Raw genomic sequence first — 64062 nt, 5'->3', positions numbered from 1 at the left:
AGCGATTAACCGTTTCCACTCCGCCAGCAAAATAGCCAAGAATAGTAAAAAAATAAATAAAAAATCCCCTCTGGGGTTTCCAATCCTTCTGATTGCAGGATTTCATATCGCGTTCTTCTTAATTGTATGAATGAAATGTTTTTTTTTTGTTAGTTTTGTGACGAGGGGGGGGTTTTGGGGCATTAAATATATAATATATAATATACGGAATGAGGACGGGGGGGGGGGACGCGAAGCTCCTGTCCGGAACGTGTGTGTTAATTATTGTAATGTTTGGCTTTAAAGCTGCTGTCCCACTGCTGTCATTCTGTTATTTGCATAAAAACAACACTTTAAAGAAGCCTTTTTCCCCCAGTTTTTAGAGTAACAGCCAATCAGGGGCTCATATTGTGTCACGTGACAATTAAGTGTTCCCGGCAAAAAGTATAATGAGGCTGAAATTTTAGAGGATCGCAGGATGACTTCTGTGAAGGGTTTGGGAATTCAGCAGGACTGCGAACGACCTACAGAGAGACAGAGAGACAGAGAGCAAAACGTACAGGGCGAGACAGGCGCCGGGGACAGAGACAGACGGCGGGGACAGAGACAGACGGCGGGGAAAGAGACAGACGGCGGGGAAAGAGACAGACGGCGGGGAAAGAGACAGACGCCGGGGAAAGAGACAGACGCCGGGGACAGAGACAGACGCCGGGGACAGAGACAGACGCAGGGGAAAGAGACAGACGCCGGGGAAAGAGACAGACGCCGGGGAAAGAGACAGACGCCGGGGAAAGAGACAGACGCCAGGGAAAGAGACAGGCACCGGGGACAGAGAGAGACGCCGGAGAAAGAGAGAGACGCCGGGGAAAGAGACAGACGCCGGGGACAGAGACAGACGCCGGGGACAGAGACAGACGCCGGGGACAGAGACAGACGCCGGGGACAGAGACAGACGCCAGGGAAAGAGACAGACGCCGGGGACAGAGACAGACGCCGGGGAAAGAGACAGACGGCGGGGTCAGAGACAGACGCCGGGGACAGAGACAGACGGCGGGGACAGAGAAAGACGCCGGGGACAGAGACAGACGCCAGGGACAGAGACAGACGCCGGGGAAAGAGACAGACGCCGGGGACAGAGACAGACGCCGGGGAAAGAGACAGACGCCGGGGACAGAGACAGACGCCGGGGACAGAGACAGACGCCGGGGACAGAGACAGACGCCGGGGACAGAGACAGACGCCGGGGAAGAGACAGACGGCGGGGAAAGAGACAGGCGCGTTAGAGATCCTCTCCCCCCTCTCGCTGTCTCCGTCTCGCATGAAGGCGACTCGATGCCCAAACCCGGTCCTGGGGGGCTCGTGGGGTATAACTGGGTACTGGCTCATTCACCCCACATACTACGGGGGGGGGGGGGCAGCACTTTACCAGCTGGGAGGGAACTTTTGAAATGCATTCCCGGCCCGGAAAACATGGCTCTAATAACACAGAGCGCTTCAATCTACCCCCCCCCCCCCGGGAACCGGAGCAGGACTCAGTATGGAAAAAACTGTGGATTCAGGTCCTCCTTCCCAGTGATCGGCTCGCATTTACTGCCGGGTTCTCACCACAGCCCTCCAGCTGAGAATGGGGGTTATATAGGGTATGATGGGGTAACAGGGTTATATGGGGTAACGGGGTATGATGGGGTAACGGGGTAATATGGGGTATGTTGGGGTAACGGGGTTATATGGGGTAATGGGGTTATATGGGGTAACGGGGTTATATGGGGTGTGATGGGGTAACGGGGTTATATGGGGTGTGATGGGGTAACGGGGTAATATGGGGTAACGGGGTAATATGGGGTATGATGGGGTAACGGGTTATATGGGGTAATATGGGGTAACGGGGTTATATGGGGTAACATGTGGTGATATGGGGTATGATGGGGTAACGGGGTTATATGGGGTAACGGGGTAATATGGGGTATGATGGGGTAACGGGGTAATATGGGGTATGATGGGGTAATATGGGGTATGATGGGGTAACGGGTTATATGGGGTATGATGGGGTAACGGGGTAATATGGGGTATGATGGGGTAACGGGGTAATATGGGGTATGATGGGGTAACGGGTTATATGGGGTATGATGGGGTAACAGGGTTATATGGGGTAACGGGGTAATATGGGGTATGATGGGGTAACGGGGTTATATGGGGTAACGGGGTAATATGGGGTATGATGGGGTAATATGGGGTATGATGGGGTAACGGGTTATATGGGGTATGATGGGGTAACAGGGTAATATGGGGTATGATGGGGTAATATGGGGTATGATGGGGTAACGGGTTATATGGGGTATGATGGGGTAACGGGGTAATATGGGGTATGATGGGGTAACGGGGTAATATGGGGAATAATGGGGTAACGGGTTATATGGGGTACGATGGTGTAAGATCCGTTTGGTTGGATGGGGTGAGGCTGAGTTTATCCTCAGCATGCGCAACAACCATAAATCTAACACAAAACCACAATGTTCAGAGAGTGAAGCCGACGCCCCGTTGTTATCCCCGCCTCCTCCTAGATCGTAAGCTCTTTTGAGCAGGACCCTCCTCAGCCTTTCTTTCTGCCCGCATTGTTATGTGAAGCAGTGCATGTCACGTCCGTTGTACAGCGCTGCGGTATATGATGGCGCTATAACTCGATAAATAATCCTCCTTTTTACTTTTCTGATTGTTTCTCAAAGACCTGAAAACACTTTATTTATCAAAAAAATAAATCCACCATTATCAGAAATTTACCAAAACACCGGATATTTCTATATAAAATACCAGCAAGTGCTGCACGATCCCGAGGGGAGCAAATTTCTACAGAAGCGCTGACATAGTCCGCGGCGCTGTACAATTTCAATACACATTTATACACAGATGCATACACACATTTACACAGACAGATACAACAGGAGCTGAGGACTCGGCACGTGAGCTTACAGTCTAACATTATGGCAGGAATGGTGGGCTGCTGAGGGGCCCGGCACGTGAGCTTACAATCTAGCATTATGGCAGGAATGGCGGGCTCCTGAGGGGCCCGGCACGTGAGCTTACAATCTAAAAGGAATAAAATGGGGAACTAAATACGGAAGACAAAGTTCCTTCTCAGACACCCACTTATTAACCATTTGTGCGCCAGCGGAAGGCATGCTGCCCTCTGCCTCCCTCTGCTTTATATTTGATCATCAGATCGGCCCCATCCGGCCCCCGTCTAGTCGCCGTTTTTCCTGCTGTAAAGACTCAAACCTTAATCAGTCGTTGGTCTCGTCTTAGATTCAGGAGCTGTATGTCTATCCCATGCATGTTTAATCCCCTCACTGTATTACCCTCTACCACCTCTGCTGGAAGGCTGTTCCACTTATCTATTACCCTCTCAGTAAAGTAAAACGTCTTTCCATTGCATTTAAATATTCTTGTGTGTATCTATCCCCCCCCCCCTTTTTAAGGGTCTTTGCAATATCTGAGTGGTGTTTGCACTAAGCGGGTAAAATGGGGTAAAACGGTTCGATTTTAATAATTCCCCAGAAAAAAAAATGATTAAACCAACCGATCCACCCACATCCCAGAATTATCCTGAAATAACCAAATCATTCAGGATTCCGACTGTTTTATTTATTTCTCCTCTCTGTAATAATAAAATATAAATAAAATATATAGATCTTATTTTTAACATAAATCAATGGAAATGCAGTGAAAAAAAGGCAAATGAGTTATTTATGTGAAGATTACAATCAAATCCCCGCATAAGTAACATTTTTTTTGCTCCCCGCTAGAATTTATCGTTGAAACAATTTTATCTTTGTAACATTGACAAAAAAACATCAGTTTTGCAGAAAATGTCCTGTTTTTAGGCTATTCTCACCAAACCGTATTAAAGCATTTGATGGAACAATTTGCGGTCATTTGTTACAATTTAGGAAAAAGTCCCAAAAGATACAGAATTAATTAGCGTTTTATATCTAGAGCTCCAGTAAAAAGTCAATTCTATTGTTTTCCTTGATAAAAAGCAGATAAATTTATGGAGGGGGCCTGGGGTAATAATTATTACCTAAAACGAGTAAAAATTTATTTCAATTCCCAGAGGCAAAAAAACCCCTAAGATTTTATTGCAAACATCTGTAGAGTCTTAAGGAAAACAAGCAAGACGGTGTATATATATATATATATACCCTGTATATACCCTGTGTGGGGAATATATACTCACACCTATATATATACCGTATATATATATATTATTTTTATTTTGATTATTATTATTAAATAAAAAATAAAATAAAAATTTTTTAGTTTATTTTTTTAATATTTTTTTATTTTTATTTTTCTTAATTTTTTTTTCTCTCTATTGTGGAAGAAAATACAAAAAAAACTTGTTAGGAGTATTTTTTTTAGTTTTGCTAATAAATATAAAATAAATATAAATATATAAAAAAAAAATAAAAAAATGTAAAAAAAAAAAAAAAAAAAAAAGATTGTGCCTCCAATATGAATTTGGGTATTTTTTGAAGGATTTGGTCATTTTTTCTTACAGACAGATAAGCTTCATCCAGAACAGCTACACAAACAGCCAGCCATGTGAGAGGGGGGGCTTTCTAAATAAATATTTTTAATTTTTAAATAATAGATTTCCTTTAAGTTTTTTTTGCTGTGGGGGGAGGGTAAATTGCGGGATACTGTAAAGTAAGATTTTTTTTATTTTTTTTTGTAAAATGAGTAAAAAAATAAGTGATGTTTCAAATCCTGTCTACAATGGAGTTTAAATCCCCCGCAGATTAACACGTGGGGGTTTCTGTTACCCCCGGATTCGTCTAAACAAAGCTAGAAGTGGAGAGAATTTGTAGCGTTTTCTGCTACAAAAAAATGACATTTTATGAGATCAAAATAAAAAATGTTACAAGAGAAGGAAATGAAGTAAACATTAAAAACACGCGTTTGTTTCACACGGGAAATATGTGCATTTTTTTTACCAATTTTTACGGTTATATATTTGAATTTCTACATTAAAATAATAATAATTTGGAAAAGTAGAATTTTTTAAATTTGGAGTCATATCTACAATTCCAGCAACGTGCAGCATTTTAACAATTGTCTGTTTTTTCGGTGGATTTCTTCAGATTTAATACTTTGCACTAGGATTATTTTGGATTTTTCCCCCAAATCTCTGCTGTTTTTTTTCTTCTGATGGTTATTTTATTACAAGGGGGGGGTTACTAAAAACTAGATTTCTCAGCCCTAATAATTCGCTTTATTTGCGTTGATCGATCGCCCGGTATTGGAAGTGTTAATAAAAAGATATTATTGCCCGATATCAGGGCAGATGTGGAAAAAAATACCCCTCTCTGTCTGGGGAGCCACATTTTGTGCTTTACCCCAAGACCCCATAAATACCCCCCTTGGGGTAATTAGTCCACGACTGGGCTCTGAGGGCCTGGGGTGAGTTGATAAATGCCCCCTCCCCGCCCTGAGAGAGACAGGAGCCCCCCAGCCACACCTGCTTTCAGCAGAGACCCCCCGAGTACCCTGTTGACCTGATACGACAGCTGCGGGGGCATTAACCCCAGCGGTACCCCGGACCTGCTTTAACGTGAAACGGTTCGGTTTGGGTGAAAATCTTTTACTTTTCTTGTCTTAATTCTGAGCTGAAGAGCCGGCAGTGAAGGGGTTAAACATAAATGAGAGCTGAATTCCCCGATTTCCCGGCGTGGAAAGTGCCCCCCCCCACCGTGGGGTTTGCGTGGGCTGACCGGGGGGTTTGGGGTACATTAACTCCAGTATATGAGTAGTTTGTATTAATGCCTCTGGTGGGGTATTTCTTGGCTGGTGGGGCCCTGACATTGCCCCAGATGACCCGTGTTAATGCCCAGGGAGGGGGTGATATAGGGGGCGATTATCCAGCTCGCTGCCCCTCACATTAGAGCATAGAGGGCAATGCGGCCGGGCTGGGGCCGGTTAATGCCCCATTAGATAATGCCATACACCGCACTGCGGGGGGGTTTATCACCCCGACCCAAGGGCCGGCTGGGGGTATCTGGGGGTAACTGCGGTTTTTGGTTAAATGAACTCAAATTCTACATTTATTCCCATGTTATATAATTCTATCCAACCATCATCCCACGCACTGTCACGCGTGGATCCATTAACGTAAGAAATATAAAACAAACATAAAATACATTATTTAATCATAATAATAATAAGAATAGTAATATAACATTAATAATAATAATAATAATAATAATAATAATAATGATAATAATATTAATAATAATGATAATAATAATAATAGTTAAACACACCCCACATATGATATATATATATAGAGTATATCCTCCCACTACATGCTAAACAATACATAGAGAATATTTGCAGATTCGGGGGTAATATTTGCAGCCTGGAGGGTATTTAAGGAGTAAAATTAAAATATTTTATATTTATAGCCCCCACTGACCGACCCCTTCCAGCCTCTCGCCCCAGGAGATAGAGTGCAAGCTTCTGGGGCTATTGGCTGACCTGCAGCAGGTAGGTGGGCTCGGGGCATTATTCTGTGCTAATTGCCCCTCACAATTCAGATCAATGACCGATTCCTGTATAATCCGGATTATGGCCTCGATCCGGGGAATTACTGAAAAAACAAACATTTATGGATTTATTTATTTTCAACACAAACCGGTATGAATTCCCCCTTTTTTGGTAAATACATATTTTTTCAGCTCAGAGGTAAAACTCTGAAAAATGTGTAGATTTAGTGATTAACCCTTCGCATCCCAGCATTAAAATTCTGAATGTAATTGTTTCCCCGAAAAGTATTTCTTATCAGTCAAAAAGACACAAAAAGGCGGGATAATTGTATTTGAAAAGAATATCGGATTTATCGGAGTGCGTTCATTTATAGAATGTATAGAATGGATAGAATGTATAGAAGATGGGGGTTTTTCATTTATATGATGTATAGAATGTATAGAATGTATAGAATGGATAGAAGATGAAGACAGAGTTTGGGTGTTTTGGGGTTTTTCATTTCTTTAAACCGGTAGAAATCCCCGAAATTCGGCAGATCGGTAGATTTCAGGATTTAAGAGAAATCATTATGATGAATGGGAGAAATCCGCCTGAAAGGGTTAATGACTGATGTTACAAACATTGCACATAATTCTGGGGTTATAAATGGTAATTTCATCAATTCGGACACTTTGTGTTTAATGTGTAATGTCAAAAAAGGAAATTTGTCAGTTAATGAATCCAGGGGGTAATAATACTGGGGGGGGGGGATCTGGGTGCTGTGCGGGGTATATAATGGGGTAGGTATATGGGCAGTATATGGGTAGTATATGGGCAGTATATGGGTAGTATATGGGCAGTATATGGGCAGTATATGGGCAGTATATGGGTAGTATATGAGCAGTATATGAGCAGTATATGGGCAGTATATGGGCAGTATATGGGTAGTATATGGGCAGTATATGGGCAGTATATGGGTAGTATATGGGCAGTATATGGGCAGTATATGGGTAGTATATGGGCAGTATATGGGCAGTATATGGGTAGTATATGGGTAGTATATGAGCAGTATATGGGCAGTATATGGGCAGTATATGGGCAGTATATGGGTAGTATATGGGCAGTATATGGGCAGTATATGGGTAGTATATGGGCAGTATATGGGCAGTATATGGGTAGTATATGGGCAGTATATGGGCAGTATATGGGTAGTATATGGGTAGTATATGGGCAGTATATGGGTAGTATATGGGCAGTATATGGGTAGTATATGGGCAGTATATGGGCAGTATATGGGTAGTATATGGGTAGTATATGGGCAGTATATGGGCAGTATATGGGCAGTATATGGGTAGTATATGGGCAGTATATGGGTAGTATATGGGCAGTATATGGGCAGTATATGGGTAGTATATGGGTAGTATATGGGCAGTATATGGGCAGTATATGGGTAGTATATGGGTAGTATATGGGCAGTATATGGGTAGTATATGGGTAGTATATGGGTAGTATATGGGCAGTATATGGGTAGTATATGGGTAGTATATGGGCAGTATATGGGCAGTATATGGGTAGTATATGGGCAGTATATGGGTAGTATATGGGTAGTATATGGGTAGTATATGGGCAGTATATGGGCAGTATATGGGCAGTATATGGGGAGTATATGGGCAGTATATGGGTAGTATATGGGTAGTATATGGGCAGTATATGGGTATTATATGGGCAGTATATGGGTAGTATATGGGCAGTATATGGGCAGTATATGGGCAGTATATGGGTAGTATATGGGCAGTATATGGGTAGTATATGGGCAGTATATGGGTAGTATATGGGCAGTATATGGGCAGTATATGGGTAGTATATGGGCAGTATATGGGCAGTATATGGGTAGTATATGGGTAGTATATGGGCAGTATATGGGTAGTATATGGGCAGTATATGGGTAGTATATGGGCAGTATATGGGCAGTATATGGGTAGTATATGGGCAGTATATGGGTAGTATATGGGTAGTATATGGGCAGTATATGGGTAGTATATGGGTAGTATATGGGCAGTATATGGGTAGTATATGGGCAGTATATGGGCAGTATATGGGGAGTATATGGGCAGTATATGGGTAGTATATGGGTAGTATATGGGCAGTATATGGGTATTATATGGGCAGTATATGGGTAGTATATGGGCAGTATATGGGCAGTATATGGGCAGTATATGGGTAGTATATGGGCAGTATATGGGTAGTATATGGGCAGTATATGGGTAGTATATGGGCAGTATATGGGCAGTATATGGGTAGTATATGGGCAGTATATGGGCAGTATATGGGTAGTATATGGGTAGTATATGGGCAGTATATGGGTAGTATATGGGCAGTATATGGGTAGTATATGGGCAGTATATGGGCAGTATATGGGTAGTATATGGGCAGTATATGGGTAGTATATGGGTAGTATATGGGCAGTATATGGGTAGTATATGGGTAGTATATGGGCAGTATATGGGTAGTATATGGGTAGTATATGGGCAGTATATGGGCAGTATATGGGTAGGTAGATATTTACCCCGCTCGGCCATTCCCTTTCTGTGTACATACATGTGTGTGTATCTGTGTGTGTATCTGTGTGTAGATACATGTATGTGTATCTGTGTCTAGATACATGTGTGTGTATCTGTATGTAGGTACATGTGTGTGAGTCTGTGTGTAGATACATGTGTGTGTATCTGTGTGTATGTACATGTGTGTGAGTCTGTGTGTGAATCTACCATATGGGATGAGAGATAAATAATATTTAATCGAGAGTAGTTAGAAAAGGCATTGGATGGGCTATTAGGGGTAGTTACCGCATTGGAGGAGTATTAAGGGGTAGTTAGCGCATTGGAGGGGGTATTATGGGTAGTTAGGGCAATAGATGGGTTATTAGGGGTAGTTAGGGCATTAGATTGGGCTATTAGGGGTAGTTAGGGCATTGGAGGGGGTATTAGGGGTAGTTAGGGCATTAGATTGGGCTATTAGGTTTAGTTAGCGCATTGGAGGAGTATTAAGGGGTAGTTAGGGCAGTAGAGGGGGGCAGCTGGTGCCAGCCTAGATTGGAGTATTATGTGAGTTATTAGAGCAGCAGATGGTGCAGAGGGGTATTTGGAGGGGTATTTGGAGGGGTATTTGGCGGGGTAGTTAGAGGAGTAGGCCTGTGTTGATGCCCTGGGGCAGTAGAGCTGAGGCGTGCTCTGGGGCGGTCACCGGATAGTCGGGGCAGTCGGATGGTGCCCTGGGGCAGTAGGGCTGAGAGTGATAGGGGTAAACAGGGTGTGTGTGGAGCAAATGAAGAATCGGGGGACTTGTAAGTGATTAGAAGCGACCTTTAAAGCCCCAGGGCCAGGGTAATAATGCTGAGAAGCTGCCCCGCCTGGGACCCCCAGCACCCAGAAGCCCCGGCACAGGGCAGCCCCTGCAGGCTCTCAGCGTGGAGGGACTTGGTTCCTTTCTGCTCCTCTGAGCTCCCCGGATCACTAAGGGTTAACGATGTGGCCAAGTGCAGGAGCGTTGGATCTGCCCCCTCTGCCGCCTCCTGCTCTCCCCCTATTGGGCTGGGGGGTAAGAGGCTCGGTCTGCCTGCCCCTGTCCTGCTCAGCCTCCCAGCCGTCCGCATCAATCAAAGCCAGCAGGGCAAGAGCCGGGGGTCCCACAAACTGCCTCCCTGCCCCGCGATCCCCCATGTAGGGAGGACTCGGCTGCTTTCGGGGGTCCTGCGCTTTGAGAGGGGGAAGCAGGGGCAGTTGTGGGGGGCAGATCATGAGTGACAGGAGGAGATCGGCAGCGACCCTCAGCTCCCGGGCTCACGCCTTCTCCGTGGAGGCTTTAATCGGGACAAACAAGAAGAGGAAGCTGCGGGACTGGGGCAGCAAGGGGCTGGATCTGTCCATGGAGAGCCTGAGCCCCCCCGGGGACCTCGGGGAAGGAGAGGACCTCAACCCCGGTGAGTGCAGCGAATCTGCCCCGGGGCAAACGGCGGGGCCCTCGGAACTCCGTGGCAGTCCGTGTGTGTGACACGGGACGGGGCAGGTGGCATTTGGTGGGAGTTATTGCCCCACTCCCACGCTGCGTGGATCTGTTATCATGGAGCTGGGTATGCTGTGCCAGGAACTGCCCCGCACGTCAGGGGCAATTATTCTGTGTTTGGGGTTTCTATATAAATACCCCCTCTATATGTCCCAACCCCAGACCTGTAATCGCTGTGATAGATACCCACCAGAGGGGTACCTAGGAATCCCAGCAAGGCTGCCAATGCCCCTCAGGCAGGGCATGAACACGAGTGGGTGAGTGACATGCCCACGGCACACGCGCGTGACCCGTGTCTGATTTCTTGTTTGCGCCGCTGGATGTATATAGCGCTGTATATATTCCTGTATATGCCCTGTCCGTATACCCTGTCTGTATACCCTGTCCATATACCCTGTCTGTATACCCTGTCCGTATACCCTGTCTGTATACCCTGTCCATATACCCTGTCTGTATACCCTGTCCGTATACCCTGTCTGTATACCCTGTCTGTATACCCTGTCTGTATACCCTGTCTGTATACCCTGTCTGTATACCCTGTCTGTATACCCTGTCCATACACCCTGTCTGTATACCCTGTCCGTATACCCTGTCTGTATACCCTGTCCATACACCCTGTCTGTATACCCTGTCCATATACCCGGTCTGTATACCCTGTCTGTATACCCTGTCCGTATACCCTGTCTGTATACCCTGTCCATACACCCTGTCTGTATACCCTGTCCGTATACCCTGTCTGTATACCCTGTCCATACACCCTGTCTGTATACCCTGTCCATATACCCGGTCTGTATACCCTGTCTGTATACCCTGTCCATATACCCTGTCTGTATACCCTGTCTGTATCCTGCCCAGCTGGGCACCCGGGGCACTCGGGTTCTTTACATTCCTCTGAACGGTAAGCGCTGTTATCATTAATAGCTGTATTAGCAGTATTTGTAGCATTAGCAGTATTTGTAGTATTTGTAGTTTTTGTAGTATTTGTAGTATTGGCAGTATTAGGAGTATTGGTAGTTTTTGTAGTTTTTGTAGTATTAGCAGTATTGGTAGTTTTTGTAGTATTTGTAGTATTAGTAGTTTTTGTAGTATTTGTAGTATTAGTAGTTTTTGTAGTATTTGTAGTTTTTGTAGTATTTGTAGTTTTTGTAGTATTTGTAGTTTTTGTAGTATTTGTAGTATTTGTAGTATTGGCAGTATTAGGAGTATTGGTAGTTTTTGTAGTATTTGTAGTATTAGCAGTATTTGTAGTATTTGTAGTATTAGCAGTATTAGGAGTATTGGCAGTATTGGTAGTTTTTGTAGTATTAGCAGTATTAGGAGTATTTGTAGTATTAGTAGTTTTTGTAGTATTTGTAGTTTTTGTAGTATTTGTAGTTTTTGTAGTATTTGTAGTTTTTGTAGTATTTGTAGTTTTTGTAGTATTAGTAGTTTTTGTAGTATTGGTAGTATTAGCAGTATTAGGAGTATTAGGAGTATTTGTGGTATTAGGAGTATTGGCAGTGTTAGTAGTTTTTGTATTGGTAGTAAAATTGTTGGCGTTATTTTGTTATTAAATAATTCTTATTATTAATATTAGTGTTATTATTGGTCGTGGTGTTGAAATTGTTTTTATTTTGATTATTAGTGCATTTTCTCTCGGCCCGAATCCTTTCGTTTTCGGTCTTGATTCGGGAATCAGCAAAATTATCTGCAAAATACGGCAAATACACCCGTGACAGTGGGCAGGATGGCTTGGTTATGTACTTGGATATATACACGCGTGACAGTGGGCAGGATGGCTCGGTTATTTACTTGGATATCTACACGCGTGACCGTGGGGAGGATGGCTCGGTTATTTATTTAGATATATACACGCGTGACCGTGGGGAGGATGGCTCGGTTATTTATTTAGATATATACACGCGTGACCGTGGGGAGGATGGCTCGGTTATTTATTTAGATATATACACGCGTGACCGTGGGCAGGGTGCAGAGTGTTTATTGGGTTTAGCGATTCTTAGTGTATACGGAGCCCGTTATTTCAGGGACTCGGCGGAGGGGGTTATACGGAAAACTTATATCGGTTTCTATTAAATTCGCGTGAAAAAAAAATCCTGTGGGTGAGAGAAAAAACGACAATTTAAGGATTTACCGTACATTAAATGTATATCTGCAAATACACGATTTCTATATTAATACACGATATATATCTAAATACGGCTACATAGTATTTATTATTAAACGATTATGTATGCAAGTTACTATATATAATATATAAGATGTATAAAAATCTATGTAGTAATTTGTATATATAAATATATATATATCGTATATAGAAAATAAATATATATTTACATACATGTCGTGTATTAATATAGAAATATTATATAGTAACATACATAAATATATGGTGTACAAATATATTAATATTATATAGCAGTGTAGATATAGTGTATTATTATATAAATTGTATATAGTAGTGTATACATTTATAGTGTATTAATATAGCAATACTATATAGCAGTATATATTATATATCGTGTATTATTATATAAATTGCATATAGCAGTATATATATAGTATATTAATATATATAAATACTATATAGCAGTGTATATATATCGTGTATTAATATATTATATAATATATAACTAACTAGTGTATTACAGTATTATATAAATACTATATAGCAGTGTGCATATATATAGTGTATTAATAAATTAAAATTATATAGCAGTGTATATATATATATATAGTGTGTGTGATATTCCATATATATATATCTAGTATTCACATATATAAATAGTAAATATATTAAATCAATCAAACCAAGCAGCTCTCTTACTCAAATATTTATTATTAAAATGTTTTAAGACCCCCATAAAATTCGTGTATCTGCCCCGGGTGGGGTATTCTGCAGTAACTGCCCTGAGGCGGGTAGATGTTTGGGGGGCAGTTAACCCTGTGTGCCGCTGTATTTGGGGGGAGAGGGGTTCTTTCGGGTTGTACAGAATTCTTTGCTTTCACATACAGAAAACACTCGTGGGCCCCATGCCGTGGGCTGCTCGAGGGACAATTCCAGGACAAGTAATATATCCACGGAACTAAATACGTGGCATGTTACACGCGTGGGTGCCGTGTGAGATTATTTGAGTTGATGTGAAATGTATGTTTTATGTGAAAAGTGGGGCTAATTCCGCGTGGGAATCTCTGCAATGATAATCTATAGTGCGTGGGTCGGGAATGGCGGGGATAACCGGATCCGTGTTATGAGCCGCGTGGGCCGAGTGGGTGCTCCGTCCGTGTAATAACTGTGTCGGTTCTGATTGTTGGTTGTGTATGTTAGTAGTGGTAATTGTGTATATTCTTTACACGCGTGTGTATTATGGGGATAATTGTATATATATATAAAGATAATGATGTATTATTATTATTATTATTATTATTTATACGGTTATATTATGATGATGTAATTAGATGGATAGATCGCGGTGTGAGTGGCAGCTGTGTGTTATGTGACATCACTGTGTATTTGTGTGTTATGTGTTATCACCGTGTATTTGTGTATTATGTGTTATCACTGTGTCTGTATTGTGTATTTGTGTGTTATGTGTTATCACTGTGTATTTGTGTGTTATGTGTTATCACTGTGTATTGTGTATTTGTGTGTTATGTGTTATCACTGTGCATTTGTGTATTTGTGTATGATGAGTGACAGCCGGATGTGTATGTTGGTTACTTTATATCTATATTGTAACTATATAGTAATAAATGTATCATATCGGGACTGCATGCTGTCTGTGTATTCAGAGACTTCGTCTTATTAACGAATGTGAAGAGAAATCAATCAATCAATCAATCGTGTGTCCCATACTATAACATCTAACTATATATATATATATATATACTATATATACTATAACACCTAACTATATATATATACTATATATACTATGACACCTAACTATATATATATACTATATATACTATAACACCTAACTATATATATATACTATATATACTATGACACCTAACTATATATATACTATATATACTATAACACCTAACTATATATATATATACTATATATACTATAACATCTAACTATATATATACTATATATACTATAACACCTAACTATATATATATACTATATATACTATAACATCTAACTATATATATATACTATATATACTATAACACCTAACTATATATATATACTATATATACTATAACACCTAACTATATATATATACTATATATACTATGACACCTAACTATATATATATACTATATATACTATAACACCTAACTATATATATATACTATATATACTATAACATCTAACTATATATATATATACTATATATACTATAACACCTAACTATATATATATACTATATATACTATAACATCTAACTATATATATATACTATATATACTATAACACCTAACTATATATATATACTATATATACTATAACACCTAACTATATATATATACTATATATACTATGACACCTAACTATATATATATACTATATATACTATAACACCTAACTATATATATATACTATATATACTATAACATCTAACTATATATATATACTATATATACTATAACACCTAACTATATATATATACTATATATACTATAACACCTAACTATATATATATATACTATATATACTAAAACATCTAACTATATATATATATACTATATATACTATAACATCTAACTATATATATATATACTATATATACTATAACATCTAACTATATATATATATATATACTATATATACTAAAACATCTAACTATATATATATATACTATATATACTATAACATCTAACTATATATATATATACTATATATACTATAACATCTAACTATATATATATATATATACTATATATACTAAAACATCTAACTATATATATATACTATATATACTATATATACTATAACATCTAACTATATATATATACTATATATACTATAACATCTAACTATATATATATATACTATATATACTATAACATCTAACTATATATATATATACTATATATACTATAACATCTAACTATATATATATATACTATATATACTATAACATCTAACTATATATATATATATATATATATATACTATATATACTATAACATCTAACTATATATATACTATATATACTATAACATCTAACTATATATATATATATATATATATATATATATATATATATATATACTATATATACTATAACATCTAACTATATATATACTATATATACTATAACATCTAACTATATATATATATATATACTATAACATCTAACTATATATATATATATATATATATATATATATATACTATATATACTATAACATCTAACTATATATATATATATATATATATATATATATATATATATATATATACTATATATACTATAACATCTAACTATATATATCTACACCTAAATCTAACTATATACACACATATATATAACTATACACACACACCTATATATAACTATATATACACACCCATGTATCTGCACCTATATCTAACTATACCCCTTGTGTATAGGGGTACCATGGGATATACAAATGGCATCTAATTCTTTATCATATGAGCTGTGATTGTATAGAATCAGGGCATTTAACTGCATACAGGGGCAGAATGATATGGAATGATGTATATGGGGGTATTATGGGATGTTTGAGTAGGTCTGGGTATTATGGGATGTATATATTATTTCATAGTGCAGTTACAGATATACTCTATGTATATATATATATATATATACTGTATATGTAGGGACCCTGCTTGTCATATGTTGGTATGTAGCAGTCAGTACACGTCCCCAGTTCTGGCTCCCGTTATTTCTCGGCTCCTTCGCTTCTTCCTGTCACAGAGAATTTAATGAGAAATACTGGTTTTTATACCAATTCTGCGCCTTTCATGTAATGCATTTTGAACGCATGACAGCTGTGCACACGCATGTACAGTAATGCTGGGAGTCTGTGTATGTACAAGTAACTGCAAGAACATACGTGTGCAATGTACTTGTGCTTTGAATACATGTGTTTATGGTATAACTATGCAGGTTGCGTGTGCGTCAAATACAACCTATTCACCCGGCAGTGTATATATGTATGTATGTATGTACAGTGTATGTATGTATGTATGGTATATATATGTATGTGCAATGTATGTATGTACAGTGTATATGTATGTACAGTAAATGTATGTATGTTCGGGGTATGTAGGTATGGTGTATGTATGCATGTACGGTGTATATATGTATGTACAGTGTATGTACGGTGTATATATGTATGTATGGTGTATGTATGTATGTATGTATGGTGTATGTATGTATGTACGGTGTATATGTAGGTACGCTCGGGGTATGTATGTATGGTGTATGTATGTATGTATGTATGGTGTATGTATGTATGTACGGTGTATATGTAGGTACGCTCGGGGTATGTATGTATGGTGTATGTATGTATGTATGTATGGTGTATGTATGTATGTACGGTGTATATGTAGGTACGCTCGGGGTATGTATGTATGGTGTATATATGTATGGACGGTGTATGTATGTATGTTGTATATGTATATTCTACTCACTGCACAGCGCTGCGGAGTATGATGGCGCTATAAAAAACAATAATAATAATATTTATTCAGGGCTAATTTTATTTTAACCCTTTACAGTATGCACTATAAAGAAGGTATATAATATCCCAGCAGACATGGTTGGGGTTTGTAGAGATATACAAAGAAAGTCCCTGCCCCAAGAGCTTACAGTCTACAAACATGCGGCAAAATAAGAGGCAAAAACTCTGAATTTAAAACATGTGACAGCACACGCATGAACCTGCACACACACACGCGTCCAGGAAGCACATGTATGTAGAGCAGAGCCACGCTCTGAGTACACGCATGTCCGAGGCAGACGATTGGTTCCCTGCTGCGTGTTCCGTGTGCTGCAGAATCATACATGTCTCGATCGCACATCTTCGCGTGTTAGCGAGGTTCTCACGGCCTGGTCAGCGGCTGACCCATCACCGGCAGAAAAACGCCACCAAACTAATGGCGCCAGCAGATTCCGTGGCGTTGTTACAATAATTATTTCTGGCTCCAGGCGGAGGAGACGGCCCTGACCCTGGGAGCTTACAATCTATTTTCCCAATATTTGCCTCCGCGCAGATACAGCCGGGGATTGGAATGATAGATTTTTGTTGCTGTTCGGAAGAAACAAGAGATTTTTTTTAAAATTTATTGCAATATCTCTAGAGCGTCAGCTCACAAGCCGAGCCCTCCCTACCCAATGCATCTTCTCATCGCAGTCTCTCAGTTCTAGTTCTGTCAGATCCTTTGAATGTAGGGACTGTAAGAATCACTGCGGGACTTGCTGCCGCTATATAAATAAAAAATTAATAATAATAAAATAATAATAAAGAAAGCAACACCTTCTAGATTGTACTCGTTACCTAATGCATCGGCTCATCTTACTCCGTCAGTTCAAGTTCTGTCAGATCCTTTGAATGGAGGGACTGTAAGAAGCGCTGCGGGAATTGTTGGCATTATAGAAATAAAAAAATAATAATAGTAATAATAACAGTGACAATAATAACAGCAATAAGCATAATAATAGTAATAGTGATAATAATACAAATAATAATAATAATAGTGATAATAATACAAATAATAATAGTAATAATAATAGTGATGATAATATTAACAACAGTAATAATAGTAATAATAATGGTGATAATTACAGTAATAATACAAATAATAATAGTAATAATAATAATGTTGTTAATTATACTACTAATAATAGTAATAATAATAGTAATAATAAAAGTAATAATAATAGTAATAATAATAATGTTGAGAATTATACTAGTAATAATAGTAATAATAATAGTAATAATAATAGTAATAATAATGTTGATAATAATAGTAATAATTATAGTAATAATAATAGTAATAATAATAATAATGTTGATAATAATAGTAATAATTATAGTATTAATAATAGTAATAATAATGGTATATTGTATACATGCAGCAGGGTCGGGGTTTTCCCGGTTGGAAGATTTTTCATTTTTAGCGGGAAGAGAGAAGTAATTGGAACATTAACCCCGTCCGTATTCCACTGGCTGCCGGGTTACCCCCCTCCTCGAAAAGAGTTTTTGGAACGGTCCGATTACCGTGACCCGCCTGACAATAACTCACAATACCCCAATATCGCCATTTTATTCACCAAGCGATAAAGAATGCAGATTCCTCCTTATTTATACAGAAAGGGATTTAACAAAACACAGGAGGGGAGAAACGTTACGAGAGGAGGCCGGAAACCAACACCGGGGGCCGGAGGCTGACGTGGGGCGGAAGGACGTTTTACTTTACTGAGAGGGTGGTGGATAAGTGGAGCAGCCTCCCAGCAGAGGTGGTAGAGGGTAATACAGTGAGGGGATAGACATACGGCTCCTGAATCTTATTTTTGGAAGGCTATCGATTTTCACGCTATTTTTATTGAAAAATGTTATTCCTGCGCAGAAACGCGCGTCGCGGGGTCGTCCCCGGGAAACTTCCAAGGAGTCCTAAGATGTTTGTAATGCCGCCGAGCGACCAAAATAAACGCGGCGTCAAGACCTCAGATGGCCCTTCCTCAGAACCCACGGAAACCTCAGAGGTCTCCCAGTCGTCTCTCTCTCCGAGCGCCGCAGATATTCAAAAATACAAATAAATAAAATGACCGAAAACAGCGCAAAATGTAGATTTTATTTTTTTTTTACTGTTTATTTATTGGAAAACATTTATTTTCTTTTGCAACTTTATTGATAACGCACAATGTGAACAGAATGAGGCCTTAATGAAGCGCTGCCTAAATTGTTGGTGGTATAGAAATAAAAGATAATAATAATAATAATAATAATAATAATTCATCCATCGGCGCTTCCTGCAATTAAATGAAATTAATTAAAGTTTATTACAAAAAATGTCAGGAATATTCCGGGGCCGCGACTCGCAGCTCGTGACGCACGTTATCCGTTGGCATAAAATGTTGTATACATTTTTTATTAAATTATCAGTTATTGATAGCAATATTTTGATATCACGAATATTAAATGAGGTGGTAGAAGGGGATTTAAACATGCATGGAGTAGACGTATGGCTCCTAGATATAGAGAGGTTGGCGGATTAGTGGAACAGCCTCCCAGCAGAGGTGGTAGAGGGTAATACAGTGAGGGTATTAAACATGCATGGGATAGACATACGGCTCCTGAATCTAAGACGAGACCAACGACTGATTAAGGTTTGAGTCTTTATAGCAGGAGAAACGGGGGACTAGACGGGGGCCGGATGGGGGCCGATCTGCTGGCGGGTTCTGGGTTTAAATAACCCAAGAATTCTCTGCTTTCACTAAACCCCCCCCCCAAAAAAAAATTTTTACTCTGAAGAAAAAACTGCTTAAAAATACAACTTTTCTCGCTTAAACAATCAGTAAAACGTTTAGCCTTTTATTGGATCGTTTTGGGTTCTTTTCCTCTTTATTTTATCTATAAATACATTTTTATTACGCATTGTGGACACCGCCGTAGCTGAGCTCTCCATTGGCTGAGAGTGTTCGGTGGAGTCATCCTCAGCCGCCCTGCCCCCGCTCTGTGCGGTCTCCACCCCAGAAAATGAAAAATGAATTAACCTAAAAATAAAAATATAGAAACGCCGAAAAATCGATATTTTATATTCTCACAATGCAAATAATAGAGGCTCCCAGAGACATTATTATTATTATTACTATTATTAATGGTATATAATTATTATTATTATTACTATTATTATTACTATTATTAACGGTATATAATTATTATTACTATTATCATTATTATTATTATTATTATTTATTATTAATGGTCTATAATTATTATTTATCTTTTTATTATTTATAATAATTTTTCTATAAAATATTTTTTTGCATTTTCAAGCTATTTTTATATCAGAAATGTACGTCGCAGGATTGTTGGCAAAGAAGTCTTGAGATGCTTGTGAGGCGGCTTAGAGACCTCAGAGGTCCTCCCTTCAGATGCAGAAGTTAAAGAGACCTCAGAGGTCTCGGACTCGTATTCCAGAGAAGAGATCATTACCGCTATTCCGGGGGTCGATCGGATGAACCTGAGTTGTTTCCGACGCGTTTCCCCGTGATATTCCCGTCTGGAATATTTCTGGGCCCCCGGGGGCCGTGGCCTGCGATGGGTTAATGGGAGAACCCGGAACACGCACCCCGTCCGCGCTCTTCCCTGATAACCGCTCTCCATCCCCGCTCCACATGAACTCCCCGCTCTGATGTCTGCCGGGAGCCGGCAGCGCTTTCTGGAAATATAGAAATGCGTTTCAACCCCCCCCCAATTCAGGGCCGTTCAGCACCTGCCCCCCCCCCTGCCTCCGGGATATGATGTCATATCCTGCGCTCCACTTTCGGGGGGGGGGTGCCCATTGTGCGGTGGGGCTGCTGGGAGCCGGATCGCCCCCGCCATTTTCTCCTATATTTTTAAATGCATTAAGTAGATAAATCCCTATAAATATTAACCATTTCATCTACCTTTATGAACCCGCCATCCCTACCTTCTTGTGAAGCCCCCCGGAGATCAGAACGTGGCACATAATCCCGTAACTATGGATACTGTCAGCCGCAAAAGGCGTCTTTATACTCCGGCTCGTCGCATGCCGCGTCTGGCCGCAGCTCAGCCCGGTGCCGGCCCTTAGGGTCCGAAGTCCGGAACCTCAACTGCAGCGAACGCCGAATTTACTGCAGGGGAGTCACGCGGGAAACGGGGGCTAACGGACCCCCGCAGAGCGTTACGCGAGATTCCCCTTTAAGAGTCCTGCGATTCGCGCCGCTGGCTCGGCAGCAGATAAATAACGCACCTGTTCGCTGCTCCGCCGACCCGCCGCTGGCGTCTTTCCAGTTCACCAAACTGGGCAGAGAGAGGAGACCAATCCAGCTGGACACGGAGCGGACGGCGGCCGCTGGTCTTCCAGCTCATGCTAAGAGATGTCCTTAAAGTCGGATAAACTTTATTGAGAGGGCAGCTTTACTTTATTTTACTTGGAGGGAGGTAGATAAGTGGAGCAGCTTCCCAGCAGAAGTGGTAGAGGGTAATGCAGTGAGGGGGTTAAACATGCATGGGATAGACATACGGCTCCTGAATCTAAGACGAGACCAAAGACTGATTAAGGGTTGAGTCGTTACAGCGGGAGAAACGGGCGACTAGACGGGGGCCGGATGGGGCCGATGTGCGGCTGGGTGATGCTCTTGCTGTCAGGCGCCCGCCTGCCACCTTTTCACCGGTTACATGAAGTGCAAACACACAGGGAACATGCGCTGATTCACACGCTATGATTTATGCCCTCGCAGGGCCACGGGGGTCCGTAGTACATTCCTGTATGTGTCCTATTGCGCCCCCCCCCCCGCACAGGGCAATTAACGGGATATTTTAGCTTCTCCTTTAACACAACTCAGGGAAACGGGGCGGAAAAATATATAATACAGGATCAACGAGAACCTCAGAAAACCCTCCTTCTGACATTCGTTGTTTTGGCTGTGAGTCCTAGAGGTGGGTTTTGGCTGCCGGTCCCGGCGATAGATTTTGGCTATGGGCCCTGGTGATGGGTTTTGGCTGCTGGTCCTAGGGGTGGGTTTTGGCTGCGAATCCGAGAGGTGGGTTTTGGTTGCCGGTCCCGGCGATAGATTTTGGCTACGGGCCCTGGTGATGGGTTTTGGCTGTGAGTCCTAGAGGTGGGTTTTGGTTGCCGGTCCTAGAGGTTTGTTTTGGCTGCTGGTCCCATGGACATAGATTTTCTCTCTCAGCCCTGGTGATGGAGTTTGGCTGCCGGTCCTGGCGATAGATTTTGGCTCTGGGTCCCTGTCGTGAGATTTGGCTGCTGGTTCTAGGGGGGGGGGTTTTGGCTGCCGGTCCCGGCGATAGATTTTGGCTGCTGGTCCTAGGGGTGGGTTTTGGCTGCTGGTCCTAGAGGTTCGTTTGGCTGGAGCCCTAGCGGTGGGTGTCAGTGGTGGGTCGTCCTGGTGTTTTGGACACGGCTTTCTCCCACATTTTGGCGCTGATCCGTGTGACACGCGTGTTCTGACGTATGTGGAGTCCGTTTTTTTTTCCAGTTTTTACTCAAATAAAATAAAAAACATATTTTTGGGGATATCGTTAGAAGGCAGCCCGAGAAAGGGTTAATGTGCCTTTGGCGGATGAGTGTTAGCTCACAGGGTCGGCCTTTTGGCTCGTAATGGGTGGGTGACGTGACGGACTCCCTCATGGAGGTATGAAGCCCCCCGCCCCGGGGTAATTACCTCCGTTATATTCTGCGCAGTCTATACTGCATCCGCCGCTCACGGACGCCCCAATCTACCCCCCTGACAGGTTAATGGGACTGAGATTCCCCCCTGGTGGTGGCAGCGGAGGGTGACGGGGCAGGTAGAGGGGAGAAGGCCGTGGTACTAAAATGAACCCTGTGGCCCCCAGTATAACAGCACTTTACTGCCTTGTGACTGTGTACCTAGGAGCTTACAATCTAATGCCAAAAAGGGCAGTTTAACCTCTATCTGCCCAGTCAGGTAAAATCTTTAACTCTTTAACGCCATACAGGTGACATAAAAAAAAGTCTGGAGTGACATCACTGAACCCCAACTTTCTGATTGGATGTCTGTATCAGCCAATGGAGTGCAGGGGGGGTACTCTGCCGCTCTCTGTTGTGGTGGCTTCAGCTAAGAGGGGGATTCAGAATCTGCCTCCACACATGGGGTTTTACCCGCCACGGGGTATCTAGCGCTGTTCCTTTCCCGTTTGCCCCTCTGATCCTCTCGCCAGCGTCTGAATGTAATTTATATCTCCACAGGATCCCAAAATTCCCCAGCAAGAAACCCCCCGCCGACCCCAGCAGCTGTCAGGCGAGGGCGGGGGGGAAAATGGCTGCCGCTCCTTCCGGACTATTTTGGGAGATGGTGGATTTAACTCTTTATTTCTCAGCAGATTATGTTTTACGGAGTTAATTGTTATGGGAAAGAAAAATTACCACAGGAGGCCGCAATATAAATGATTATTTCTTGCTTCATATAGCACCCTCATATTCCACAGCGCTGTACAATGGGGGTCGCTGGGATTATCAGTTACATTTAGGAGCCGCCTTTATTAAGAAAGATCTTTCCTCAACAGGGGAATAAAAGGGTTAAACTGAATAAATCTGATTATTACGACACTTTACTTCACAATCAAAAAATATTCCTTATTGTGCCATACGCGGGAGCCACCATCTTGCTGCCCCGTCACAGGGTATAAATCTCCCCGTCGCCCTGAGCTATCTGTGATAATAGCGTTACGGAGGGACCTGCGCGGCTGGAAACTCTCTAGCGCTAGAGGCTCACACGCCGTGCGCTAAAACAACGCGGGGAGAGAACAGGAAGCGGCATACAACTTCCTGCTCGGGCTGACAGAGGGAGAGAACAGGAAGTGGCTTCCAACTTCCTGCTCGGGCTGACAGAGGGAGAGAACAGGAAGCGGATTCCAACTTCCTGCTCGGGCTGAGGGGAGGATTCTGATACACTCTGCAATGAGGGATCATGGGAAACAGAGGAAAATTTGCATACCCCCGGGCTGTGCTATTGGTTGATGCCAGCGCTGGGAAATAGATTTTTTCTATTCTTTCCGCACTATAATATGGCATAAGCTGCACATGAGGTTGTTAGACAGACGTCACTATGCAGCCAATTGGAGATCCGGTCTCCGCCCAACTTACCTCCCATTGGCTACGCGGTGTTCTGATTTGGCGCGCCGACCCGCCGTCATCCAGGTTTATTATTTGTATGAATGTAACCAATTTCCTCTAAAAAGCAGAGAGATCCCGGCCCCCCCTAAACCTTAATCAGTCGTTGGTCTCGTCTTAGATTCAGGAGCCGTATGTCTATCCCATGCATGTTTAATCCCCTCACTGTATTACCCTCTACCACTTCTGCTGGGAGGCTGTTCTACTTATCTACCACCCTCTCAGTACAGTAAGGACAATACACAAAGCATGACATTTCAGATGAATTATATGACGATTATATTATATGTCGGCTTTAATACAAGGAGCACAGAGAAATGTGACCGTCGCCCGTTATTCGGTTTTACTATCGCGCTGCGTTTGGTTGGTGGCCGCGGAGGTAGCTTCCTATTCTCTGGCTGAGGACGGGTAAGGTTCGGCAGTCACATGACCCCGTGCCAGATGCGTGCGCGGCCTGGCGGTTTAAAGTCTTTTCTTTTTTTTTTACAAAATGCAAAATGAATCTGCAAACGATTATTTCCTAAATTCTCAGCGCATGTCGCGGCCGCAAAAAACATTTCCCAATAACCCAAAAATTCACTTCAAATAATCCTAAAGAAATGCGATGCTTTGAAAACATGTGGCCTGGACTGACCCTCCACCAATCACACGGAGACGTCGCACTTAATGGAAGATTCCTGAAAGCGTCTGTGTGACCTGTACACGGGGGAACCCCAGCCCTGTATATACTAATAAACCCTCCCCCCACTATACAGTAATACCCCCAGTGCTGTATATATAAATAACCCCCCAGCCCTGTATACAGTAATATACCCCCCCAGCGCTGTATACAGTAATATAACCCCAGCGCTGTATACAGTAATATAACCCCAGCGCTGTATACAGTAATATAACCCCCAGCACTGTATACAGTAATATAACCCCCAGCGCTGTATACAGTAATATAACCCCCAGCGCTGTATACAGTAATATAACCCCCAGCGCTGTATACAGTAATATAACCCCCAGCGCTGTATACAGTAACATAACCCCCAGCGCTGTATACAGTAATATAACCCCTAGCACTGTATACAGTAATATAACCCCCCACAGCGCTGTATACAGTAATATAACCCTCCAGCGCTGTATACAGTAATGTTGGTCGGTGACAAGAACCTGGTTTTATCTCATTATACCCCAATAAACTCCATTTATCTGCAGATCTGGAGCCGCCGTTGCTGTCAGTCATGTGATATTTTGGGTGACTTTCCCGACTCAAACACCGCACTGAGCTGATGCTTTATGGCGATGCTGATGAAGTCCGTTCCTCCATAGACTTTGACAGACAGCACGGAGTGGGATCCGCCATGTTGCATTTTATTGTTAGTGTCACTTTAAGTGCACAGAGTTATGACATCACCGGGGTGGGTGTATTTACTCTATAAAAGGGGGCTAAAAGTCCGGGCCGCGTGTGAAGCATTACCCGGCTCACATCACAGGCTACAAGCTCTAAATTCAATGGAAACTACTTGCAGGTGCTGCGATTTTTACTGACTGACATAAAAATTATTTACAGATGAAACGCATCGATTCCAAAACCCTAGATTCTTTTTTTTTTTTTTTTTTTTGTTAACTTCAGGTGAACGTGAAATGTTTAGGAAACTGAAAAAGAAATAAGATGAGCTCCTGTGGTGGCAGCACTGGGGGGCTGTATTACTGTACACAGCGCTGGGGTTATATTACTGTATACAGCGCTGGGGGTTATATTACTGTATACAGCGCTGGGGGGTTATATTACTGTATACAGCGCTGGGGGTTATATTACTGTATACAGTGCTGGGGGTTATGTTACTGTATACAGCGCTGGGGTTATATTACTGTATACAGCACTGGGGGTTATATTACTGTATACAGCGCTGGGGGGTTATATTACTGTATACAGCGCTGGGGGGTTATATTACTGTATACAGTGCTGGGAGTTATATTACTGTATACAGCGCTGGGGGGTTATATTACTGTATACAGCGCGGGGGGTTATATTACTGTATACAGCGCTGGGGGGTTATATTACTGTATACAGCGCTGGGGGTTATATTACTGTATACAGCGCTGGGGGTTATATTACTGTATACAGCGCTGGGGGTTATATTACTGTATACAGCGCTGGGGGGTTATATTACTGTATACAGCGCTGGGGGGTTATATTACTGTATACAGGGCTGGGGGTTATATTACTGTATACAGAGCTGGGGTTTATATTACTGTATACAGCGCTGGGGGTTATATTACTGTATACAGTGCTTGGGGGTATATTACTGTATACAGCGCTGGGGGGTTATATTACTGTATACAGCGCTGGGGGTTATTACTGTATACAGCGCTGGGGGTTATATTACTGTATACAGCGCTGGGGGTTATATTACTGTATACAGCGCTGGGGGTTATATTACTGTATACAGCGCTGGGGGTTATATTACTGTATACAGCGCTGGGGGGTTATATTACTGTATACAGCGCTGGGGGTTATATTACTGTATACAGCGCTGGGGGTTATATTACTGTATACAGCGCTGGGGGATTATATTACTGTATACAGCGCTGGGGGGTTATATTACTGTATACAGTGCTGGGGGGTTATATTACTGTATACAGCGCTGGGGGGTTATATTACTGTATACAGCGCTGGGGGGTTATATTACTGTATACAGCGCTGGGGGTTATATTACTGTATACAGCGCTGGGGGTTATATTACTGTATACAGCGCTGGGGGGTTATATTACTGTATACAGCGCTGGGGGTTATATTACTGTATACAGCGCTGGGGGGTTATATTACTGTATACAGCGCTGGGGGTTATATTACTGTATACAGCGCTGGGGGTTATATTACTGTATACAGCGCGGGGGGGGTTATATTACTGTATACAGCGCTGGATGTATAGATCAAAATGTCATCCATAAAGGGCTCTAAACGTATGTTTCGGTGAAGGGAATGCTGTGCTGCATTAGAGCGTAACGCAGCTCCATACACTAGGGGGAGCTCTCTTGTTATTTAGAGGGTAATACTGCTCCATACACTAGAAGGAGCTCTGTCATTGGTCGGTGCACGCATGGTTGATTTATAGGTTTCCCTACTGAATAAGTCACTGGAGGATGATTGTTTTGCTTCAATATACCAAATTAAAACTACCAATAGGGGGCGATGCCCCCCCCAGGGGAACCTACATTGTTTCTTTTTACCGGCCTGAGTTTCTTAGCACAAACTGAGTCAATAAAATAACTGAGTGAAGGACGAGGCCAGATCCAGCAGCGCATTTACTTCCAGACACCAAAAAGGATATCTCATGTAAAAAATGCTGCTCGCTGATTACTTTATGCAATGTGATGGGAGCGGTGTGTGTGTTTTGTGTGGTAGGTGTGATGGCGGTGTGTGTGTTTTGTGTGGTAGGTGTGATGGTGGTGTGTGTTTTGTGTGGTAGGTGTGATGGCGGTGTGTGTGTTTTGTGTGGTAGGTGTGATGGTGGTATGTGTGTTTTGTGTGGTAGGTGTGATGGCGGTGTGTGTGTTTTGTGTGGTAGGTGTGATGGCGGTGTGTGTGGTAGGTGTGGTAGGTGTGATGGTGGTGTGTGTTCTTCCCTGGAGAACGAGGGCAGGGACCCAGAGACCCTGAGGAGCTGCACTTCACTCGAAGACTCCGGGTCAAACCAGGCATGGCGGCTTAAGCCATTTTACTCAGCGAAAGAAGCACACCTGGGGAATCTCGGGGTTTGCCCCGGAGCCTCAGGGACCCTGCCCCAATCTCAGGGTAAAGGGGCAGATTGTCAGGGTCACACAGTCTGGAGCCGCATGCTCTATGATCTGATGATATTGAGGACTCCTAATCAGCTCATTAAGTAGCATATCACTCATAGTATATTACGGGGGATATCGCTTCTTGAATGCAGGTGACTCAATTAAGTGTATCGTTAAATAATAAGTCAGGTTTCCATGACAACCCTTATTAGACCCATTTCGGTAACACCTTGACGAGTCGCTACATAAAATCTGCATGATGGGGTATTTAAGGGTTAATAGAAAGCACCTCAGGGGTCACTCATTTAGAAAGTTCCCAGGGATGCTAATAAGTGCATCACATGACACACACTGTTACCATGGATATCTGTAATGGCACATAATGTATTGCACTTTGTCAGGGTAGAAAGTATTAAATACTCCAGGCAGATCTCTGCAACACAGTTAATGCCCCATATTAATGCCCCATATTAATGCCCCATATTATTGCCCCTCTGATGGCTGCACAGTTACCCCACTTCACGTAGAATCTGTCTGGCCCCTGGGCTGGTACTGTAAATGGGGTGACTTATACCCCGGGGAGATCCAGTGACACTTACCCTGGGAAGATCCAGAGACACATACCCCGGGGAGATCCAGTGACACATACCCTGGGGAGATCCAGTGACACTTACCCTGGAGAGATCCAGTGACACATACCCCGGGGAGATCCAGTGACACTTACCCGGGGGAGATCCAGTGACACTTACCCCGGGGAAATCCAGTGACACATTCCCCGGGGAGATCCAGTGACACTTACTCCGGGGAGATCCAGTGACACCATGGGGAGATCCAGTGACACCATGGGGAGATCCAGTGACACTTACCCCGGGGAGATCCAGTGACACTAACCCCAGAGAGATCCAGCGACACATTCCCCGGGGAGATCCAGTGACACTTACCCCAGGGAGATCCAGTGACACATACCCCAGGGAGATCCAGTGACACTTACCCCGGGGAGATCCAGGGGCAGAGAATAGGGACGCAGTTGCCAAAACTGACCAGCAGAGGGTGAGACCCTCACATGGAAGCTCAGCAGGGTTAACCCCTTCCCTCCCAGGGAAATCACCTGCCTGTATAAGGCACCAAACAACTAATGTTTTAATAAGATATTGACCCATTTATGTAGTTACTTGAGAGGAGTCAGAGGCCCCCCAAATACACCCAATAAACACGGATTTACATATAAACAGTTTATATACAGTGTAAGAGTAGAGGGGCAGAGGCTGAGAATTTATTTTACTTTACTCAGAGGGTGGTAGATAAGTGGAACAGCCTCCCAGCAGAAGTGGTAGAGGGTAATACAGTGAGGGTATTAAACATGCATGGGATAGACATACGGCTCCTGAATCTAAGACGAGACCAACGGCTGATTAAGGTTTGCGTCGTTACTGACTAGACGGGGGCCGGATGGGGCCGATCTGCCGGCGGGCTCAGGGTTTCTATGTGATTATATATATATCCGGGACGCAGCGTCTGATTTTTTAATCTGTACACAATGTCTGTCAGTCATCTTTTGGAAACAACCATTAAAATTATTCGCATCCGAATGCACTTGTAAAAATGGCAGCAACATATACCGTAGACTCCTGCATCGTCTGAATACAAGCAGGGAGCAGAGGGAACTCAGGCTTCACATGTTATATCGAATCTGACCACTGGAGACCGCGGGGTTAAATGTGTTGGATGTTCATCCCAGTGTCAGGGGATAGACACTTTCTACACTACTCTTTAAGGACCGTTAGAGACGGCCGGGACCGATCTGCTCCTCGGAGGCGTGGATTTGGGAAGAGGGTCCCGTCTATGGCCAATAAGGAACGTGGATCTATTTTTCTTTTGGGGATCTTTTTACTTCTTCTGATCCGAGGAGAAACCCAGCGCCAAATATACGGAACGGGGAGGAGCTAGCGTGGCTCAGAACAGACGTCCCACCAGGGTCGTGACCCCTCCCCCGAGGAGAAACCGCACGAAGACGTCCTGCCGACCCACGAGACGGCGCAGGAAACCGCGTTGGGAAATGTGCGAGCGCTCCATGCGCGGCTGGGGGTCGTTTTGCTCGAGGGGCGCCTCGGATTTCTGCGTTCCAGATTTTTTCCCGCCGGGTCCTGATCGGGGATTTAAAACGATTTCCACTTTTTGGGATTTTGTAGAAGTCGTTTACTCCGCGCAGGTATATTATATTGTTTGGAAATGTTTTAAAAGCCACTAAAAAGCTTTAAAATCTCATTATGTCGGGTTGGAGCTTTTAGCGTGGCCAGTCCCCTTTTCCTCCCCTGATGAATCCCCCCATCCCTCTTTACCAGTTGGTGCTTTTGCTCCCAGTATGTTATGGTTGGTATCCCTGCTTGAATGCAGGTGACTCTATTGGGTGTATCTTTAAATAATGACCGTATTAGAGCCATTTGGGTAACACGTTTGGCGACTCGCAACATAGAATCTTCATGATGGTTTATGAAAGGGTTAATATTTCAGGAGTCTCAGGGGCCGCTCCCGGGGCTGCTGGTAACGCTGGGTGCTTCCCCTGTCTGACGATGGGAGTTGTCTGTGGATGATGGGAGTTGTAGTCCGCAGCAGCTGATGCGCCAGTAGCAGAAAAGTGAAGCGATACAGACGTTAAACGGCAAATGCACGGGGGGGGGGGGCGCTCAGCGTAGGGGGCAGATTCCGGGCCCTGAGACCCCCAGAGTGTAACGAAGTTACTACCCGCTCTCCAAACTAAACAGATACATTAACTGGGGGAGAAGCTGCAGCCCTGTTGCTGCTGCTATCCTCCTCTTCCATGGTCAGAAATTTCTCGCTACTGATTGGCCCCTGGAATCAGCCAATCAGTGTCAAGAACTTGCTACCATTGAAATCAATGTGCTGATGGGGGTCTCAATAGACCCCAACCTGCTGGAGCTGACCAGGCTTAACTACCAGCCCAGGGCCCGTCATCCATTTACTACCCTAACAAAGTACTGACCCCGTAATGTACGCAGGGGCCCCGAAGAGCTCATACAGGGGTCCCCCTCCCTGCACTGCCTTAAATATCAGCCTCCATCCGGCCCCTGTCCGGCCCCCGTCTCTCCTGCTGTAACGACGCAAACCTTAATCAGTCGTCGGTCTCGTCTTAGATTCAGGAGCCGGATGTCTATCCCATGCATGTTTAATCCCCTCCCTGTATTACCCTCTGCTGGAAGGCTACTCCACTTATCCACCACCCTCTCAGTAAAGTAAAACAAGAGGTAACTAGATTATAATAAGTAAATTAACCCTTTCATGTCCTCCCACGGGGCCTGAAAGGGAAGAACAATAACTGGCTTTTGTGTCCTAACCCGAAAGGAATGAAAGGCGGTCGGGTTGTGCGAGAGTCGGCCGCTGGACTCCGGGGATTAATGGCTGGATGTTTATCGGATGTCGGAGGTTTAATTGTTTGCAGAGTTGCGGGGAAGATGCGGTGGGGAGCGAGATGCCAGCCTCCCGGACAGGCGCTAACCGCGTCCAGATGCTCGCTACGCATGCGCATCTCCGTCCGCGCAGACATTCATGCGCTTCATGCGCGGCGGCGTTTCTGTAACATGCCATTTGTTTCTCTATAGCACCAGCAGATTCCGTAGCGCAGTCACCACACAATTTACATTAAGACGGATGGGGATAGAGCCCAGCCCTTACAAAAAATTACTGCAGTTTTTTCTGAAGTAATACTGCAGTTTTTTGGACATGAAAAAACTGCAAAACGGCACATTTACTGCACTTTTACTGCACTTTTACTGCACATTTACTGCACATTTACTGCACATTTACTGCATTTGTACTTCACTGTCCTGGAGTTTTAATGCAGTTATTTTTGTAAGGAAGAACAAATGCAATAAAGCTGCAGCACGTTGAATCACAACTGTAGGTTTGCAATTTACAAAAAAAAGTGCGGTAAATGTGCAGTAAAACTGCAGTACAGTGAAGTACAAATGCAGTAAAAGTGCATTTTTTTCATGTCCAAAAAATAGCAGTATTACTTCAGAAAAACTGCAGGAATTTTTTGTAAGGGGGGAGCTTACAATCTATCTGCACAGACGGCATTTCAGGCTGATGGGTACAATGGGCATCATTTCCGTTAGTTACTGTATCCATGGCACCCTGTCCATGGTGCTGATGGCATGTATTAAAGGAATCATAACGGTGGCGGAGTATCAGGAGAGGGGAGAGGGGCATCATGGGAGGAAAGAGGGGGATCGACTTGAGGAATACAGGGGTTTGCGGAACAAAGAGGGACTGGCCAAACTAAACCGGGGCACTTGGGAGATATCTTTCTGCTCTAATTTCCAGTGGCAAGAATTCTCTAAAATGAGTTGTGGTTACAGGGAGCCGCCCTCTGGCCCTTCTTTGGTGAAGCAATGGGCAGGCGCTGATGTTGGGGTATTAGATGGTCCTGCAGGGGCAGATATTAGGTTATGGGTATTATAGAGGGGCTAATGTGTATTTATTATATATATTACATTATATCATATTAACCCTCTCTGGACCGTGTGTCTCATTGATCCTCAGCCCTTCTAGATGATGTGGTTTCGAGGTCGAGCCGTGAGACCTACTGATTTACATAAAGGGATAAACGACAGGAGGGAGGTGAAAAGTGTGACTGAGTGGGCTGCTTCCCAGCAGAGGTGGTAGAGGGTAGTACAGTGAGGGTATTAAACATGCATGGGATAGACATACGGCTCCTGAATCTAAGACGAGACCAACGACTGATTAAGGTTTGAGTCTTTACAGCAGGAGAAACGGGCGACTAGACAGGGGCCGGATGGGGCCGATCCGCTGGCCGGTTCTGGCTTTCTAGATTGTTCGGTTCCAGAAGGCGAATGATTTGTTGTTTCCCGGTTCCCCGCTGACCTGTGTTTGTGGCCCCCGTGTAGATTCCGAGCACAGCACCGGCTCTGATACGGAGGTCTTGGCCGAGCGGACGTCCTGCTCCTACGAGTCATGCGCAGACCTGGCCTCTTCCCGAGTCCCAGACGCCCCGTCGCTGTCCGCGTCCTCGATGGAGGAGATCCAAGTGGAGCTCCAGTGCGCAGACCTATGGAAGAGGTTCCACGACATCGGCACGGAGATGATCATCACCAAGGCAGGCAGGTCCGTAGCTAACGACGTTCGCTGGTTAATTGTGTGACATAAAACAGTTTCTGTGGCAACAGCCTATCAGTGCGTGCTCCTGTGTCACATGACAATTAAGTGTTCCCGGCACAAATTAAGTCCCTGATCACCAAAAAACAAGTATGGAGAAGAATGTCCTGTGGGGTAACGTGGCTGCTCGTGAGCCAATCAGCAGAAAACATGTCTGATCCCCGCTAACCTGCACTCGGCACTGGTGGATCATGGGAAATGGTGGGAAAATTAGCATGGAACCCCCCCATTGGTGGAAGTCAGGCCCAGAAAATATAAATCTGAATAACTAAAATCAGATTTTAAATAAAAACCCCTTCCTGATATCTGATAATCAGCCCATAAACAATACATCCAAGCAGATGGCTCAAAGAGCTTACAATCTATTCTCAGAAGCCTTCTGTGGTAAATCCCCCTAAAAGGTTTTGGAAGAGGGTTAGAGAATCGCTAATCTCTGTGCTTGGCGGCTGCGCTAATTATTTAGAGCTTTGGGAACGGGTCTGGAGGATCGAGGAGTTCAAAGGTCAGGAAGCAGAAGACAAAACTATGGCCGCGGAAGTTAAACCTGTTAACTTCGATCCTTAATAATCCTCCTTCCATTAACTCTATAACCGGACGACTGAATACCATCCCCGTAGGTTCATGTGTGTGGATGTATGCACAAGGTGTTAGAGTAGGTACATGTGTGGATGTATGCACAAGGTGTAAGAGTAGGTACATGTGTGGATGTATGCACAAGGTATTAGAGTAGGTACATGTGTGGATGTATGCACAAGGTGTTAGAGTAGGTACATGTGTGGATGTATGCACAGTGTGTTAGAGTAGGTACATGTGTGGATGTATGCACAAGGTGTTAGAGTAGGTACATGTGTGGATGTATGCACAGTGTGTTAGAGTAGGTACATGTGTGGATGTATGCACAAGGTGTTAGAGTAGGTACATGTGTGGATGTATGCACAAGGTGTTAGAGTAGGTACATGTGTGGATGTATGCACAAGGTGTTAGAGTAGGTACATGTGTGGATGTATGCACAGTGTGTTAGAGTAGGTACATGTGTGGATGTATGCACAAGGTGTTAGAGTAGGTACATGTGTGGATGTATGCACAAGGTGTTAGAGTAGGTACATGTGTGGATGTATGCACATTGTGTTAGAGTAGGTACATGTGTGGATGTATGCACAAGGTGTTAGAGTAGGTACATGTGTGGATGTATGCACAAGGTGTTAGAGTATGTACATGTGTAGATGTATGCACAAGGTGTTAGAGTAGGTACATGTGTGGATGTATGCACAAGGTGTTAGAGTAGGTACATGTGTGTACATATCTATGTGTAAATGCAGAGCTGCCCCTGGTCCATTACACGTGTCTCTATTTCCGTGGACACGTGTTTCTGGGAAGCACTGAATCCTGTTTTATATAATTATCGTTATTATTATACTACTTTATCTACTTCGCTTTCCTCTTCCCAGGAGGATGTTCCCCGCCATGAGGGTGAAAATCTCCGGCCTGGACCCTCACCAGCAATATTACATCGCTATGGATATCGTGCCCGTTGACAACAAGCGATACAGGTAACACGGATAACACCATGTATAACACATTAACCCTTCCACTGCCCTGGCGATTCTGCCCAGTTACTTACAAATATAAAAAAGCCTTGAGTGTACTGGGGCGTAAAGCGGTAGAAATTGTGCAATCACCATGGGAACCAGAGAAATGGTTCTGCTGACTGTTCCACTATTACCATTTGGCACCAATGCTCAAGGGCCAAATGAAAAATATACATCTAAGAAGACTCTTTTCTCTTCTAGGTACGTGTATCACAGCTCCAAGTGGATGGTAGCCGGGAATGCCGACTCCCCGGTGCCCCCGCGGGCATACATCCACCCCGACTCTCTGGCCTCAGGTGACACGTGGATGAGGCAGGTGGTCAGTTTCGACAAACTCAAGCTCACCAACAATGAACTGGATGATCAGGGCCATGTAAGTGGGTTCCACGGGAGCTCCACATCACCATAGGCTGCGGAACATTGGGTGGATAGTCTTTATTTGCACCAGTTAGCACTGGGAGCTGCCCCTCCCCCCAGCGCTGTATACAGTAATATACCCCATTGTTGTCAGTCATGTGATATTTTGGGTGACTTTCCTGGCTCAAACACCACACTGAGCTGATGCTTTATGGCGATGCTAATGAAGTCCGTTCCTCCATAGACTTTCATTAGTCAGAGTGTCCGGGTGAGTGATTAAGACTGAGCCAGTCTATTGTTTCCTACAGGCAGTATGATAAGGAGCTGGGGGTTTTAGTAGATTGGGGCTCAGATAACAGAGCGAGCCTCTTGCTGTACATTTGCCCCATCTGCCCCACATCTACTGGGAAAAGAGCCCAGGAGTCCGGTGCCGGGCAGAACTTCACATAAACCGTAGAGACTTTATTGAGCGGGTTAATAGCGGCTTTTCATGTTGGGGGCACAGAATGTTCCGGGGGGTAATTAAATGAATACCTTGTTACAGATAATCCTGCACTCCATGCACAAGTACCAGCCGCGGGTCCATGTCATACGCAAGGATTTCAGCAGCGACCTCTCCCCCACCAAGCCCGTCCCGGCAGGAGACGGAGTGAAAACCTTCAGCTTCCCCGAGACCGTCTTCACCACCGTGACAGCCTATCAGAACCAGCAGGTGAGCCCAGAACCCATGACAGCCTATCAGAACCAGCAGGTGAGCCCAGAACCCATGACAGCCTATCAGAACCAGCATGTAAGCCCCGAACCCATGACAGCCTATCAGAACCAGCTGGTGAGCCCCAAACCCATGACAGCCTATCAGAACCAGCAGGTGAGCCCCGAACCCATGACAGCCTATCAGAACCAGCAGGTGAGCCCAGAACCCATGACAGCCTATCAGAACCAGCTGGTGAGCCCCAAACCCATGACAGCCTATCAGAACCAGCCAGTGAGCCCCAAACCCATGACAGCCTATCAGAACCAGCCGGTGAGCCCAGAACCCATGACAGCCTATCAGAACCAGCCGGTGAGCCCAGAACCCATGACAGCCTATCAGAACCAGCTGGTGAGCCCAGAACCCAGGTTCTCCGCAGGACTCGGCGCCGGCAGAACCTCCGCTCACACTCGGCCCGGCTCGGCCGGCTCATTAAAATCCGTTATCGTTTCCAAATGCGCCGTTGTCCATAAATCATTACCTCGCTCTGTCAGGGATTTGTACGCGAAGAATAATTTTGGATATTGTTTCCAGATTACGCGGCTGAAGATTGACAGGAACCCGTTTGCCAAAGGATTTCGGGACTCTGGAAGGAACCGGTAAGATCGAAATCCCGTCTCTCGCTCCCAGCCTCTCTCATTCTGGCAACAAACATGAAAAGCGAGCCCCTAATTGGCTGTCGGAGAAATGATAGATTCTCTGCCTTTTGATTGATTCATTTGGCAAACAGGAGAAGAAATTGGCTCGTCGTAAATCCACCCGCAGACCAAACCCCCCCGCCCCCCCCGTCCAAATCATCAGCCGTACAAATACCCCTCTAAAAACAAGTCGTGTGCTTCTCATGCATGTTTACATCCCCTCAATAAATTAGCCTCTACCACTTCTGCTGGGAGACTGTTCAATTTATCAACTACCCTCTCATTTTAATATTTTTGCTGCACAATACGGCTTCGAAGCCAGGGAAGCAAATACATCCCTTTATTGCTTATCGCTTAGGAGGAGAAATGTGACAAAAAGGGTCCGGAATCTAACACCAGAGGGCCAGAGGCTGAGATTGAATGGAAGGAAGTTATACGTTACTGAGAGGGTGGTGGATACGTGGAACAGCTCCCTAGCAGAGGTGGTAGAGGGTAATACAGTGAGGGGATTAAACACGCACGGGATAGACATACGGCTCCTGAATCTAAGATTAAGGTTTGAGTCTTTACAGAGTAGACGGGCCGGTGGGGGACGATTTGCCGGCGGGTTCTGAGTTTCTGTGTTTGTTATCAGTGAAAAGGTTAACCCACGGTGCACAGCGCAGGACCGGCATTAGCCGCTTCGAGCCGTCGTTCTATTAGGGGCTGCAGTGCAGTAAGACAAAACCCTGTTCGGTGTATTTAATAAGCAGGACTCTGCCTTTCCATGAGCGACGTCGAGCGGATCAGCGCTTTGTAACGGAAACGACAAATATTCTTTGGTTCTACAACGTGTTCTTCCGCCCCGATTGTCTTTGAAAGAGCCGCGGCGGTCTGTCTGTTCTGAGAAGATGCCCCGCGGTGGCTCCTGAATCGTCTCGTGTAGAGAATACCGCGTTCTCAAAACAGAAACATCGAAGGAATCTTTGAAATTGAGACAAATTGCCCTGAAAATGTTTTCCTTGTCGGCTCCAATCAGTTGAAGCAGAGCAGGCGGATCCGGCATGGGATTATTCCACGGCCAATCAGGGCCAAGCGATTCCAATGACCCTTTCAATGCCAGACGGCTGCCAGCGAAACACTTGAACCAATAACACTAGCAGGGCTGTACTCAGCGCTCGGCGCCCAGAGGGTTAAGTCATTATTCTGGTAATTGGGGTCTCATCCTTCAGACTCCCAACCCCCCCGACGTAGCGGATTCCGGGAGAGAAACCGGCCAAAAACTCCCGGGAAGCGAGTGCCTGCGATTCTGTGAAATGTATCTTTTTAAAATACTTGGATAAACTAAAAATTGGAAACTGTAAACCTTAACGGTGTCACGAGAAATATCCTTATCATACCGCCTGTGGGAACTAAAAAGAACGGCTTGGTCTTAATCACCCAGTAGGACTCTCTGGCTAATGAAAGTGTATGGAGGAAGGGACTTAGCATTATATATCGCCGTCATACTCCGCAGCGCTGTACAATAAGTTAACAGGACAAGTAGTGCTTTTGGACAGAAGCAAATGGTAAGGAGGGCCCCCACTCAAAGAACTGACCCCGCAGCAGGATGGCGCCGCGCATGCTCGGTTCCCGCGGCTCGGCGCGTTGCTGTAGGCTGCTGTCGTAGCGCATGCAGACACGTGCTTCCCGTTATCGTTAAACGACCAACATCTTGTTCTATTTTCCGCGCAGTAGAACTTTTTGATTTACTGACTGATATTAAAAACGTGGAGACCGAGGAGAGGGAACATGAAACGATCCGAACGCCGCGTTCCCATAAAACGGACAAAACTGTCTTTAAAACGATCCAAATGTGCTTTTATTTCACCCGGATCCACGTGTGCAGCCCTCGGCGCCGGCTTTGGGTGCTGGACCAGCTCCGCTTACATCTTTCGGCAAATAAACCTCGAAGGAGATCAGATTATAAATACTTTCCCAAAATATCGCTCAGTTTCTTTTTACCCCAGTTGTAGTTTTTGCCCCACAATTTCAGGCAGCTGCATATCCGCCGTTTGTATGATTCTCGCTCTGTTATCTGATCCCCGATCTACTAAACCCCCCCCCGACTCCTTATCATACTGCCTGTGGGGAACAATAGAATGGCTCAGTCTTAATTGCTCACCTGGACTCTCTGACTGATGAAAGTCTATGGAGGAAGGGACTTCATTATCAATGCCATAAAGCATCAGCTCAGTGTGGTGTTTGTGCCGAGAAAGTCACGGCTACAAAAAGTACAGCATGGACCCCCGCTCCGGCCTGCAGAGTATCTCTGCTCCTGTGACTGCCCCCCGCTCCGGGACACACAGACACCGACTGCCCCCCCCCGCCTGCAGAGTATCTCTGCTCCTGCGACTGCCGGCTGCCGATCCTCGCCTTTTCCTTACAGAGAGACACTCAGCCTCCACTCCGCTGATCCCGTCCCGCGGCCGGAGGAAGGAAGCTCACTCGGCCATCACTGATCACGCTCTCCAAACGGAGTCTGTGTCTCTGCTGCGGGACCCCATGCGCTAAGCGGCCCCCGCATTGCCCAGCACCGTGTCCCTGCCGTGCAAGCCAATATATAAAAGGCGCAGCAGCATATGGGGATCCCTCGCTGACAGGGGCCCTGCGGCGGATGCCCCTTTAACCCCTTCGTAGTCGGGGGGTTATATACTGCTTCTTCTTCTCAGCAGCAAGGTCACCCTGACCCTGAATTGGGCCCGGGCAAACCATAATTACCCCTGGGATATATGGCGGCACCGAGTGTCCTTGGCTCCGGCGGCAGCGGCTTAACCGCGTCTACATCAGACATCCGAGGGAGACGGAAAAAACGCAGGAATTCCACCCGCCCGGCTTCTCCATCCCAACTATTATTCCGCCATGAAACGCGATTCGTCCCGATTTATCTCCAGGCCGGAGGACGTTCGGCCCCCGCAAACCCAAATGAGCGCCCTCCAAAATACCGCGGCTCGCTATCTCTGTGATTATCTCGCCCTCTCGCCCTCTCCAGCGAGGGTCCGTCCTGGAGGATGTTAAGGATGTGGGATGAGGGCGGGTTAATGGGTCTTGTGGTGCGAGCAACAGAAACGTACCGTTGGTTTCCATGGTGACTGCTCCACATTCATCACTCAGCCCCAGAATTGCCCCTGTTTTGCTTGTATAAATAGGGCAATACTTAGCGGCCCCCCCCCGGAGCCCTTTACAGCAGGACAAAACGGGCAACTAGACGGGGGCCAGAAGGGGCCGATCGGCCAGCGGGTTCTGTTTAAATATAACGGTTCTTTTCCCATTTCAGTATTTTTTTTTTATTTTGCTTTTTATTCTGCCAATGAAAATAATTTGCCGGCATCGCGTTAAGGGTTAAAGATATGAGCAATGGGGTCTTTCCTTACTCAAAGGGTTAAAGGGTAAGACAGTCTATGAACCTGGCACGAGAGATCTCCACGCGCGAGACCTCACTGTCAGCCTGTCAGAGAGATAGCTCTCGTGGAGTGCTGCCTGTCTCCTGTCTGTCTCGTTTGTCTCGTTTGTCTCTTATTTGTCTCGTTTGTCTCGTCTGTCTCGTTTGTCTGGTTTGTCTCGTTTGTCTCATTGTCCGTCTCTTTTCCAGGACCGGCCTGGAAGCCATCATGGAGACGTACGCCTTCTGGAGGCCGCCGGTCCGCACTCTCACCTTTGAAGATTTTACGACTATGCAGAAACAGCAAGGTGAGTCCGAGCGGCGCCCCCCCCCAGGAGGCAGTTAGCGCTGTTCACGGTGGGATGTGGGGGGGGGGATTGCTGTCCATGTGTTGGCCAGGTGAGGCCGATAAGATGAGAAACATACACAGGGTGAAAAAACTGCCGCTGAAAAGTGGATTTATGTGTGTTTTTGGCGAGGGTGAGGCTCTACACATCGGGCCAATTCCCGGTTCTTGATCGCTGGGATGTTGCACCTTAAACATCTGATAAATCAGAAGCAGTTGGTTGTCAGAGGTTTACAGGGCAAAAAAAAGAGGACAACAGACCCAAAACACACCGCGGAAGTGAGAAATAATAAATAATAATATATAATATATAATAAATAATAGTATATAATATATATAATAATGAATAATAATATATAATATATAATAAATAATAGTATATAATATATATACTAATGAATAATAATAATTAATAGTATATAATATATAATCATGAAAAATGATATGTAATATATATAATAATGATAATAAATATGTAATATTAATAAATGATTAATGTATAATATACTGTATATATAATAATAATATATAGAGATTATACGGTAACTTAACTGCTGCGGAGCGATGCGTGAGAAATCCCTGCCAGCAGCGAGGATACTTTGTGAATGAAAGAAAGTTACAAAGTATTCTATAAATCAAATGCAACAATCCGGGCATCGCAACAGCGAGGTCCATTCGAGAAGCCCAGACTCTTTTAGTGGGAGGCTAGTGGAGGCTAGTAAAAGCTCATGGAGGCTATATGGCTGGGGATGGCAAGAAGGGGCGCGTGAAGGCTTGTGCCAGCTAGTAAAGGGTTGTGGAGGCTAGTCATGGCTGTAGGAGGCTAATGTAGGATAGGCATGGCTGTAGGAGGCTGTAGGAGGCTAGTATAGGCTAGTGGAAAAATGGGACAAAACGATAGTCTTCCAGTAGAAGGGATGACGTAGGGTAACCGCGAGTGAATTAGCCCGGCTCCGTAACCCGCGTCTCAGGTGCTTTCTGGTGCTTTGATGTTAGGTCTGTTAATGATGGCGTCGGGGTGGCTCGGGGCCGCCTCGCAGATGTGAGATGGAGGCTGACCTTCGTGGTCTCTTGGCTGAGGACTCATTAATCTCATGATCAAGGGATGTTAAATAAGGGAAAAAATCCCGAAAGCAGCCGGCTGAGCATCACATGCCCCTCACCTGCCTCCCGGGCTCCCCTCCATGTCGTGGCAGGGGGCAGGTCGCACACGCTGGGCGAGGGGCTGTGAACGGATTATTAACCCTGACAGAGAGACAGGCGGGGGTGCCGGGCCCTACCGTGCAGCGGTCACCCCAGTAGGCATTAAAGGGTTAACTAAGCATTTCTGTCAAAGGGTGACTACCATTCCCATCACGCACTGCCAGCTATAACGATGCATTAAAGCCGGGACTAGAATTCCGTATACACGCAGACGGCAGTCCTCGGTAGAAATAAAGCCTCTGAACCTAATGCCCCGCACCATGCATGCTTAAAACAAGCCAGTTTTAACGGTTTCATTGCCGGATTCTGGCCATAGACTTGGGGTGGGGGTTAAGGAATATGGCTATTAGAGGCTCGCGGTGCATCCATTGCCGGAGGTTTGGCGCCAGCGCCATCATTGACGGCGTTTCCCGTCTCTCATCGTGTCTTCTCTTGTGTTCCAGGTGGCAGCACGGGGACATCTCCCACCACGTCCAGCACAGGGACGCCATCGCCCTCGGCTTCCTCTCACCTGCTGTCCCCATCGTGCTCCCCGCCAACCTTCCACCTGACGCCCAACTCCTTCAACGTCGGCTGTCGGGAGAACCAGCTGTGCAACCTGAATCTTTCCGAGTACCCGGCCTGTGCCAGGAGCAACATGGCCGCCCTCCAGAGCTACCCGGGCCTGAGTGACAACGGATATAACCGGCTGCAGAGCGGAAACTCCTCCGGTACCCAAGCCTCCGACACCTTTATGCCCCAGAGGACTTCATCCTTGATCTCCGGCATGGCCACCCCATCCTCGCTGCCCAGCAACAGCAAGATGGACGCCTACGGAGGCCAACTGGGTTCATATCCATCCTCTCAGTTCCAGTACGTGATGCAGGCAGGAAACCCTTCCTCCGGCTCCTCTTCGTCACACATGTTCGGGGCCGGCAGCCACATGCAGCAGAGCTCGTACAACGCGTTCTCCATCCACAACCCTTACAACCTCTACGGATACAACTTCCCGGCCTCCCCGCGCCTGGCAGCGAGCCCCGAGAAACTGACTGCGTCCCAAGGCACTTTACTTTGCTCTTCCCCGTCCAACGTCGCTTTTGGCGAGAGGCAGTACCTCTCTACGGGCATGGAGGCAATGCACATGATTGGCAACCCCTCGGCCAATCAACAGGCAGCAAACACCTGTGACAGCAGACAGTATGGATCTGTCCCCGGATCTTCTTCACAGATGTCGGTGCACATGGTGTAAGCGGGAGGAGATCCCCGCTGGATGGACCCAACCGAGAGTGCCTTAAAAAAACGACATTAACAGCATGGATACCCCTCCCCCGCCCGGGGCCGGGGGCACAGACTAGCTCTTACCTCCTTGGATTACAAAGAGATGAGAATCTAGCACTCCGCGTCTGAACTCGGCTTACCGCGGTCTATCCTCGCCTTACCGCGGTCTATCCTCGCCTTACCGCGGTCTATCCTCGCCTTACTGCTTTCTAGACTTTACGACGGCCTCGATTTCACCCAAAGACTCTCTGGAAGGAACCTTCACGGACCGTGTACCCCTCTTCATGGCGCGTGTGCTGTCCGTCTCAGTGGGGCAGGATAGTCTCCGGCTAAGAATCTCTTTTATCCCGAATACCTTATCTAGAATTCCACTTATCTAGAACATCCATTCATCTAGAATTTCCCTTATCTAGAATTTCCCTTATCTAGAATATCCCTTATCAAGAATATCCTTTATCTAGAATTTTCTTTATCTAGAACATCCCTTCATCTAGAATATCCTTTATCTAAAATGTTCTTTATCTAGAATTTCCCTTATCAAGAATATCCTTTATCTAGAATTTTCTTTATCTAGATCATCCCTTCATCTAGAATATTCTTTGTCTAAAATTTCCCTTATCTAGAACTTCCATCATCTAGAAGCTGGGAGACCTGGATAAACTCCCCCATCGAGACGGACATCACGCCCCCGGGAAGGGTCTTGTAATTGCAATAAGCTTGTGTGGTTTGGGGGGAAAGTGTTTATTTTTATGATTTTTATCAGGTCTTTAAGCTTTTAACCCCACGGAACGGACGGAACGGACGGAATCTCTCCCCGACTTCTCTCCGGGGGCCATTTTTGCTCTGGATGATGGCGATGAACTTGTGACTCGAGACGTAGGACCGGCTGCTGTGAGACGAGCCGACAGATTAGACGTGATGGTGAAATGAGTTGGCGGGAGGGGCGGGGGAGGGGTATGGGGGGTAAAACGCCCGGATTTATTAAGATCTCGAGTGCATTGATCTGGAAAGCGGGGAGGAATCGTCGGGATTTACGCCTTCACCGACGCAGAGGAGGCTCGTTTAACAGCCAAAGCTGCCAAAAACATACCCAAAAATAACTGCGTCCGACCGGCTATTAACCATGTCACTGCCGAGCGACTGGTCAACCGTCCTGGCTCTCCTGGCGCTCAAAGGTCTCACCTGAATTAGTGGCACTGCGGCCCCAGCACGCAGTCGCAGAGAACCGTCGGGGGATAAATGAAATAAATAATAATAAATAAATCCATTTCCTTATAGATCCCGCGCTTCTCGCCCGCCACGGTGTGGAGTGGAAGGGGGTTGCTGGGTAAAATTTGTGGGGCAAAAACATCTTCTTTCCCCTTACCGGAGCAGGGAGCTTTCTAAACGAGCGGCCCCTGAGACTCAAATATTAACCCTTTAATAGCCCACCATGAAGATCCTATGTAGTGAGTCGACAAATGCGTTACCCAAATTACTTTAATACTGGTCGTCATGGAAACATTGACTTGTCTTTATTTAAAGAGTCACTTCATTGAGTCACCTGCATTCAAGCAGGGATATCAGCCATAACATACTGGGAGCCAAAGCACCAACTGGGGGTCTTATGTATGATCCCAGCGGCGGGGGGGGGGGGAGGAAGGAGTCGGCTCCAGACTGTGTGGCCCCCGAGAATCTGCCCCTTTACCTTGAGACTCAGGGGCAAATGCTGAACGTTCCGAGGTACGCCTATTACTTGTGACTCCATCCACAACCATGCAAAAAAAAGCACCTTAAAAAAAAAAAAGAGGAGAAAGCACCAAAATGCACCAAAATTCCCCAAACGCACCAGAATTCCCATCCAGCTCATCGTTGTTGTTTTATGCGCTCGGAACAAAAATATCCCAACCTGACTTTATCTGAATCCTGAAGATTAACTTTTTTTTTTGCTGAAGTTTGAAGTAAATGCAATCAAAGAGAAACTTTTCCTCTCTTTTAACCAAAGTAATCAAATCCGTAACAATTCGCACCGGACCGGGGAAAACGATGAATTCAGGCAGAATTTACAAAGCGTTTCTGTTCGTGATGATTGATAGCGATGAGAGGCAGGTGTGATGGCTCCCGTGTCACCGGGAAGGGTCGCCTGTCCCCTCCCCCGAGAGGCATCGTACGAACGCACAGCTTGCTACATCTGGGTAACCTGCTGGATCAGAAAGTTCTAGAATGAGCACCAACGGACCCAACGCAACAACCCGACAGGCTGAGCGCGGGAACGCGTCTCCCTCGTGACCTCTGTGACGGTCTGCTAATAACTCCCGCGTCATCTGGCCGTGGCCGTGATATATTTCTGGCGTCTGCAAACCATTGGGAGTGATATGGAGAGGAACCAATATATCTGAGTACCATCAAAGGCCATCATCCAGTAGATCAAAACCCCGATATCGAGCTCTTCAGACGTGGCTGAGCTCTTTCATCTTCCAGATGCTGCGGAGTAATTGGTGGCCTTCAACCGTCATCATACATGGACCTGATACATTATTCAACCAAATACCCAACACGTGAGGTCGATGTTCTTACCTCACAATGTTTACCCCCCACACTGCTAACCGTTTACCATCACCCATCCACCTGGAGAGATTCAATACCCTTGGTCCGTAGTGCCCTCCATACAATGCCCTCCATACAGTGCCCTCCATTAACTACAGTTGGAAATTCCCGTGTTGGTGGAGACCATATTGGTGGCCTCTCTAACCGATTTCCTCCACCATCACCTGGAGTCTTCAGTCCACGGAGCTCGGTGGCCTATGACCAACCTCCCACAAGACAGACGGTTTCATCCATTCTATCAGATCAAGGCTACAACAAAGATGTCGGGTGCTTCTGGCTGACGTGGAATAATGGGACTTCTAGCCCTACAATGGGGCGGCCACCAGTTTTAAAATAATTCAAGGGCCCATGGGGGTCGTCAGGACCGGTGTGGAGACTGCTTTCTGGTGTGAAGCTAATGTTTTCACTAGAGGAACCTGGGTCCATCTCTTGGGCAGGGTGGTCCTCACAAGCAGGTCCCTCTGCACCTCCGAGTCCACCGAAAGCTGGGAGTACCGCAAAACCAAGTCAGACTTACTGGCTTCCCCGACATTGGCTGCAGTCCCTACTGACCTGAGAGAAGCCGTGACCCAGCCAAGCACTCAGCTGAGTTCAGCTTAGGGTCCCTCTGAGTTTCCGCTATCTCTCTGCTCAGTAAGAAACACTCGTTAAGCTGCCGTTCCTGACATAACCATAAAACTGCGAAGGGCCCCCGCCGGCAGCAGTCCCCAGACACCTGTACAGGTTCATACCGGCTGCCAGCCCCATATGCCACCTTTGGCTTGAGAATGCCACCAAACATACCCCTCGCGAACCACTGTTTCTATAAAAAGCTAAATATATATATCTAAAAAATGGATTTGTGTGAGAAAATATGGCCTAATAGTCTGCGTTGTTTTTGGAAGTGCTGTAGATTCGTGTATTTAACTGCACGGAGAGCAGGGATTAGCGTGGATCATAGACTGCGCATGGATTTTACTCTGTGTATAAGTGCCAAGCACAGGCAGAAACTCAATAAATCTTCTCGCTCTCTTCTTTTTATTGTAATTTTTGTTCTTTCCTTTTTTTCCCCTAAATTAATAAAATTTGACTTATTCCCTTATCTGAGACCCAAATCCGAGACGTTTGTCCCCAGAAAGCTCCGACCTTAGAGGCAAAGTGCACGTCCGATCCAACCTATATATGGGAGTAATTATTAGTCATTATTAATTAAAGGGTAGTATTAGTCCTAATTATAATGGGGCGTGTGTATTAACGGGGGACTAGGTATTAATTCCAATTATTATTAGGACTAGGTATTAATTTAAAGGGTAATTTTGGTTGTAATTATTATTGGAGCTAAGTACTAATTAAAAGGCCGGTATCGATCATTATTATCGGGGCTAAGTATTAATTAAGGGCACTATCAGTCCTCGTTATTGAGGGGATTAAGTATTAAAAGGATTATTATTCATGCCCCATACATTTGCCCCGCTGTCCTGATTTAGGTACCGTCACCACGACGCCACGACGCCTAAAATCTCATCCGCGTAACGATGGATGACCCGGAATTCCCGCTGAGAAATAATTCTACACGAGAGACGGCTTTCACTCTCGGGTCGGCTTTTTGGGGATTCCGCGCCCCTGAAGTTATTTTTCTGCTTTGTTGGATTTTTATGTTGATTTTATTTAATGTTTGAGGAGCCAGCGGGATGCGTTCAGCTTCCATCACATCGTCTGATAATATACAGCCAGCGCCGGGCACACGATATAAAAAACATACAACCCATCACTAACGCCACCAGGAGCCAACCCCCCCCGACGTCTATTAATGTCAACTGACGCCCCGGGGCAGAACGTGGCCTTCTGGGGGCTTAAACTCTCTCTCACAATCAGGGCCCCAACCGAATGCAATGCAACAGCACAATAATGCCCCCCTTTCCTCCCCTGATGCCCCACTTTCTGCATCTGATGCCCCCTCTTTCCTCCCCTGATGCCCCACTTTCTGCGTCTGATGCCCCCCCTTTCCTCCCCTGATGCCCCTCTCTCCCTTCCCTGATGCCCTCATTCCTCCCCGATACCCCTCTCTCCTCCTCCTGTGCCTCTCTTTCCACCGCTGACGCCCCTCTCTCCTCCCCTAATGCCTCTTTTTCCTCCCCTTTGTCCTTCTTCCCTCCCTTTGACGCCCTGCTTTCCTTCCCTAATGGGGTCTACAGCCCTACAAGGCCCAATAATGTGAATAGAAACGGCTTTATAAATTAAACCCATTCTTCTTCTTCTAAATGCTCCACCCAGTGACACAGATAGCCCCTCCCAAGCCACGCCTGTAACCACACCCCCTGAATAAAAGTGCTCCTCACGCACCGTCATGTTGGGAGTCGGGCTGTTTGAGACTCACCGTCGGGCTGACTCTGTGAACTCGCGCATTCTCATCACTCCGCTCTTGGTATTTATTACCGTCGGCTGCCTCCGTTTCTGATTTTAATCCCGTTTGGCTCTTTTTTGTCGGTAGTCAGAATATTTAAAACTTCCCGGCCTGTAAATATCCGAGCAAGTCCAAGAACGATCATTTATAATAAGCGGAGGATACAATGTATTTACCGGCATGAGAATGGAATGTATGTGTAATAAAGAAATGACATCACTTCCTGTTCCTCGCTGTTATTTCTATTGGTCGCTGACGGATGGCGCTTTATAATGTTTTGTGTTACGGCGTATAGTGGAGCAAAAATTATGCTTTTAATGAGAGTATTTTTAACATGTTTTTTGAAGAGGCCGTCCCGCCAAATGTTTCAGATTAAAAATGAGTTTTGAAAAGTATGGCACTGTTCTCTTTCTTAAAATAATAGAATGTCTCAGTTTAAACAACCCAACCGGACTCTCTGACTAATGAAAGTCTATGGAGGAACGGACTTCATTAGCATTGCCATAAAGCATCAGCTCAGTGTGGTGTTTGACCCAAAATATCACATGACTGACAGCAACAGCGGCTGCAGGTCTGCAGATAAAGGGAGTTTATTGGGGCAAAATTAGATTTGCCCCAGGTCTTTACCACCAACCGACATTGCTGTATACGGTGCTGGGGGTTATATTACTGTATACAGCGCTGGGGGTTATAGTACTGTATACAGTGCTGGGGGTTATTACTGTATACAGCGCGGGGGTTATATTACTGTATACAGCGCTGGGGGGTTATATTACTGTATACAGCGCTGGGGGTTATATTACTGTATACAGCGCTGGGGGGTTATATTACTGTATACAGTGCTGGGGGGTTATATTACTGTATACAGTGCTGGGGGTTATATTACTGTATACAGTGCTGGGGGGTTACATTACTGTATACAGCGCGGGGGGGTTATATTACTGTATACAGCGCTGGGGGTTATATTACTGTATACAGTGCTGGGGGTTATATTACTGTATACAGCGCTGGGGTTATATTACTGTATACAGCGCTGGGGGTTATATTACTGTATACAGCGCTGGGGGTTATATTACTGTATACAGCGCTGGGGGGTTATATTACTGTATACAGCGCGGGGGTTATATTACTGTATACAGTGCTGGGGGTTATATTACTGTATACAGTGCTGGGGGGTTACATTACTGTATACAGCGCGGGGGGGTTATATTACTGTATACAGTGCTGGGGGTTATATTACTGTATACAGCGCTGGGGGTTATATTACTGTATACAGCGGTGGGGGGTTATATTACTGTATACAGCACTGGGGGTTATATTACTGTATACAGCACTGGGGGTTATATTACTGTATACAGCGCTGGGGGTTATATTACTGTATACAGCGCTGGGGGTTATATTACTGTATACAGTGCTGGGGGGTTATATTACTGTATACAGCGCTGGGGGGTATTACTGTTTGCAGCTGGGGATACCTTTATATAGGGTAGGTTACCGCAAGTGGACGGTAATTAATGAGTATCAGGCGCACCCCCTTTTGTCACAGATCTATATGAAGAAATATCTGGTTCTCCCAGTAGAATCCCGGAGATTCCCGCCCCATTCCCAGTAACCCGCAGGCGGCGCGGCCAGGTGGGGGTGCCGCGCGGTGACGTCGTGTGCCAGGACGCCCCGCGCTCGCCGTGTGACGCACGCTGCTCTGCTCACTGTCTCTAGCAGGTCTTCACGAGGCCAAGTCTAAAAGGGCTTTTTATTTTCTGTTATTTTGAATGGAATCCTCATCAAAAGCTCGTCCAGATGGTTTTATAACGTGTGCGTAAAACGCTGCCGGCTCCGCCAGGCCTGGAATCTGTCATCTTCCTATAAAGTCCTCTCCAGCCACCTCGGCGATCCCATTTGGCAGCGGTTGGGGAATGGGATTGTCCGCCGTTTCTTCTCCATGGATTTTCCCATCTCTCTCTTCCTTTGCCGGCGGCCCACGCCTGTTCCTCTGATATTTCTTGCTTGCGCAGCCAATAACCCCGGTGGCCTTTGCTTTGTTTTTGGATTTTCTGAAAGGCGGCAAACAAAAATTACAAATGGAGCCGGAGCGTTACACGACATGCACAGCGCAGAAGCCCCCATTTCCGGGCCAATATATTATAGAACGAATAAACACAAGGTGCCGAATTTGGCCCCCCTAAAAAAACGGCCAGTGATATGATAACCGACAGCTTGCACATGCCTGGTAACAAATAATCAGATATTATTGGCTCCGCTTGGACTTGCGGCCCCCCACGCACTGCTGGAGCCGCCAGGGTCTGTGTTGCATCAGAGTGGCGCGCCTTCCCCACCTTGCCCCAGGGCCCACCAACTTCACCAGACAACACATGCAACCTTTGCCCCCAAACAGCTTTTGAGTGCCACCTGCCCTGACCAAGGTCTGGCTGCAAACTCCATATATATTCTGTACATTATACCTGCGAAACATGGCAGAATGACGATGAAACATGTTTTGGTGTGATGTCACATTGACTCCCACCAGGGCCATTGCTGGGGGAGACTAAGAAGGGTATTGCCCCAAGTGTTTTGGTGGGCAGCTAGGAATGGAGACTTTGGGCATAAAGTATAGTCTTTCCTGAGTTGTTAGAGCTGCTTCATCCTTCAGCGTGATGGAGATCCTTAAACCCTGGACCCTGTGACAAAGCTTTACCAGGCATCTCAAGCCCCATGGTTCTGTAGGTTGGTGCAGGGATATGGCCAAGGCACAAGGAGAAACTCGGCCCTGGAATCAGCCAACTCATAGAGATCCAAAATCTGGTCAGAAAAAGAACCGGAGTCAGAACCAGGAATCGTCAAACCAAATGAAATACCAAGAAACTGGGTCAGGACACAAATCTACCGAAGTCACAACACAAGAAGTCAACCGAACAAAGGGCAAGACTGAAGTCCCAGCATTTAGAAAGGGTAATCAAGACTGAAAGGCCACAAGAGGTCATCCTGGTGACAATGACATCCCGCGTGTGCGCAATCTCGTCCTCCACAGCGACCTGTTTCCTTGGACCATCCATGTAACTGGGGTCGGATTGAGAGGCTTCCGACCCTGGTGGATGGTGTCTCCACCGTCGAAGAGGTGGCCAGACGCGAAGGACATTGTGACCATGACGGTAAATCCTTACCCATGTGGCTTCACTGAATCCACAATGCTTAGATCACCCCCCATCAGGTAATATAGGTGGGCAGCCCATAGGGTTTGACTGCTTTGCAACAAAAAAAAAAAGAAACCGATGTTACTGTCTCTTTAATGAAAGAACAGGAAGTTAAGATGGCCACTACCATGTTATACACAAAAGGGGGGGGGTTCTAATACATGTTATGTTTATTTAATCTGTACAGAACCATAACCTGCATGAAAAGTGACAGGCCTCGGCCCGTGTTACATCATAGGAATGACAGCCACGTTTGCGTCCTGTTGGCGCATGTCCAGCCCGAACGGACCACTGCAAGGAAGTTTTATCTGAGATCACAGGAGGCAGAATGCCAGGAGGTGGAAAGATTCATTTCTCTGTCGAAACTCTGCGGGTCTCCTCGGTAAATGGCGAGAGAGGAAGCATGAGGGCGACGTGATGTCACACCGAGATTTATATTAATCATCTTTAACCAAAACCACATCAAAGACACCATTAAACCGCTTTATTATAAAACGGCGAGCGGTCCTGGGGAGACCGGCTCAGCTTGGAGGCCGCCACATCATTTCACGGAGAACTATATCCAACCCGCTATGAGATATCGCTTACATTATTAGACAGCCCCGAGACTGCAAATAACACTCATATTTATACTAAATGCCCCAAGTAACCTAATATGCGATCGGTCACTTTGCCTGCGTTGTGTAAGATTATTCCTCCCCATTAAGTTATCTCTCCCCTGTTGTTAAGTTGCTGATTGTTGCTGACTGGTTCTGGTAGCCATTGTAAGGATGGAGGGAGGAGAAGGGAGAGAACTTCAGGACAGGAAATTGGAGGGGTAATACTGGCTCTGCCACAGGCTGCCACCAGTCCCAGCTTCCCTGCTGTTAAGTTGCTGATTGGTTCAGGCAGGCTTTGTAAGTGTGTAGGGGGGGGTTAGGGAAGGGTACGGGGTGCTGGAAAGTGCACACCCGCAATCAAATACTGTGTCTTAAAAAACATAGGGTGCTCCGTGGGTGGAGCATGTTATGACATCACATGTAAAGCTGGCAGAACAAGCTGTGAGGTCACAAGTGTGGCAGAGGTTTGCATGTGATGTCATATGCGGTTGTAATTCAGGCAAATTAACCCATTGCATTTGCGCAGGATATATTGGGGTAACAAATCTACCCTTCAGCCCCAGACGGTCCACACAGAGGGAGCGGCGGGAATAGGGTCTCAAAATCGGGACTGTTGGGAATCATACAGACCAAGAAATAAACGTCTGCATCGGGTAAAAGTGCTTTATTTTCACAAACATCTGCTTGTTAATCAATGAGCTCTTTGTCCCAACCCCCCCTCGCGGCTCCCCTGCCCCCCCTCCGTGGCGGCTGCCCCCCGACCCCCCCACCTTGGCGGCTCCCCCCCCCGCGGGTGACTCCAGTTTTCCGTGAGATTTCTTGCTCTCCTGAGGTGACGTTCATGGCTCTCGGCCCTCGCAGTAACTGCCCCGGGGGGAGCCGTTCGTGGGTTTTATAGACCGAATCGCGCAAATTCTCTGCTCATTAGCAAAAGCTTTCATGTCGACATCCCCCAAACTCCAGCAACAGTCCTGTTTTATTTAAACACTATGTGACAGGCCAGGGCCGTGACGCAGGCGTCCGCGTGGGCCGTGTGGACCCGGTACTAATGCCACCGAATACCGGTCCCTTCTGTCCATGCGCAGAGTCTGATATCACACCGCTGGCCGACAATATGGAGATATCAGCTCCAAGTGTCCCTATTTAGTTTGTACAGTCTCGCTTTGATCCCAAAATCCCTGTGACCCCCCCCCCTCTCCCCCACCTCGTTCCCTCTCTCTCCCCCCTCTTTAAAATTAATATAAGGAAACAATTCAGGGACGGGAGAGAGGTGAGAGGCTGCCTCCCGTAGCCGGCTGGGTGACAGGGACATTAAAATATCTCGACTAATGCCCCTACGGGTCTGTAAAGCACCGAGCGCACTGTCAGCAGCCGGCACCAGTGACGTCCCATTACTCCACATGAAATGACCTCTGGGGCTGGAAAAAGCTCTGATGCGACTACATTTTCTACCCCATTAAGTAGATTAAGCGCGAGGCTGGTGGGGGGGGGGAGAAGGTCAGAGAGACGGAGGGAGAAGAAACAGGTGCCGGCCGAGGGACAGCGGCCAAGGAATGTCGGTCCCTCTAATGTTTTGGGGCTTAACACTTAAAAACAAGGCGATGACAGCGAAGGGATGAGGTCCTCTCCACAGCCTAATCTCTTCAGGGGTCCAGAACAGTCATTTGATTATTAGGGGGGCCATGGGCCAAGTGTCGAGGTGTAAGGGCCACAACGTCACAGGGGGAGCTGTCATCTAGGCAGGCCGAAGCATCCGTCCAAAGCCACCACTGATCCAGGAGACCCCATCAGGAGATGTGGTGGAAGAGACATCAAGTAACAGAGAGTTACAGTAACGTTACGAGACTTGAGTCTGCACTCAGTTCCACTGCAATTCTTCACTCTTTGCGTTGATTTGGGCCAACGATCCTATCCCAGACCCAAGAGCCGGGCCCTGTGCCCCCAGACTCAAAAGTGAAGTTGGGAGAGAAGAGAGAGGGGATAAAGGTCTCTTTATAACGCCATGAGTCACGATGCTGCTGGTGGCACCGCGGGGGTTAATGCCCTTGAAGTGACTGCCCCGTGTGCGGGTTCCGGAATGTCCCGTCTCTCCGGGATGGCATGTTCTCGGTGACAGCTGGGATTTTTATGGGACGGCTCTGATGACAGTTTGAAGGAGGCAGCGAGCGCGGCGCGCACTGGAGGCTGTTTGTCATCGGAATACAAGGTATTGTTGATTAATGACATTTCCACGCAGGCCGGTGCCTTCCATCCATCCGTCTATCCTTCTCTCCATCCGTCTATCCGTCTCCCCATCCGTCTATCTATCCATCCATCCGTCCATCTACCTATTCATCCATCTACCTATACATCCATCTATCTATCCATCCATCCGTCTATCCGTCTCTCCATCCGTCTCTCCATCCATCTACCTATCCATCCATCTATCCATCCGTCTATCTATCTATCCATCCGTCTATCCTTCTCTCCATCCATCTATCTATCCATCCGTCTATCTATCCCTTTATCTATCCATCCATCTATCTATCCATCCGTCTATCTATCCCTTTATCTATCCATCCGTCTATCTATCCATCCATCCGTCTATCCTTCTCTCCATCCGTCTATCCGTCTATCCATCCATCTACCTATCCATCCGTCTCTCCATCTCTCCATCCATCTACCTATCCATCCATCTATCCATCCGTCTATCTATCCATCCATCTACCTATCCATCCGTATATCTATCCATCCATCTATCTATCCATCCGTCTATCCGTCTATCTATCCATCCATCCGTCTATCCTTCTCTCCATCCGTCTATCCATCCATCTACCTATCCATCCGTCTCTCCATCTATCCATCCATCTATCTATCCATCCGTCTATCCATCTCTCCATCCGTCTATCCATCTCTCCACCCGTCTATCCTTCTCTCCATCCGTCTATCCATCTCTCCATCCGTCTATCCATCTCTCCATCCGTCTATCCATCTCTCCATCCGTCTATCCATCCCTCTATCTATCCATCCATCTATCTATCCATCCCTCTATCTATCCATCCGTCTATCTATCCATCCGTCTCTCCATCCGTCTATCCATCCCTCTATCTATCCATCCATCTATCTATCCATCCCTCTATCTATCCATCCGTCTCTCCATCCGTCTATCCATCCCTCTATCTATCCATCCGTCTATCTATCCATCCGTCTATCTATCCATCCGTCTCTCCATCCGTCTATCCATCCCTCTATCTATCCATCCATCTATCTATCCATCCCTCTATCTATCCATCCGTCTCTCCATCCGTCTATCCATCCCTCTATCTATCCATCCGTCTATCTATCCATCCGTCTATCTATCCATCCGTCTCTCCATCCGTCTATCCATCCCTCTATCTATCCATCCATCTATCTATCCATCCGTCTATCTATCCATCCGTCTCTCCATCCGTCTATCCATACCTCTATCTATCCATCGTCTATCTATCCATCCGTCTCTCCATCCGTCTATCCATCCCTCTATCTATCCATCCGTCTATCTATCCATCCGTCTCTCCATCCGTCTATCTATCTCTCTATCTCCCCGCATAACCCAAGACTCGGCCTGATGTTATTTCCCACCCATAAGCAGCAACAGATCACCTGCTTGTTGGGACTGCCCCGGTGCATTAGGACTGTTGGTTGTTGATTTTAGGCCGATAACCGGATAGGAACGAAGCGGAAACGCTTGGCGCCACAAATGTGATCCCTAAGCAGGAAATAATAATATTTATATTTTTGTACAAATCTTTACCAAAAATAACCTTAAAAAACCCTCAATTTACCCCCAAACATTTTTATGGAAAATTTCATAAAAAAACATTAAAAAAATAATAGAACCCGATTCCTGCGCCTGGAAGAGGAAGTTTAGAGAGCGGAGAGCGCGGCTCTAGAGCCACAAATATACGGGGGCTATAAATTAGCAGCCTGTCCAGAAACCCCCGCAGCTCTGCTCTGTAAACCAAACGAACTGCCTAATCGGGGCCGTCCGCGTTTAACGAGCCCCCGCTGGCCGCGCGCCACGCCGCACGCCCCCCCCCTCGCGGGCCTGTTTATTTTTGGGAAAATGGAAACTTGTTAATCTCGCGCCGTCCTTTGAATGGAGGTTCTATGAGGAGGAAGGCGAAATATTTGCCGGAGTCTGACGGGGGGGAAAAAAGAGAGAGAAAAGCGAAAGTCTCGGGGCGTCAGGAATGATTTAAAGGCAACGAAAAAACATTTAGGATCCGACATGTCGGGAGGGCTCGTAAAATCGATAGGCGAAGGTGTTAATAATACATTTAAAATAATAAATAGTAAAAATGTAAAAAAAACGGAAAGATGTAATTCTCAGGTGATCCAGAAAACTTTCCAGAGCGGGGTCTGGAGTGGCGGCTGACTCCGCGTGCGATTGCTTAGCGTTCTGTTCTAGGCGCCGGCACTTTAAGGCTAGTGGCCGCCAGGCGGCATAAGAGCCAGCTGGATACGAGAGGGGCGCTGTAGGCCAGTGGCCCCCCGGGGCATGTGTCGGGTGGACCGGTCCAGGGCTAACACTCGATAGCACTGTAGAAGCTTCTTAGACCGTCAACGCGCCCTACATGAGAGGAAATCTAAGTCATGGTGATTTTTCATGGAGGATTCTGGGTATTTATTTAGACTTCTAAAATGTTGGGGGTAAGCAAAAAAGGGCTGGGAGCAATCAAAGGGTTAAATGTCCCTACTGGGGGCCAGAAGGTTTATTCACTAACCCTGGATGCCTCGTCTCCCTGCCGTCAGTGTGCAGTATGGGGGGCCGAGGAAGGGGGGACACCCTTGTAGTAAATAAAATGCGGCGTCTCGGCCCCCCTGTCCTACAAACACAGGAAAAAAGTTCCGGCCCCCGGGCCACCAGGGTCGCTTCTAAGCCGGAGCTGGTCACCCCTTTATGTTAAAGGAAATTTCCGGAAATATATTCACTAAATGTTGGATTACCCAAAATATGACACACCGGCCAGGAGCGAACATTAACCCCTGAGTGCCCCCTCTACTTCACGCTACTGCCACACGTCTGTGGTAGGAGCAGCTTCACGAGGGACTAGTCAATGCGTGGAGGTGAGGCTGGCCTCACACATCCTTAAATAGGCAGGAAGTAGGCGGGAAGTGGGTGGCAAGTGGGCGTCACCAAATAACCCCTTCCGGGAAACGGACCTGAGACCCAGGCAACGAGGCGCTTCTACTGGAGACTCCACGTCAGACGCCGGTAATTGCCAGGCATGGTCACTGCGTCTCCGAGTGCCGAAAATGTCCCACTTTTATCTTCTTTTGTCCCAAAAACTCCCTTTATCTGCAAGACCTGGAGCTGCCGTTGCTGTCAGTCTCAAACGCCACACTGAGCTGATGCTTTATGGCGATGCTAATGAAGTCCGTTCCTCCATAGACTTTCATTAGGCAGAGTCTGGATGGGTGATTAAGACTGAGCCATTCTATTTTTCCCTACAGTCTAGTAGATCGGGGCTCAGATAGCAGAGCGAGAACTCATACAAATGGCTGATATGCAGCTGCCTGAAAATAATGATTACAATAATAATTAAAAAAAATTAAAAAAACAATTATTATGAAACAGAAAACTATGTAATATTTTAAGAAATAAAATTGGTAGAATATTCTACGGCGGGGGGGGTCTCCTGTAGCGTCTTTGTATTTGTATTCGCGCAGATCCTGAGTTAACGCAGAAGCAGAGTAACCCATGTAAATGAGCCGTCATTAAAATACCCCCCCCCCATATGCCCTCTTTCCTGTCCCCACCTTTTTCCCTTAAAAAAAATTTGAAATAGGGGAGGAAAAAAAAAAGCGAATGCCCATTAAATCTTTTCTTGGAAGGGATATTACATGTCCTCGTGAGCTGGATTTATTACCTGTGTGGAGAAATGGCACGGCCAAAAGGAAATTACTGCCTCTTTCTGTAGCTTGGGGCAAAATACACAATTGTTAAAGTGAAATATTATCATTTTCCGAAGGTTGCTAGCTTTATTACAGCTCTTTAAAGGTGGGACGCGGGTAACCCTTTCAGGGCCACGGGGGCCGAATAGAGCAGCGGGGGAAACACCGTACCGTTCCCCTCGTTTGGCCCGGGAAGGGTTAAGCGCGACTTGCCGCAAATCTCGCTTAAGCCGACATTAGACAAATATTACAAAACTGACAAATGACTTCGCGGCCTTCCTGGGATCCCCGGCCAAAACCGTGAGCGCGGCTCGGACCAAACCAATGGGGACCGGCGGGGGTGGCGGAACCGAACCTGCGATGAAAGCGCCGGGAGAGACGCTATTTGTTATGAATTTTCTTGGAAAGTATGAGCCCGGGAGCTGCGGCCCCCGGGGGCCCGGAGGCCACCCGCTTTACTTTTAATTTTCATTTCAGACTTTTCTTGGCTCTGGTTACAAAAAAAATTCATAAAATAAAATGTGGTGTGAATATATCTTTACATAACCGGACATTTTCATTTTCTTTTCTGCAGAATCACATCCTTTCTCATTCGGGGGGATAATTTTTTTTAAGACGGACGGTTCCGCCAGACATCCTTTAATGAGCAGATACTAAAAATGTGCATTTTCTGTTAAAAAACACCCTAAAATGTATTAATTTTTATTGTAGATCCGACACCTAAAGAAAGCAAAAGCGCAAAATGGTTTGTTAATTTTCCAATGTATGTTTTTGTTGTGTTATAAAATAATTATACATTTATGTCTCTTGTGCGTAGAACACGTCTCAACCAAAAAATACCCCACAATATGTCAAATGTCCTGAGGCTGTGGGGCACTTTTATTTTAGGGGTATTGCTGGGGGCAGGACTTTACGCAGCCTTTTTATGTGAGTTTATCTAATATATAATATGAGGAATATACGGGGATATAACGGGTTATAAGGACGGGATTAGTTATAAGGCCGGAGAGTATATAATATGAGGAATATACAGGATATAACGGGTTATAAGGACGGGATTAGTTATACGGCCGGAGAGTATATAATATATAATATGAGGAATATACAGGATATAACGGGTTATAAGGACGGGATTAGTTATACGGCCGGAGAGTATATAATATATAATATGAGGAATATACAGGGATATAACGAGTTATAAGGACGGGATTAGTTATACGGCCGGAGAGTATATAATATATAATATGAGGAATATACAGGGATATAACGGGTTATAAGGACGGGATTAGTTATATGGCCGGAGAGTATATAATATATAATATCAGGACTATACAGGATATAACGGGTTATAAGGATGGGATTAGTTATACGGGCCGGAGAGTATATAATATATAATATGAGGAATATAGAGGGATATAACGGGTTATAAGGACAGGATTAGTTATACGGGGAGGAGAGTATATAATATATAATATGAGGAATATACAGGGATATAACGGGTTATAAGGACGGGATTAGTTATACGGCCTGAGAGTATATAATATATAATATGAGGAATATACAGGATATAACAGGTTATAAGGACGGGATTAGTTATACGGCCGGAGAGTATATAATATATAATATGAGGAATATACAGGATATAACGGGTTATAAGGATGGGATTAGTTATACGGCCGGAGAGTATATAATATATAATATGAGGAATATACAGGATATAACGGGTTATAAGGACGGGATTATTTATACGGCCCAGAGAGTATATAATATATAATATGAGGAATATACAGGGATATAACGGGTTATAAGGACGGGATTAGTTATACGGCTGGAGAGTATATAATATATAATATGAGGAATATACAGGGATATAACGGGTTATAAGGACGGGATTAGTTATACGGCCGGAGAGTATATAATATATAATATGAGGAATATACAGGATATAACGGGTTATAAGGACAGGATTAGTTATACGGCCGGAGAGTATATAATATATAATATGAGGAATATACAGGGATATAACAGGTTATAAGGACGGGATTAGTTATACGGGGAGAGTATATAATATATAATATGAGGAATATACAGGATATAACGGGTTATAAGGACGGGATTAGTTATACGGCCGGAGAGTATATAATATATAATATGAGGAATATACAGGATATAACGGGTTATAAGGACAGGATTAGTTATACGGCCGGAGAGTATATAATATATAATATGAGGAATATACAGGGATATAACAGGTTATAAGGACGGGATTAGTTATACGGGGAGAGTATATAATATATAATATGAGGAATATACAGGATATAACGGGTTATAAGGACGGGATTAGTTATACGGCCGGAGAGTATATAATATATAATATGAGGAATATACAGGATATAACGGGTTATAAGGACGGGATTAGTTATACGGCCGGAGAGTATATAATATATAATATGAGGAATATACAGGGATATAACTGGTTATAAGGACGGGATTAGTTATCCGGCCGGAGAGTGTATAATATATAATATGAGGAATATACAGGATATAACGGGTTATAAGGACGGGATTAGTTATACGGCCGGAGAGTATATAATATATAATATGAGGAATATACGGGGATATAACGGGTTATAAGGACGGGATTAGTTATATGGCCGGAGAGTATATAATATATAATATGAGGAATATACAGGATATAACGGGTTATAAGGACGGGATTAGTTATATGGCCGGAGAGTATATAATATATAATATGAGGAATATACAGGGATATAACGGGTTATAAGGACGGGATTAGTTATACGGCCGGAGAGTATATAATATATAATATGAGGAGTATACAGGGATATAACGCGTTATAAGGACGGGATTAGTTATACGGGGGGAGAGTATATAATATATAATATGAGGAATATACAGGATATAACGGGTTATAAGGACAGGATTAGTTATACGGCTGGAGAGTATATAATATATAATATGAGGAATATACAGGATATAACGGGTTATAAGGACGGGGTTAGTTATACGGCCGGAGAGTATATAATATATAATATGAGGAATATACAGGGATATAACGGGTTATAAGGACGGGATTAGTTATACGGGGGGGAGAGTATATAATATATAATATGAGGAATATACAGGATATAGCGGGTTATAAGGACGGGATTAGTTATATGGGGGAGAGTATATAATATATAATATGAGGAATATACAGGGATATAACGGGTTATAAGGACGGGATTAGTTATACGGGGGGAGAGTATATAATATATAATATGAGGAATATACAGGATATAACGGGTTATAAGGACGGGATTAGTTATACGGGGGGGAGAGTATATAATATATAATATGAGGAATATACAGGGATATAACGGGTTATAAGGACGGGATTAGTTATACGGGGGGAGAGTATATAATATATAATATGAGGAATATCAGATTCCGCGTAATAATTCAGATTCCGTGTAATAATGCAGATTCCGTGAATGTCTTTTCTCCTGGGAATTCTCGCGCTGTTCCCTGGATCGCAGGATTCTCCCCTTTGTTCTGTGACCCGTCACGAGCCACCTGTGCCTGCCTGCTAGCCGCGTCTGTAAATAGCACAAAGCATTTTTGGTGTTGGGGTCCTTGCTATGCCGCGCATGCCAGTAACGCAGAGCCGCGTTCCCCCGAGCCGCTGGCGCTTCTGCCCGGAGTATTTTAAGTTCTCTGGTGGCAGCCATTAATCAGGGTCTGTTTAAGGCATTTGGGGGGATCAATCAAGTCATTTTTAACTCCGTGTTCCAGGAGGCCCCAAACGGCCAAAAGTCCCGGGATAGTTTCCTATCGTCATGGAATGATTAACCCCTGTTGTGCCACAGTCTAGATTGTAAGCTCCTGTGTGCAGGGCCCTCCTGTAAGTCAAATTGCTATATTATCTGTTAAGTTCTGTTTACCCATTGTACAACGCTGCAGAATATGATGGTGCTATATAAAACAGTTTATATGGAGCGGGGATCCAGTAGAGAATAGATTATAATTATTTATAACGGTCGTTATGGAAACCATGGCTTGTCAGGAGGTGGAGATATTCTGAATGAAGTCTGATTCCAGCTGTGATATAGCAGGGAGAAAAGATATCATTAAATCAGAGGAGACTGGGGGTAAAAACTCTTAGAATTTGCCCATTCACCCCGAGACTGGGGCAAAAACCCTGAGAATCTGCCCATTTACCCCAAGACTGGAGCAAAAACCATGAGAATCTGCCCCTTCACACCGAGACTGGGGTAAAAACCCTGAGAATCTGCCCATTCACCCGTAGACTGGGGTAAAAACCCTGAGAATCTGCCTATCACCCAAAGATTGGGGCAAAAAACCCTGAGAATCTGCCCATCCACCCCGAGACTGGGGTAAAACCCTGAGAATCTGCCCATTCACCCCGAGACTGGGGTAAAAACCCTGAGAATCTGCCCATCACCCAAAGATCGGGGCAAAAACCCTTAGAATCTGCCCATCCACCCCGAGACTGGGGTAAAACCCTGAGAATCTGCCTATTCACTCTGTGAATGGGGTAAAAACCCTGAAACTCGGGGCAAACCCTTGCAGCTCCCGGCACGAGAAGCATTAATGAGCGGAGACCGATGTGCGGACGGGGAGGAGGCGCGCCGCCCGAAATATATCCGACCCAACTGCTGCAGGTCAGAGAGGTGAGAATAACAGATAAAAGCATTAAATCCAGCGAGGATCGCCTCCCCCCGGACGCTCAGCACCGTATAGATTCCCTCGTAGCTCAATGAATGGCCGCTTTCAGGAAAAGGCTGTTTTCGTGACCCCCGGCTTGTTCCTCCCCGTTTGATGTGCGGCGGAAGTCATTTGCGAGACGTGTTTTCAGCCCCTGTTTACATTCTTGCTCCTCGAGGCACATCTCGTCTGTCAGCAGCTGTGACGCCGTCTGTCAGCGAATTTACCTTCTTAAACATTAAATCTCTCCCTCAAGGTGAAGAGAAACGGACATTTCACACGTCGGCGCCGTCCGCGGGGGCCGCACAGCTTCCTCCACCCGGCGATGCCATAAAACTGCCCGGTATTCATACACCTGGGGGCTTCATACCTGACACGGCTCTCTCGCCTGTTTTATGTAGCAGAATAGAAACCCCAGAACCCACCGGCAGATCGGCCCCCGGCGGCCCCCGTCTAATCGCCCGTTTCTCCTGCTGTAAAGACTCAAACCTTAATCAGTCGTTGGTCTCGTTTTAGATTCAGGAGCCGTATGTCTATCCCATGCATGTTTAATACCCTCATTGTATTACCTTCTACCACCTCTGCTGGGAGGCTGTTACACTTATCTACCACATTGAGCAGGAATGAGGCAGCAGGGGATTTAATCACATATCGTAACACGATTGAATTGCCAGAGGGACGGCCACCATCCTATCCTCTTCCGAGGGCCACAAGAGCCAAGGCTCTGGTAACGGCATCTCCTTCCCGCGAGATCCTTGTGGAGCGGCTCGTCCTGCATGCGCTGAGCAACTCGTCCGTTTGTCTATCACTTCAAACTAATAGCTGTGATTAAGCGGCGAGTGCAGGTGATTAAGTGGCGAGTGCGGGTGATTAAGTGGCGAGTGCGGGTGATTAAGTGGCGACTGGGGGTGATAATACGGCTCGGCGTCCTGAGGATTCACACTCTGACGCTTGGAAGCCTCGGCGACGGACACTCGCTTATTCAAAGAGTCGGCTGCCTCCCCGGACACCCAGGCTGAAGCTTTGCTTCCAACACAGAAACTCGGTCTGAAAAGGGTTAATTTAAACTTACAGCAGGAGAAACGGGCGACTAGACGGGGGCCGGATGGGTCTCTAAATCTAAAGATACCCGAATATCTATAAAATTGGGGAAAAAATAAAAACGATGTGTTTTATCACAATTATTAAGATAACTTTCATTTGGTGAATTAGTAGCCGGAATCAGTAGCCCGTCTAAGTGCCCCCCCCTGCGCATTGTGTCTCCTTTTCTAAAGTAACACGTTGGGTGGGAAAGTATCTCAGATCTCAGGCCAGCGCGGGGGGGGGGGGGGATGGGGGGGGATGGGGGGGAGGGGGGGTTGGTCGATCCGCTGCCTCTCGCTGCTCCACATTTTATTTACTTTCGTGAAAAGTGAGCAAATTAGTTTTACTCGACCTTACATGACCTCATAAAACCCACTACTGAAAACAATCCAAATACTGAGAATTACAGACCTGCAAGTCCAGCATCCGCTGTGAGGAAACTCCTTGCACAGAACAGGTTAAAGGGGAGACTATGGGGGGGGGGGGCAGAAAATATTGGTGCCAACCAGGGGCATAACCAGAAACCCACAGGACCCCGGTGCTGTCCTGGGACCCCTATAATTTCACCAAGCAACAGGCCCCTCAGTGGCATTTTATCCCCCAAACCGCCTGTCTGTGCCAGGCAGCGGCTCCCCGGGCCCCCTGGAGCAACTTGCTGGGGAACCGTCGCCTTCACAGCTTTCAGC

General features: G+C 45.5%; 1 protein-coding gene across 1 annotated transcript; it reads left to right on the top strand.

Moving 5' to 3' along the window:
- Positions 1 to 10256: 10256 nt before the first annotated feature.
- TBX15 (T-box transcription factor 15) lies at positions 10257 to 43057 on the top strand. Its single transcript, XM_053456842.1, has 8 exons — positions 10257 to 10477; positions 33085 to 33301; positions 34801 to 34902; positions 35143 to 35314; positions 35843 to 36010; positions 36584 to 36648; positions 40298 to 40395; positions 42080 to 43057. The coding sequence occupies exons 1-8, from the start codon at positions 10294 to 10296 to the stop codon at positions 42862 to 42864; spliced, it is 1791 nt and encodes a 596-aa protein (XP_053312817.1). The 5' UTR covers positions 10257 to 10293; the 3' UTR covers positions 42865 to 43057.
- Positions 43058 to 64062: the final 21005 nt, after the last annotated feature.

Source organism: Spea bombifrons, chromosome 2 (genome assembly GCF_027358695.1).
Source record: "Spea bombifrons isolate aSpeBom1 chromosome 2, aSpeBom1.2.pri, whole genome shotgun sequence".
Lineage (NCBI taxonomy): Eukaryota > Metazoa > Chordata > Amphibia > Anura > Pelobatidae > Spea > Spea bombifrons.
Note: the sequence above shows the minus strand (reverse complement) of the source record. Positions and strands in the feature narration are given on the sequence as shown.

What these genes read in the sequence shown, in the direction of transcription:
- TBX15 (XM_053456842.1), top strand. Translation starts at nt 10,294, where the DNA reads ATGAGTGACAGGAGGAGATCGGCAGCGACCCTCAGCTCCCGGGCTCAC. An exon ending in AGGAGAGGACCTCAACCCCG is followed by an intron (nt 10,478 to 33,084) that starts GTGAGTGCAGCG and finishes GCCCCCGTGTAG; the next exon opens with ATTCCGAGCACAGCACCGGC. An exon ending in AACTGGATGATCAGGGCCAT is followed by an intron (nt 35,315 to 35,842) that starts GTAAGTGGGTTC and finishes ACCTTGTTACAG; the next exon opens with ATAATCCTGCACTCCATGCA.